At 45.6% G+C, this 72,089-nt stretch overlaps 1 protein-coding gene across 1 annotated transcript; it reads right to left on the reverse strand.

Annotated features, from left to right (window-relative positions):
- Window positions 1-6,954: 6,954 nt before the first annotated feature.
- Window positions 6,955-44,566, reverse strand: LOC144120581 (ribosome assembly protein METTL17, mitochondrial). The gene is made up of 15 exons (XM_077653148.1): window positions 43,968-44,566; window positions 43,353-43,512; window positions 42,582-42,713; window positions 41,083-41,188; window positions 38,868-38,949; window positions 32,728-32,801; window positions 31,601-31,695; window positions 25,181-25,251; window positions 20,983-21,090; window positions 20,115-20,183; window positions 19,853-19,897; window positions 16,122-16,214; window positions 13,949-14,012; window positions 13,006-13,129; window positions 6,955-7,117 (listed from the first exon to the last, which is right to left on the reverse strand). The coding sequence occupies exons 1-15, from the start codon at window positions 44,496-44,498 to the stop codon at window positions 6,976-6,978; spliced, it is 1,896 nt and encodes a 631-aa protein (XP_077509274.1). The 5' UTR covers window positions 44,499-44,566; the 3' UTR covers window positions 6,955-6,975.
- Window positions 44,567-72,089: the final 27,523 nt, after the last annotated feature.

Consider the following 72,089-nt stretch of genomic DNA (forward strand, 5'->3'; position numbering starts at 1 on the left):
CGGTAGCGGGAAAGGCTCGGCGAGAACTGCGATTAGGAGGTACTTCCTGTGATAGGTGATTAATGCCGATTGTACAACTAATCACCTTTTCATGCTTTTAAAATAATGAAGCTAATTAGGGGGATAGCATGGTTAACACAACTGAGAAGGTTGCAAAATTTAACATATATACGTAACGAGGTACCCTACACGATTACTACATAGGAATCAATACAGTTGCGGGCAAGCAGTAATTTAATGAAGAAACAGCAACACAGTGTAATCACATAATGTTATGCAAAACGCACTAAAGAAGTTGAACGGTAGCAGCATGCAAAGTATAGAAATACTATAAGTACACAGGTATACGCGCGGTTAGTAATGTTACAATAGTGATAAAAATGTCAAAAGACAAACTTGGGAAGGTAAGTGACCTAAATTCGAAAGACAAGTGTTTCTATTTATTTATTATTCTGAGAGAACAAGCTCTGAACTATACTACATCAAAAACTCATGAGTCTGAACAAATATATAAATCTATAGAGGAAATAAGAAATTGACTTTTTTCGGAGAGTACAAAAAAAAAAACGAACGGGAAGAAGACGGAAACCGTAACAACTATGGCGCTGTGAAAACTGAGTGAGGATAGCTGCCACACAGATGAGGAAAACGGAGAATGACAGAGGAGAATGTTTATCCCAAAAGTGAAGCAAGTATAGTTATCCTGCAGAAGGTCATTATTAGGTGTTTAAATCATCATTCATTCTTCTCTTTGTCTCCAGGCAATGGCAGCCAATAACCCGAATTAAAAACACCCCTGAAATGTGGTGTACATGAAGTTTTCTTGATCTCCTCTCCTTAATATTTGAAAGCCTAGAGAAAAGGTCACAACCGGGCATAAATGTAGAAAAATCAGAGAGCGAAAAGTCGCTAAGAATTTGTATAAGAAAAAGGAACTCCCAGAAAACCTCACAGCAGCAGGCGTATACTGTACGCACACACCCTATGAGAGCCCGGCTCCAGGCAGCCCTAGCACGCGTAGGTCACAAGACGGGGTAACGCCCCAGGAAACACCACGGGCAACGCGTTATACTTTTTCAACGCATGCTGCTTCTTGCGTAGAAATTCGTCTCTTCTCAGCACCGTTTTATTAACCGAGGTGCAATAAAATGGGAACATTATAATTTAAACACAAGACAGCAGAGAAAATTAAGCATCCCCTAGCTGTCTTAAACAGCCCACCAATGCGCGCAAGCGGGTTCTATATAGCCTATAGGCAAGAGCACGACGCCGCATTTTTCCATCACTTAACAAGCTCCTTTCATTTTATTTTTTATCTACGTATCGAGAGTGAGTTTCCCCCGCAGAAGTCTGGAACTAACTGCTCGGAACTAACTGCCCCAAGCCCATATCTCACCGAAACAGAGAAAAAAAAGAGAAACAAAAGAACGGTCGGGGAATGTGAATCGCTTCCTCGCATGCCACTCGGGTTCTGTGCGTTGAAACGCCGGCCGAAGGGCCTTCAAGCTCATTTAGCGCCCATCCACCCATTTCGTCACGGCTCGAAGGACTGGCGCCCCACCAAAAGCGCTAGAAGCACAGAGGGCGCTTTGTCTTTGCTCTCTTCGGCCTTCTGCCTCTCTCTCTCTTCCCCCCCATGCACCCTGGGTCCCAAGAGGTTAGCGCCGTGCTCCAACTTCTCATTTCCGCCTCATAGTTCCGTTTCCAGAAACGGGGATACCAACGCAACTGTGCAGTGTGCCGAACGAGAAGCACTGACCTGTTGTTGAGTTTCTTGCTATCTATTAGCCCTGAAACGTTACAACAACGCTACTTTTCCGTTTCGGTCAAGCATCAATCATTGTCCTTGATGTTCCTTTTTTCCAACGTTTTCGAAACGTTACAAGCTTTAAATAACATTGGCTTAAGCTTGCCTTACCCTCAATTAGACATTTAAACAATATAAATGTACTTATCTAAAATAATAAAGTAACCTTTCAAGAGCACGCAGGCCCGCCAATTGTGAAGGTGCACAACGTCCTTTGGACCAACAACGGGGGCGGCGGTCGAGTTCTACCGTACACAACAAATAAATGCAACTCATTCACCTCTGAACGGATACCATGGAAACAAGCCGACATATCCATTACTGAAGGGTGTCCCATGAGTGATAGTGGTGAATGGGCAAAGTAAAATTTGAAAAACTGTTTAGCTTTTGCACCTTTTCCACCAGTCGCCTGCCTCAGTGCACTTCTTGAAACAATTGTCAACTCTCATGCGTTTTTTTGCGCGTCGCTAAAACTGAGGTACGAGCACATACCACATTTGATTTCTTTTTGCGATGTGACTGATACAGATATGTTTACCTTTTTTCCAACAAAACCAGTGGTCGAAACGGCTTGAGAGTGATGCCATTCCATTTCTAGAGTAATTCCGATTGCAATTTCACCATTTGTATGCATGCGAAGATGCATGCAGATTATGCCGTACAAAGGGTTAAAAGGCTCAAAACATTTTAAATTGGCTATAAAATGCTGCATACAGTTCGGACCCTCAAAGGCGAGCCAATAATTTAAGAATAGCTTTTTTTTAAATTCCCATTACCGTGTCTCGTGGCGACGTCCCATATATGTTGGTTTGTTGCGCGTAACCTGCCATGAAACACATCCCACATGACGTTGAATGAGGCACGGGGCACCGCCGCTCCCTTTCAGCTTTTCCTCTATTCCGTGCTGTGGCAGGGGAGCGAGCAGCATGAAAAAACCAATCAACAAAAAGTAATAATAATTGTTTTTTTTGGGGGGGGGAAGGAAATGGCGCAGTATCTGTCTCATATATCGTTGGACACCTGAACCGCGCCGTAAGGGAAGGGATAAAGAAGGGAGTGAAAGAAGAAAGGAAGAATGAGGTCCCGTAGTGGAGGGCTCCGGAATAATTTCGACCACCTGGGGATCTTTAACGTGCACTGACATCGCACAGCACACGGGCGCCTTGGCGTTTTTTCCTCCATAAAAACGCAGCCGCCGCGGTCGGGTTCGAACCCGGGAACTCCGGATCAGTAGTCGAGCGCCCTAACCACTGAGCCACCGCGGCGGGGTCAACAACAACAAAAAGTACAGATTTCTTTTTCTGGTTCGAGCTGAGAGAAAAGGGGGAGGCCGTTTTTAATCACCAATATACCATCTTAGGCGCGGTTCAGGTGTCCAACGATATATGAGACAGATACTGCGCCATTTCCTTTCTCCAAAAACCAATTATTATTATTATTAGCATAGTAGTGACGGACTAGCGTAGATCATTAGCGTTGTAAACCAGGATGCGTCTATGATGTATAGTTAGATACAACAGAAGAACGAAGCAGCAGATGTCTTTCAAAGGCGGCCCTCCAGCCAGCAGCATTGACAGTTTTTTTATGACGCCGTGGTTAAACCGATTAAACTGGCCACCCCTTGCGATGTCACGCTAGCCCTTGCGAAGCCACAAGGGGATTTACCAGGGCGTCATGAGAATCGGTCAATGCTATTGGCTGGAAGGTCTCATTTGAGGGGCATTTGCCGCTTCGTTCTTTAGTTGTGTCCGACTACAGTATGACTCCGCTATGCTCAATGTCTTATATGTCTGGTTCTACATAAGCTAAATAGAATCGCCAATATCTCTCGTGCTACATAAACTAGATAAGAAAAATTTGCTTAAGAATGATGGGTGATTTAATATATATCAGTCGTTCGCTTTTTGTAGCGATAGCTACATTACGGCATTTCGAGCCTTCAGTGTGGCGGCGCCGCCACGCTGTCGCGTGGTGCGGAGCAGCTGCCGGCGGCGCGGCTGATCACGTGTTTCGTCACGTGACCAAGTCCCACTCGGCCACCTGTAGCTATCGCGTCACTCCAGGTTTAACCAAAGCTAAACCACCGCCAATTTTTTAATCCCCCGTGCGAACTTTATTGGGGCCGCTTTGGTTTCTACAGAAGTGTGTACATTGTGAACTCGCCGCTCTTTCTCGGAGCAGTCTAGCTAACACCGATTTCTTCCTTTCAGACGAATTTAACGTCGACCTTGCTAACAGGGTGCTTTTTTGTGCCAACTAGCGAACGCAACAAGGTACATTTTACATAACAGTGAGCTTGGTAGCCCGTCCACCAGTATTTTCTAATCGACAGATGCATCTTTGAGAAACAAAATAATCCCCCGATCCCGAAGGTTCTGATTTCACAAACCTGATAATATTGCACTTTCCAACTATTTTGACAGCTTGCATGAAATTCTGCATTTGTGCGCGAAAATTCACCACTGGTGTTTTCTGTTGCAGTAATAACTAATAACGAACTGACTTTCTTGAGGCCTGAATATGCTGTTTAGGATGAATATTTTTTAAAATCGAAATCATAAATGGCACAAAAGGGTTATGGGACGTAGACACCATATTTTTCCTTACCTATTTTCTTGTTTGAAATGATGCGTTAGACATTAGTACACACTTCTGCTTCACATTGCTTCGGTTTCAGCAACCCAATGATGGCTGTGACGTCAAAGGTCCCCATAGGTCTTATCAGCCATGAAAGAACTCAATATACAATCACTGATACGTGTGGTCCTGGCTGTTGAAGCAGGCTGGCTAAGCTTTGCACTGAATTAAAATACGTATAAACAATTACATTAATTTCTTCATGCCTCACGTGACCTAAAACCACCTTTAATGTCACAGCCATCATTAGCTAGTTTAAACCACAGTTCACTATACTGAAACCTAAGCAGCGTCAAGCAAAAGCGCTCACTAATGCCATTGAAGTCACGTCACTTCCTTGCTCTCTTGAGATGTATGCAGGCTCTTTCCCAACAAGCTTGCTCAGGCTGCAGGCGGCCATAGGAGGCGACGTTTACGCCATGCGGGAAACTCTGAGACTGCAGTATCACCTGTGCGCCCTGGTGTCAATTTTACACTTTATTGATGGTATAACCATATTGATGTGCAGAGGGGGCCAGTGGGACCTCCAATAGGTATAAGCAGTTATAAGGAAAGGCATGGTAGCAGGCATGGACAACTAGACCATTCTGTGAAGGAGGAAAAGAGCAGAAATAATAAAACAAAACTAACATTTAAGCTAGCTCTTGCTGAATTCCGGGATTTAAAAACGTAAATTCTCTCCATTTAGCCGTAACAAAGAATTCTGGAAGAACTTAAATATGCCCATATATACACTTTACATATTGATACGGGAATAAAAGAAGAGGCGGAGAGCGAGCGCGCGGCTCTAGCACGAGGGAGATAGAACAAGAAAGCTTGGCCGCCGCCGGTCGTGCTTCGCCGGCTCTCCTCCGTACTGCTGCTATATTTCTCTGGGCGGGCCCGTGGCCACCCTGTGGCCACCCCGTGGCATCCCACACCGTAACAATATATACACATATATATATATATATTCTAGTAAGATGCGCAAAAGGTCCGAAGTCATCACACATTTCACAAGACTAGCTGCGATGGTGGCTTGATGGCTAGGAATTAAATGACAAGAATACGTTTATTGCTTTCAGCCACTGTATTTAAACTGGCTCTTAGTTGCTTCCTTTCGTTGCATATTGATTGTATACCTCTTTTGCAATCAGGGAAATGCGTATGTCTGGATGTAATTATTTTTTGGCTACACCATCCACACAACTCCACATCACGGTTGGAATCATTTTGAGAGTTATAAGGACTGCAGGCACCAAATTTTTGCTAGTGTGTTTTCTTATTTCAAGTGATGCGTTACACATTTATATACATGAACCGCCATGTGATTTTCGCCTCCGACCACTCAACAGTTTATAATTTAATTTCTTCTGGATGCTGTTTTGGTTTCACCAACCAGACGATGGCTGTGGTGTGTAGTTGGACTTTGGTCACATAGGGCAGGAAGAAAATGGCAATATAACTGCTGATAAGTCGTTTGTTGTCATTTCAGCTCTTGGAACAGGCTGGTTTAAGTGTTGTAGTGAATTAAAGCTACATATCAGTGTTTATATTGGAGTTTTTCATGCCTCACATGGCCCAAAGTCCAACAACACGTCACAGCCATCGTTCAGTTCACGAAACCAAAATAGCGTAAGAGAAGAAAATCAATATAAATTATTTAGCGGTCGTAGGCAAATAGCACAAGGTGTCCTATGTATTGTGATATCTAACGCATCATTTGAAAGAGGAAAATGCACAACTATCATGCAACTAAAAACAGGTGCCTAGTTGTTTCCTGATGCGATGTCGATGTTGAACATGCCAGCAAGGGGAATAGGCGAAGTGCGATCCAAGCAAGGGGGAGGACGACGAATTTCTAGAAGTTTTCCTTAGGTGTATTTGCAACGATACTGTGCAGGAAGTCGGTCGCACCATCTAACGAAAAATAAAATGTTTGTGGGAACGTGTAAGAAACCACACAAATAATTTACTGATCAGGGGTGTGTGTCACCTTTTAGGTTGCATTCCGAGGCACCTTAGAGCAAAAACTACCGTTTAAAAGCCTTTCAAGCTGGGGGATTAAACCGGAAGTTTGTGGACTGAACCACTGATGGAATGGGTATTCGCTTTCCTGAGAGGCGTTTGGTGCCTTGCTATGACTGCATGCCACAACCTCCACCGCCGCCGCTAACGGTTACAGTGGTCATAGCACGAGGCACGAAATGCATGCAGAGTGGTCACATGATGAAGGGAAAGCGAGAGTCCCACCAAAGTGTGAGCCCACCTGACAACGCCAACAAAGGCAGTGTCAGCAAAGCCAGGCGAGCTATAGGCTCTAAGAGCTAGCAGTGTGAAAAGTTCACGGGGTGGTGACTGCTTCCTTCACAGAGACAAAGAATAAATCATCATCATCACTGCAGGACAAAGGCCTCTCCTATATCTCTTAGATTAACCCTGTAAAGAATAAATACTACCATATTCTAAGTCTTAGCCACTAACACTGACGAACAAGTGCTAAATGAGGGATGTAAGTGTCTCTACAAAAGTAGAGTGATCTCTATAATATTTTATTTGCTATCTACATCTTCAAATTCAATATCCATGTCTTCAGCAGAGTCAGAAAGTGGCACTCCTTCTTCCCCAGGAGGCATGAGGTCAACGGGCAACTGGTCTCCCCACTTGCTGGAGCGTGCCATGCGGTACACATGCCTGCATATACAGAACGAGACAGGTGTCCTTTATAGCAGCTGCCACCAGTCTGCTGCACACTGGCAAAGTGCACCGCTGTGGCAAGTTATGGCAGCATGCAAAACACAGCATAACGCTGAGTCTGGCTGTGTGGGCTGACTACCTGCCAATGAACGATGTGGCAAGCAAAGTTGCAAACAAGGTTCTACCAAGTTCTCACATTCAGAACATCTACAAGGCAACATGCAAGAAAGCGGCCTCCTTTACCCCATATTGCGTCCTACAGTTTCAATCCCCAGTGCAAACTCACATTCACTAACAAGTGGTTCTAGCAAAAGTTTCTGTAGTAGATAAAGTTGAATCCCCAAGCAACTTCTCTTGCCTTCTTTCTTTTACATGTAGCTCATATTAACTTGTATAAGAAAAGTCTCCATAGTTTCTTATTGCCAAAACTCACTGACTATGCCGCTAGTATGATATGTATTTCACAACAGTTCCTGCTCAGTTCACAATGATATAAAACTGACATTGCAGCAGTACATCCGCTGTTGTCCTTTCACTATGGTCACTATACCTTACCACCTTACTTAAAATCAGGGGACACTGAACACCTCTCTAAATGATAGTGTGAGAAAACTGCACTCTGGACACTTGAATGAACAACCAATGTTCATGTTGTATGCTCTTGTACCTGGTAGTGACATAACATGCTTTCGTAAAGGATATTCTACAATAGATCATATTCACACTATCAATCAGGTGATAGAGAAATGCGCAGAATATAACCAACCTCTATATATAGCTTTCATTGATTACGAGAAAGCATTCGACTCAGTGGAAACCTCAGCAGTCATACAGGCATTGCGTAATCAGGGGGTAGAAGAGCCTTATGTCAAAATACTGGAAGATATATATAGCAACTGCACAGCTACTATAGTCCTCCATAAAGTCAGCAATAAAATTCCAATAAGGAAGGGCGTCAGGCAAGGAGACACGATCTCGCCAATGCTGTTCACCGCATGTTTGCAGGAGGTATTTCGAGGCCTGAATTGGGAAGAGTTGGGAATAAGAATAAATGGAGAATACCTAAATAATCTGAGATTTGCTGATGACATTGCCTTGCTGAGTCACTCAGGAGGTGAACTGCAAATCATGATCAACGAGTTAGACAGGCAGAGCAGATCGATGGGTCTAAAAATTAACATGCAGAAAACCAAGGTAATGTTCAACAGCCTAGCAAGGGAACAACAGTTCACAATTGGCAGCGAGAGTCTAGAAATGGTGCCGGAATACGTCTACTTAGGGCAGGTAGTGACAGCTGATCCGGATCATGAGAGGGAGATAACTAGAAGGATAAGAATGGGGTGGAGCGCATATGGCAAATTCTCGCAGATCATGAGTGGCAGTTTACCAATTTCCCTCAAGAGGAAAGTGTACAACAGCATAATCTTACCGGTACTCACCTACGGGGCAGAAACGTGGAGTCTAACGAAAAGAGTTCAGCTTAAGTTAAGGACAACGCAGCGAGCCATGGAAAGAAAAATGATAGGTGTAACGTTAAGAGATCGGAAGCGGGCAGAGTGGGTGAGGGAACAAACACGGGTTAATGACATCCTAGTCGAAATCAAGAGAAAGAAATGGGCTTGGGCAGGGCATGTAATGCGAAGGCAAGATAACCGCTGGTCTTTAAGGGTAACGGAGTGGGTTCCAAGAGAAAGTAAGCGTAGCAGGGGGCGGCAGAAGGTTAGATGGGCGGATGAGATTAAGAAGTTTGCAGGCAAAGGGTGGATGCAGCTGGCAAAGGATAGGGTTAATTGGAGAGACATGGGAGAGGCCTTTGCCCTGCAGTGGGTGTAGTAGGGCTGATGATGATGATGATGATGATGATGATGGTAGTTGGCTTCTAGCACATGGAAAAACTGTCAGAAGTACCACAGCCGCCTGCCACTGCTACAGTTTCACCAGTTTCACATTGTAGCGCACATGGGCCGCTGGTTCCAAATGTAGCAGTAGCGACAGGCACCTCAGACCTGGCGCTCAGTGGTCGCCAGCAACCGATTGGCATATGTAGGGCCGTCACTGCCACGACAGATCATATCTCTTATGGCCACACCCAGGTGTCATGCTGGTGATGCGCTTGCTCACTTAGGCTTTCCTTGGTTTTCAACGATACTGTCCCTATGCAGACTACCACTTCCTCAAGCTTCACAGAGCAGGGAGCCAGCAGCAGTGATGCATCACTCGATTGGCAGCAATCATATGCAGTTTTCTGGACGTTAAATATGGCAAACAGACAGTCCATTCTCTGTGCCATGGTGCTGCTGTGAAGTCAGAGATTGGTATGGCCATGCCTTGTAGATCCATGTGGGAACCATTCGCTTTCCAGTGTTTCAACTTGTCGTTGCTGCATCAGTCTGGCACCTGGACTTGGAACTGCTGGGCGAAACATATCTTCGGCTTCTACGGCGAAAATCCTTCTCTTGATATTTTGCATCTCTTGAGAGCTGGGTATTGAGCGGAGCCTCCAGGCATGGGAGGCATGTGGTGGTGGTTGAGAGATTGCTTCACGCAGGTGGGATTGGCGATTGCTAGAACACACTATATACAGGAAAACTGCTGATAACTGGACAGGAAATCTTAAGATGTGCAGATTTGTCATACTTGCGAGCTGCACCTTCTCCTTACCCTACCCACTCAGCACTGAGATGGGATGGAACTATGTGCTAAGGTAGCGGGAATAAGGTACTTGGACACTGAATGCTACAGTAAAGCCTTGTTAATTCCAGCCCCGTTAATTTGGAAATTCAGATAATTCGGACTGCCACTGGACTCCCGCCAAACGCCCATGCAAGTCTATGATATCGGAAGCTCATTTATTTGGATGCCGCTGGGCTTATATCGGTTAATTGTGACAGGCCACCAAAGAAGCGCCGTGTCAAGATATGTGCATGACAGGCTATCAATCAGATATTCATCCACAGGTCTGAACTGCATATTACATTGTCTCCCGCACCTCTCTGATGTAAGCGCAAAGGCAGGTGTGCCGACGGTCCCCCATCAACAGGCCTAGGGAGAGTCCGGCTATGTAGTTTCGTTTTCAGAGCTTGATCGCTAGCCCGTAGCGATGGCGGCATCTGCTGTGCAAATCAGCTGGCCAACCAAGCCTAACACTATTTGGTATGAAGACTGCCTTATTGCTGATCATTTCTGCTTGTTTTTCAAAAGCATCTTTCCGCTCCGGTGCCAATGCAAGCTTCCCTCATTTCCGTCCTTCCAGCTCGCCAAACACGTCGCCAAAACTCTGCCCTTGTCACATGCTGTTGGCTGTTTGTGCGGTGAAGCCTTCTTACATGTGATGTGACGTGCTACCATTTCGGACTGTGAAAGAAGCCATGGTGTCCTTTACCATTGTGGAACAGTTCTGCTTCTGTCACTCCCGATGGCATGCACAAATGAAAATATTTGACGGATCTGTGAGAAAACACCGTTGACGTGCAGTTTTCATCTCAAAAGGTGGTCACAACTGCCAAGGTTCCTCCAAATAAATGTCACTTTCACGCAAACGGTTTATGGCAGTTTTTTTTTTTTGACGAGGAGGGGGGTATTTCAAACCTAATTCAACATTCGGATAATTCGGATGTTTTTCCACTCCCTTGAAATCCGAATTAACAAGGTTTTACTTAGCGGCAGCTTTCAAATGAAGACAGAAACGAACAAGAAAAAGGCCTTTCCGACAGCTCCAAACCTTAATGATGCTTTCTTTTGCATTATTGTTTTTCTTATAAGAATTCTGCGCCCAGTTTTTGTGCATGAAAACCTGTGTGCAACTGAATTCAGTGGGGTCATTTTTCCCCGTAAAATTTTTTTCACAACTGCAATGAACCGAAGTGGACTAAAACCAACAGGCAAATCATAGTACACTGTACGGCACATGCATCAAAGCAGCTGCACACACTATGCACACCGGCACACCTGCTGCAGATTCCATCCGGAGTCCAGAGCAGCAGCTGACCATATTGCAAATCTTCGTCTTTCAAAAGGAATTCATTATATTTTGTTAACTCTTCACACGCTCATGCCTGCAGTCGCTTACAATATATCTATAATGACCTCAAGCAGCACAGCACCTATTCGCTTGGCAAAGGGCCACAGTGCACATTAGCGCCAAAAAAATAGGCGACAGCACGTATTATTCCGCTCATAGCTAGCAATGCGTCTAATGGGAACAAACAGCGGTTTCTGTTTTATAGTAAATCAATGCCCTATATCAAAGAGCACCCTACTTGCACATACATTCAGTGTACTTCATCAACAATTTCTAGCAGCACTGGGCTCACTCTGCTCAGACAACTGAGCTCCTATCACAGCACGATAGTATGTGTTCTGCAGTGAAGACATAGTTCAGCAGTAGTTTCCGGTGAGGCTGGTTCTAGGCTTCAAAAATGTTTTCTCGTCTCAAACAAAATTTACTCGAATTAAAATTTCTAGATTACAAGTAACGAAGCTGGTGCATATAATGAGCCATCTCACTTATTTTTATCTGGAGTGCCTTAATCCTTCATTTAAGACTGAATTTCAGTAAAAAGTAAGTTCTCACAAACTTGGGAAGTAATTTTCTTAGAAAATACTTTGTTTAACAATTTTAAATCATATTAGCATAAACTACAGCAACAAGTGAAAGCAGGAAAAAATCACTGTGGGTGAGAGGTAAACAATGTAAACAAGGAAACTGTCACATTTTTGTTTTGTTTTTTTACAGACAGTACCAAGAAAACGCGGAAAATTCTTGCATGGCTTCATTAACAAGTCAGATGAAAGAACAACACAACTAAAATACTCTAAAATAAGACATGTCACTGTATTGTTTCTCATTTGATTTAAAATTATGAACTCCAACCAACCTTTGATCGTTTGCGGAAACTTCAAAGAGTGCTCATGTGAGCAAAGAATCTTTTTTCGAGAAAATACTACTTATGTTGAAACTCCATTTACACAATCACCAACTAGTTCAATTTTTTTCATAACAATTGGTGGTGGTCAGTTATGGGGTATGGGATGTTTTGCACGGAACGACCTTATTTTCAGTCAGCATCGGGATGCATAAAAGAAGAGTAACCACTGATCTGAAAATACCTCTTAAACATAATTTACAGTTTTTTAAACCCAAATATATTGCAAGATGAAGCACAGTGGGGTTCTTAAAAACCAGTTGTCACCCATTTTTTACTTCTTGGTAATTTGCAACAGCAATATCTCAGCCTTCAAGGCAGGCACAACCATAATTTTTATTGTGGCATGTAGCTAAGAGTGCAAAGTGTACAAAGTTCGGAACAGATTTTGGAATTTATGCTTTAACATTTTGCAGTTCTGCTCTAGATCAGACAATAATGTACCCACAAATGGAACAGTGAACTTTGAATTGCTATAGCATCGCTAATACTCGTTACATAAAAAAAAGTACTCCTTACATTTCATTCCTTATGCCTTCTAGTATCTAGCCATATGTCAATATCAATTTCTGTAGTGTGGTTACTTTTGCATTGTTTCTGCAAATTATGAACCATTAATTTATCTTTGTAACTAATAGCCTATTTAAATAAAATAGACATTTGAAATCAGCACAAGAAACCAAACAAGAATAGCAAATGTCATTAAGTTTGGTTGAAAATTTAAAAAAATATATCTTTAAGAGCCATGTCCCCCCTTAAAAACGAAACAAAGACATATTCAAAACTCTGGCTGCTGTTACTTCAGGAAGTACACAACAATAAAACCACATATATACCTGCACCGCGAAATCTCGTGTAAATAATTCACAGGTTGCTCATTCAGTGTGTCAGCAGGAGCAAGAAAGGGATGTGACTTCAGCCATATCCTTTCTTCTATTCTAAAGCAGCCTCCTGACCCACCTGCCATGCTTCTTTTTGGTGAACACAAACTCCTTTAGGCAAGCATCACTGCAGCACATGCGGCAGATTGCATGACGACTCCGACGAAGCACTGGACGGATCAGGCGTGGCCAGTTTCTCTCCTCTGCAAAGGCACCAGAAGGAACAGTCAGGCAGGAAGCTTTGCACCTGCCTCGATTACATTTACAAAAAATTTTGGGCCAACAACAACAATAATGCGGGCACCCAAGATACAAGGCTAACACTGGTAAGAAAAGCCTCAACAACAGTAATGCAGACACCCAAGATAGAGGCTTAACACTAGTAAGAAAAGCCTAGCCGCAAGTAGTGCGTGGGTCAATACCGAGTGTACTGGCATTTTCATTTTGCAACCGTGCCAGGCAGCAAGATACATTATGAAATACACCAGTAGCAGGCCAATATAGTAAAAAGCAATTCTATATTCAAGCATACACTACCTTACTGCCAATTAAAGGTGGGCATGCAATTTTTTGTAGATAAACTGCAATTAACTGTCATGTACAATGTACCCAAAAGAAATATTAGCCTAGTTAGCACAGCTTTTAGACTTTTCTTACAACAAACAGTCTGAGACACCTAACAAATGTGGTTTCATGCAAATAACGCACTTGTAACAGCCTACGTTGCATACATATGTTGGAAGTGCAAATGTTGCTGGTTCTGATAGCACCAAGACTCAGCCCGGCTAGCAAGCGCGCAGCACTGTTACCGGTAAACTCAAGCTGACTCTGTGGATGCACATGTTTGTGTTAAGTGCGTGAGTTACTGCAAAATTATCTTTTCAAGTAATTGCTCAACAAATTCTGTACCAGGAAATACTATGACCACCTTTTAGACTTAAAGTAAATAGTCTGCCTTTTGATACATTGGTAGTATTAATAATAATACAGTTGTAGTAATCTAAAATGGCCAAATCACTTACTAGGAATGTCTCCAGATTTCTGCAGCACCACATAAGAGTACCTCGCAACAGCAGCTTGGGTTTTCTGAATGTACAAAACACAAGGACATAAAAACGATGTTAGAGTTCAGATTTAAGTGAAGTCTGAGTGCAAGTGGTACTCTCAGATTAATCTTCATGCAGCAGCACCCACAAATAAACAAAGAAGATCAAATACTGAATGGTGCATTCCACATAACAATACTATTTCTGCATCTAAACTGTTACCAATAGACACTAGGAAAGTATGAAGCAAGCTATCAAGCTTATAAGAAAAAACTTACAATGTCAGTTTTGAGTCACGAGAACTCAATATACTTTATTGAAATATTAGACGTAGAAACCAGGAAAATCACAACATAAGGTCACAAAAAAAGGAAAAATTTGTCTTCAAGTAGAGGAAAGAAGTTTACAAGAGTTGAGATGCAGGATAGTTGGTTGACCATCTTTGACGGGACAGGGCAAGGGACGAAGATGTAGACAGAAGAAGAAAGAAATTTGGCAGTACTTCAGGCAAACACCACTTTCGCCTGAGGTATTGGCTATCAAGCTTGCAAACCATTAACCCCTACTCAAGACCTCAAAGCAGTAAATAGGCAGAGCCCACATAATGTTTGTCGGCAAATTAGCCTTGCTTAAATACACGCTAAGAGCAACTGTCAATTTTATACTGAAAAACCTACACATCATGATTTTTAAATGTTGTTCAAGTATTTGTTTTTCACCAGAGAGCAACTTTCGCACTAGGAAACTTCTGATAAAACTAACTCTTTTCTCACGTTCGCAAAATTAGTATTACATCATTAAAACTACCCGTTGGGAGAGTTGGTAGTTCATCTTGATGTACAGGGGTTTATAGTGCAAACAAAGACAAAGAAAAGAGAGACCACACACACACACACGCTCGCACGCATGCACACACACAGGCGTGTGTATCGTCTCTCTTGTCCTTGTCTTTGCGCTATAAACCACTGTACATTAGTATTATATGAAATGTGAAAAATGAAATACACAGAAAGATCGAATAAAAATTTAAAAAATATCAGTGCTGAAATTTTAGCAGCGAAACGGGAAACACCAGCCACATTTTCATTGAAGCAAAATGCAAGACGACCTGTGATCTGTAAGGTGTTGGTGCACGACAGATGATAATTTGAAATTTTTCTGAAATCCTCCACTGCTGCGACTCTCTCATTCTGTTTATTCTCTTCTTTGTTTCTCCATTAATGGCATGGATCAGGTACCCATGAAGGGTGGAAGGATCACACTGCTTTTCCTTTCCCTCAATACAAATATTACTATTATTATTACTACTGTGCTAAGTCCCTCTATGCATTTTATAAAAGGAAACAGGGTAATATACATCCTGACCAGGATAATATGCAATCTCCTTCCAGATGACTACGTCCAAGTTGTTTCAAAGACCAAGTTCAAACAATTCCTTAAGAGCTTGAAACACTCAATTTTCCAATCATCTGAATGGCAGCACATGTTGTCTGAATGAACGTCATTCACTAATTTTCACGTGATTATGATGACGCGTTTTTATGGCGCTAGGGCATCTGTGGCCAAAGAGCGCCATGGCACAACGTTTTTTCTTCTACTCAGGATGGAGTCAAAGACCCATTTCCCAAGCATTTCACCCTAAAGAAGCCGAGCACCAGGCAAGGGAAAGCTTGTACCCATTGTATCTGCAGTGAATACCTGGCGGCACTGGGGATCGAACCCCGCACCTCTCGCTTGCGATGCGGATGCTCAAATGACTAGGCCACCACTGTGGTCCTTGCTTTCACGCGTTGTACTTTTATGTTTTGTTTATTCCTTCTCAATGAACCTCCAATAGAGCCTCGTTTTGTTGGTATGTAGCTCTTAAATCACACCTCCAATCTTTTTCTTTTACGTTTCATCACAGATATTTGCATTAAAATAGTTACATTGTTGGGCCAAGTCCAACCTATCCCTCGCTGGCATAGACAGGCTTGCCTCATTGTGAAGTTGTGCATTATTATTATTATAATTATTATTGCCTGTTTTTGCTATAGTGCTTGTGTCTGGTGCAGTAAAAGTTATTATTACTAAGTTTCATAACAAGTTTGCTGTACGTATTGTGTAATAAAAGATGTTATTATAAGCATTATTAACAGTGGCTACAAACCAGCGTTAGCAGAGGCTCCTCATAACGTGCTTCGAAGTTGCATGGGATGCCGAGTGCCTGTGTTTCCCTAGGACAGTCAAGATCGTGGGGGCACTGAACATTGTGCGGGCATCACAGGAAAGAGAAATGGAGAGGAAGAAATGGTTAGGTTTCCAAAGCAATGGCAATGAATGAAACAGAACAGCAGTACACAGCACTATACTCCAGGTCAACTTTTTCTGGCAATGGTACGGAAGCTGTGAAGCCAAAACTTCTTCCTAAGCAGCGGAGTATAGATCCAATTGCAGTTACCAATTTTTTCTTGTATATTGTTAATATTCATTATTTAAGGCATGTTTCTAACACAACTGACGACTTTCAGCGTCGAAATTCAAGGGAAGAACTGCTTTCGTCATTGCAAGGAATTTGCTAGGAATATACGGTTACAAAAAGCCTCCACAGATAGTGCCAGCTGCCCGACTGACAGGATGAACGTGCCGTGGAGAGAGCAACATGTTAAGCAGCCAGGTACATTGTTGTGCTCCCAAACTATTTGGCAGAATGACACAGTTAAGGATTCTTCGCCCCTGTAACCCAAACAAGACTATGGGTGCGGATGGTATGGCTAGTTCCTTATCCATGGTCAAATGAGCACCAGAGAAGTACACAAAGGCAGACATCACATAGTACCACATCCACTTCTATTTCTTATTTTTTTTTCTGCTCTCAGACACCATTGAACCGTTTAATTACAAGTGCTATCTACGCTGAGAGAGAAAACGTAAGTTATCAAATGTGTGACTGGAAGTAAACAACACCCACTCATTCCAACCTGCTTAAGCCTCGCAATTCACTCTGCTAAAAAACCAAATCTCACTCATGTCCGAACTGAAGGAATACCTAATCATTCAATGCATTTACTTTCCAGGTAAGCTGACGTCTATTTAAGCAACTTCTCACATGAGGTAACTAGAAATCTTGCTAAAACAAAACCTATCTCTGCAACACTTTTCTTTGTTCACTATGTCTGGGCTATGTATACTACAGCAACCAAGTTTGGCATGTTCACATGCCCATAAAAGTTTTTGGAACACTGAAATTGCAAGTGAAGCCTAATTGCTTGACAATCTAAGCATGCAACCATGAGCCAAAGGGCATGCTTTGATGTTAGCAAAGCGACAAAAAAAAGAGACTGGTTCGTATTTCACTGCTTTGTAGCTTGAATGTGCGGAGTGTTTACAAGAACAAAACAAGACGACTGCCACTAGTGGAACTATCAACTGAGATTTTACTTGACAACAAAAAGGATATGGTAAAGGAAATGGGTGCCATCACTGAGCATGTGTGTCACATTTTTGGATTATCAACTGATTGAGCTGTTTACCTAGGCATGCTACCTAGGCATGTGTTGGCAATTAAGAACACCTCCATGATTTTCCTGCCAACTCTGTTTGCATATGGCTGGATTTTTCCAAATGCGTTTGCAATTTTTGCACTGACCTGCAAGCGAACCTGGCATGCTCTTGTATCCCAGGCTTCTCAAATGCTCCTGCTACCTAACGTTTAAACAACAGCCAGTTTTTCCAACATAAATGGCACCGCAAGAGAGAGGAATGCTGTAGATTACTCCCGTATGGCAGCACACAAACAGCTCCTTATGCTGCTGGCCACAAGAATTACGGCTGCCTTGCGTTTCGATGCAATTTACCATCTGGCACATCGATTTCAGTTTTCTTGCAGCAGAGAAGATTAGCTCGGCATTGTACCTGCTTGCTATCTTTTTGATGTGGTGTGAGACAGTAGGCACACAGGGGTCACGACTCGCCTTTTTCCTTCCTGTTCACTGCTTCCTGTTGGAAGCCCCTCCCTTTTAGCAGTTTCAGGTAAACTTCTGCTATTGTTCTCATCACATGTGCTGGAAACAGGCACATAGCCAGAAATTTTTTTTAGGAGGGGCGGGAGGCAGTTGTATAGGGCGAAGCCTAACAAGAAAACTGCTGGAGGGGGTGAGATTTCGGTGAGGGGGGTTGGGCCCCCTCAGGCTTCCCCTTGACTACATGCCTGGCTGGAAAGCCACTTTTTGTAAGGTTGGCAGCCTGACCATCTAAGCTCTTTTGCACCTGTCGGTGGCAACACTTCTCCATTGCCTGTAACAAGCCTGCCTTTGCCATTCCTCTTCTGACAACGTCACAATGCCCCCGACTCAAATTTAAGCAGTGGCTTTGCACTTCTAACCACATAAACTAACACATGTGATATTTGTCCATGTTACCGCAAATGTTTAAAAACTGCGAACTGGGTACTGGTATCTCCACTGAAAACGTTATGCCTTATTACCAGTCATCCTAGCACCAGTGAAATGTACAATCAAGCTGGAGATGGTAGTGGCAATGGTTGAAGTAGCACATGATAGCATGATGTTCACTAGAAGATCACAGCAAAAACTGCAAACCTTGTAAAGAAAGACAACCACATTTAGAAAAATCTGACCATGTGCAAAGACAAGATTGCCAGGCATTCTCTATCACCAACACCCATGAAGGTTGTGTCAGCACAACAATAGTGCTAATGATGGGCAGCGAGATGGCATTCATAGGTAAGTGCTCAAACTGTTGATAATAGAGGAAAGTATCATGCATGCTCAGTGACAGCACCCATTTCCTTTACTATGTCTTTTCTTGTCGAAAAAATTTCAGTTGTTGATAGCTGCGCTACACACAGTCATCTCGTTTCGACCTTGTAACTGTTCAGCGCATTCAAGCTGCAGAGCAAGATATGCTATGCACTTGCCCATGCAACCTGCAGAGTGCATCTCTCCATGCCAGACCACAATGCCTCCGGACAGCGTGAAAATTCAGCTTTTTCAGAGTTTCAGTGTTAGGAAGACTTTTGTGGGCACAAAGACATTAACTGACAAACTGCCATCGAATGCTGTTACTTGTGTGTCTTTAGCAAGGAAACATTAGATTCCCAGACAGGATACAAGGTGAACCTTTCATTATGTTTCCTGCTGTGCTTGATAAAGCCTACACAGATATGGTCCGACAACCTCCGAGTAGTTCCACATGGCTGAGAAGGAGTCAAACAAAATATAATATAACATGAAACCACAAAAATTACGATACAAAGCAAATGAACCAAGCATACAAAACTAAAAGGAGTTGACAAACTGTTCTTGTTCCCAATGAAAGCTCTGCACTTAATGAATATTCAATAATCTATAAATACAGTCCGTTTACTGATATAGCACACATTACACAAGTTATAGCAATAAGCAATTCACAGGGACGTTTTACATTGACTCAGCACAAAAAATTGTGTAATAAGAATTAGCCTTAAGTCCCAGTATTATTAAAGCCTTATTTTTTAACATTCTAGCGAAAGCAGCATGGCTTGACCCAATTCGCACTCTTGGCTGTTTGGTCAAAAGCATACTAGGCATTTAAAAAGATTATGGCCAATATTTCAGGCATTACTTTCTAAGGCCTCTTCCCATTTCTTTCACATTCCAAGTGAAAAATAAAGCACACTAGCACTATCTTCCAAGCCTCCTACAAATAAAGCATTGAAGTGAAATGAACAACTGTTGGTTGCTATTTATTTTAAATGTCTAGCACCAGCTCAGGACTAGCATGTGGCCTAGAGGAATGCTGTGTTGCTCTTGAAAAGCACGTTTATCATACAAAATAAAAGTTGCCCAAAATCCTCCACCAGTGCCCCTTGTCAGGTGGGAGAAGAAAAGATGTACTTACAGGAGCCAGAACTTTGGCAGGCTCTTGGCCACCGTCCTTGCTGATCTGAGAAAAACACAATTGTAAACAATAACTTAGGAGGTAGAGAAGGTTCTGAGCCTGCAGAATTCCAGACACACTAAATCACTTTTTCCAGTAAAAAAAAAACGACCAAAAGATGAAAACAAAGCTGTATCTTTATGAATAAAATCAAATATGCAAATTACACACGTGACTGACACATTACTTAATACATGTTTGGAGCTGAGGAATTTCTACTAACCATGAGTACGAAGTCACGAGCTTCTGCAACTGCATTATGTCCAGCCTGTGTGCCATTCTCAATAACAACCTGCGGAAGAAAAAATAGAAAAAGAAAACATATCTCATACAGAAATGCATCTAAATTTCTCTGTTTAGCTCTAGCAGACACTGCTCTACCGACAACACGATGCAATTACACTAAAATACTATGTTACCAACAACGCACCGCAGAATATGCTCAATATCTTTAGCATATGCCTGCTGTGGCTGAAGTATGACGCAAGGCAATCACATTTAGCCATGACCATCACACATGCACATACTAAAACTACCTCACCAGCAGAGTGCAAGTCTCTCTCCTATTGCATATTATATCACCCTCATAAGGGGAACTTCTGACTCCGAATGAGTTCACTACGATGAAATTCAATGCACATCCAACATTGCTAAGGCCCATTTCAATCGCAATCAAGCTTGATGCTGCTTGACACGAAGATGGTTCCTGAAGAGCGACTCAACTTTGGAACCAGTTCAAGGAGTTGCCATTGCTACTCTCGCGCTCAAGAAAAATTCAAACTCAAACTGAGAAGAGGCCAAACTCCTTGCCTGTACATAATTTTAAAATTACATAGCACTATTTAGATAAAACATTTTTTCTTTGTTCACTCTTGCTTGATGACAAATTATCTCCTTGCTACAAGTAGCAGTACAAGGATACACACAGCGCTATGTGGCAAGTAACAGCTCAACTGACTGATCAACATCAAGTGCAAATAAGTAGCAGCGAAACTTATGTCCAATCAGGCGTGCCTGCTTGACAGTGGTATACATTAAACGGACGCAATCATGGTAAAAAAGGAATAGCGCAACACAGCATCAAGCCTTACCAAGAAGCGATTGGTCTTCCCCCAAAGGCTAGCCACAGTTTCCAGCCTTCGTTGTGCGTTCGGCAGCTCCATCAAGGTGAATGCACTAACTACGAGATCAAATTTAATCTGAAGGCAAGACAAAGAAACAGAAAATGCAACATATGCACACACAAACAAAAGTTGCAGTTCACTGATCTTCCTTATTTAAATTAAGCTCTCCCACAAAACAGTAAATTCCCTCACTCCCTTTGTTGAGTTAAAAAGACATTAAAGGGAACTAACAAACTAAGCAGGATAGATATGTTGTTCCTCGGGATCATTAACGACATTCTATCTGCATGGAAATGTTGCTGCACTGCTGAGAAAATCACAAATGATAGCCCCAAAACCCTTCGACATTCAAGCCAACTGCAAAAAAATGAGCATAGTTATGCCATTTCTACGACACATCTGCTATGGATATCTCCAACCAACCAGAAGCACCAGTTCTAAACAATGGAAATGCAGTCAGAAACCAGAAACCGAAAGTCAGCCGTCTTGATGGCAAGATGCAAGTGCAGGCCGGCCACCTCAGACCCCCATCATAACTCCACCAACCGCCCGCCAAAAGGCAGGTGTTCTCTTCTACATAATGTGTGAGTGCATCTCACTGCAATGCAACTGTATGGTGAAAATAGGATCCGCAGGTAAGAAAGAAACTATGTTGAATTATTGAAGGCAGCCACAGACTGCAGAATAGCTACTGATGGTGCTCAGGCACAATACACATCAGCAAGGACGTGAGTGTGTGGCCATCAGCGTGTTATGTGCTGTCATGAAGTACACATGTAAGCTTTGAAGGGTCCTCAAGAACATGTGAGCAGCAAATGCTCTCTAACGTATTTTATTCAACACCATATCTTAGTAAAAACTGCGCATGAGATTGCTCATCAAACGGAGCACTGTTTGTCAACTACCGCATGTTCGTTGACTAACTATGCAGTAATGCAGGTTACAAACAGAAAGGTGTCATACAGTTTTAATTATAAAATTATTAGTCGTCCACTGATGCAGGTGAGCAAATATAGATATATTGTCGTTACCATACTAATCACCTTTCACGGTCAAATCACATATCCAATATTTGCTCATCTTCTAAACACAACTTACTTGGCCTTCTAAAACAAAAATTCAAATAAGCTCTCCTTGAACTTAACTGCTTGCTTTCAACTCCTTCATTCATCCGAAACTTGAGAATGCTTGTGTTGCATAGAATCTGTTCTTAAAAAAGGATATAAAAAATTGAAATGGCTCCGAGAAAAGCCATCCACTTCATCTTTAATGCTTATCATAACTTCCTCTTTTCTGATGACTACCAATAACATATCCACTTTAGGAAACAGGAAAGCACTTGCAAGACTTAAATCCCTTTACTTATGTATTTCAGCCAATTTAATACTAGTCCTACTCCCAATGTAAGTTCCCGATCGAAAAAATAGACTTGCTATAGCCAAAGGCGTAATCTTTCCCCATACTATGCATGCACTAACAAGTTCGGATACTAATTTTTCCTGAGAACAATCACAGCCTGGAATGCTGTGCTTATAAATGTCTTTTAAGCCTGTGATGCTATCACTTTTGAAAAAAGTGTTTATGCAACGTATCAAGCTGGTGTTGGATGCACATCCTATTCCCGTTTCTTTCTTTTGACTGTTGCCTCAGCGTCTTAGATTTGCGATGTCATTCTTATTTTGCTTTTTAGGATGTTGCGCCCCTGCTTGGCCTGCATGACTACAGCATGTGTAAATAAAATAAAAAACAGACTATTACCCTAAACTCTATAAACATGCAAAGCAGAATTCCATGAACAATAACAACGATGATGATGCAGACACAGAATTCTCTGTCCGTGTCTTTGCGCCGCAGATAGAAATTGATGAAGACGACGATGTGCAATGCACTCTGCGGGAGTGTGCTGCAGTTTAACACGAGGCGTGATCGGCTACGGCGATAGCCTAGTGACCTCGTGCACTGGCCAGTGAACCTGACGTGTTCGTGCCGCCGCAAGTTCGAACCCCAGTCGCAGCAATATTTCCTCGATTTATTTTTATTTATTTCATTTGGCACAAAGCCACAAACATAGCAAGACCTTGCTCGGGGTTTACCGATCAAAAAAGTGCTTTCACACTAATAAATTTCCAAATTCGTGAACTGCTTCCCGTCAGATGCAAACAGAAAAGAATCACAGTACATTCCACCCAATTGTAGTCTGCCACCTCTATCAGCAGGGTATGCACGTATAATCTTGAATACACATCAGCCGGTTGAACATTTTGCTTGTGGAAGCACAAGTACCATTACTAGCAATTTAGCTACACACTGAGTCTGTATGCTGCAGCTTCACCTTGCATGCCAGCACCTCAAGTACTGCAAGCATGATGACCTGCACTGAAAAACTTTTTTTATTTAATGAGCCAAATCAGAGGAGATGGTGTATGCATGTGCTACTTCTCAGATGTTTTTCAGCATATGTATTTCAAAGTATATCCGCCCTTCCACTGCTCAAAAAAAAAAAAAACATGAAAGACCACAAGCTTGCCTCGCGCTTCACAAAGTGACGATGTGCATGCATGTGCGTGTCTGCATGAGCATGTACTAATAATTAAAATACTCTCCACTTTCAGAATGCCCACGGCCTATACAAAGTGGCCGACTTGACAGCTGAAGTGAGAACGAAATCACTTCACCAGCCGCCCAGCGAGCACAATAAAGCATGAAAGTCATTGAGAAGCTGCAGTGTACAACAGTCACACACGGCCTGAGTGCAGATAATGCGAGATGAAAGATTCAGCATTTGTGTCTGCATACAGCCTTTCTCTGCATCATCTGTTTTGCGCTGTTCATTTATGAGACTCTCCGCATTCTTGGCTACGCTCGCTGCACTGCTTTCCTAACATTCTGACCATAACTGCTCACTGACGGCAAAATAGCAATTTTCGAGAAAGCACATAAATATGTCACTAACTGCAGTTGTACGGATGAGCAAATGGCAGCACCATCACATGCACCTCGCTTTTATGCAATTTTCTGCCTTGTAAAAGCTTTGCTTCCACTAAAAATTACACGTCTGGTATCACGTGGAGCTAATATGTCAGACTAGCCAGACAGTATTACCCTTCAGTGTCTCTTCAAGGCCATCACCTGTTCTTCCCCGTGCTTGTTCTAAGTCTAGATTAGCTGGATGCATCTAAACTGGAAATTGTTAACTGTCTTTGTGTACAACCCAAAAAATGCAAGAAAGCAGGAACATGGAATAAGGAGACTCCTACACCACAGCAAAAGAATGCATTTATGAAAACAGAAAGCCATAATCAAAGCTGAAAAAAAAACTTCTCGGTGTTGAAAGATATGGCACTTAGCAAATGGATTCTCGTACTGCTACTGAACCAACACAGCTGGAAGCCACGAAGCATTAAAAGCAAAATGTCGTGCCTTTGGCGTATGTTTGGGAAGCGTCTGATCAGTTGGCGACAGTTGCACAAGGACCCAAAGCAGTTTCTGCTTCAGAGCAGAAGGCTGTGGCATATTAAGCATATTAAGAACAAGCGTTTTTAAAGAAGGGTACTGCTTTAGACACTCCATCTTGGCAAAGCTCAGGTAATGATACCTGCGCCCTAAGCTGCAGGTGCAAAAGCAGTTTCACTGGCTGGATAAGCTGTCAGTGCCCGAAGGGAATGCCCGATACCAGGCCACACAAAACTTGATGTTTTTACATGCCAGCCTCAGATGTGCAGGTTTTCTGCTTGAGACAAGTTGTAATTTTTTGCCATTGTAAATGCAATCGCAATGCTCTAACCGGGAATATTTTTTACACATCGCATAAGGGTTTTTTTTTTCAATTATGGAAAGGTATCCATTTAATTTTTGCAAACACAGCCACAATGTTTTCAGCCCGTCACATCACTGATCAAATAATCCAGACCATGTCTTCAGTGTTATGGCTTATTGGCCCAGTATTCAACAGAATTCAATGTTCAGGCATCAGAAAATTAAATTTAACAGTGATGAAATGTACTTATGGTTCATGATTCAATACTTGATTTGATATTTGAAACTATTTGTATTTGAGACAGTTTATGCCTGCCCAACACTGCCTTAATTACAACAAACACATCACCAGTCTATGGCTTCAAGAAAATAAAGCGGCTTGACAAGTAAATGAAGAACAAATAGTCACCGTATCCGCAGCTGGAAGGAATTCTCGCTGGAAAAAGGATGGTAACTTCAGCTCCGCACTGGTTTTTCCTCCTGAGTTGTGAGAAACCAACACAATATCCCCTTGACCAAAAGGACACCAACAAAGTAAGCAAATTCATGCATTGTAAACTCTTTGCTGTTTGAAAACAGATTACAGCTTACACATATGACACCTATTTTATAATAGCAGGATCAACATCTACCGTATTTACACGATTGTAATTCGACCCTTTTTTTGAAATTAAAAATTCCGAAGTGGGGGGGGGGGGGGGGGGGGGTCGACTTACAATCGAAACGAAACCTTGAACTGCCAATAAAAGCAAGAAAAACAATCTATCAGGGATGCTACTGCGATGTTAGAAGTTTTTGTTTGCTCTATGGCTCCAAGCGTAGCATTCAGGTATTCCGCAGGCTTTTTGGCCAGGATTTTTCATTTTTTATTTTTACTGCGCACACCGCTACCCACCGCGATGGTTCAGTGCTACTGAACAGGATACCCGGGTTGGAACCCGACCGCGGTGGCAGCGTTTCGATGGAAGCGAAACGCAAAGGTGCCCGTGTGCTGTGTGATGTCAGTACAGCAGGTTAAAGATCCCCAGGTGGTCGAAATTATTCCGGAGACCTTCACTACGGCACCTCGTTCTTCCTTTCTTCTTTCACTCCCTCCTTTATCTCTTCCCTTACAACTGGGTTTCCGCCGATATTTGATATTTGAGACAAATACTACGCCACTTCCTTTCCCCCAAATCCAATTTCATTTCATTTCACTCGCGGGAAGGGCCGTTGTCCCGCTGCTCCAATCGCGGAGTCTGCGCCAGCGCCCGGGAGTGTCGCTAGCTGATGGAAGAGCCGCTATTTCAGTTGGTTGCGCAATACGTAACAGCGGTGCTTCTGGGGGATGCGATGTTTGCTGGATGAGCCGACGCGCCGACACCGATCACTCTTTGTTTGGTGGTGCTTGGAGTTGGTGCTTTTGACTCGACTGACGGCCGCGTGCTTCGCCATGAGCTCTCCAGGTTCGAAAAGCATTCGGCGCTCATTCACTGCAGCGTTCAAGAGGGAGGCCATCATTTACGGCGAAGAAACCAACAACTGCGCGGCGGGCCGCAAGTTCAACGTATCTGAACGGTTGGTGCGGGAGTGGCGGAAGCAGCAAGACAAAATTTTCAATTGCAACTCCAAGCGAAGAGGTTTCCGCGGGCCGAAGTCGGGACGCTTTCTGGAGCTGGAGGTCAAGCTTGCAGCGTATGTCACCGAAATACATGATCGGTCCCTTCCAGTGACATGCGAAATGATCACGCAACAAGCTTGGGTCTTTGCTGCGGAAGCTGGAATACTCCGAACAGACTTCAAAGCCAGCAGGGCTTGGACTTCGAAATTTATGAAGAGGGCTGGCTTCTCTCTTCGTCAGCGTACTAGTGTATGCCAGAAGCTGCCTGCTGCTTACGAGGAGAAAGTTCTCGCCTTCCATAGGCACTACCTCAAGCTCCGCGACTCACGGCGATACCTGCTCGGCCAAATCGGCAATGCGGACCAGACTCCAGTCTACTTCGACATGACGAACAACACAACAGTGAGCATGAGGGGAGCTCGCGAGGTTAAGCTTCTCACGACAGGAAACGAGAAACTTCGGTTCACTGTTATGCTATCATGCTTGGCAGATGGCACAAACTCCGACCATACATCGTCTTCAAAAGAAAAACTATGCCAAAGGAGATGTTCCCGAAAAGTGTGATTGTGCGAGTGAACGAAAAAGGCTTTACAACGGACGACTTAGTTATTGATTGGTACCGTCGGGTGTGGCTTTTGAGGCCAGGGGCATCCCTCAAAAATCGCAATCCGAACTTCCTCGTGCTGGACTCATTTCGCGGCCACCTACCGTGAAAGTGAAAGCAGAGCTCCGAAAAGAAGATACAGATATGCTGGTGATTCCCGGCGATCTGACGGGGCAGCTGCAGCCGCTAGACTTTGGCATTAACAAGCCATTCAAGGACTTGCTCCGGCGTGAGTACAACGAGTGGCTGGTGACAGAAGGGCGGGAACTTACGCCAACGGAGCACGTGAAGAGAGCCTCCCTGGTGGCTGTGTGCGGGTGGGTGATTTCCGCTTGGGCGGCCGTTCCACGCGATGTCGTGGTGCAGTCATTTAGGAAGTGCGGGCTTTCCATGGAGGACGATGTGCTGTGGGATCGCAGCGGCGGCAACGACGACGACAGCAGTACCTCTGAAGATGACTCAAGTGAGGATGAACAGCCCATCTATGCAATAAATTTTCGTTTTTGAAGCGCTCCACCGGTGTTTCTTTTTTCGAACATGCGATTGGGGGGGTCGATTTACATTCGCGTCAACTTTTTTTTTCTTCGGACATGCAATTTGGGGGGGTCGACTTACAATCGTGTAAATACGATAGTCCACAGATGCTGTCCTGACAGCAATGGACCAGAAAAGGACACAGTGTTTAGAGAACAGACTACCGACTGAGTACCGGTGTGCATGTAAGGAAACAGACCAAGCTCCATTACTCAAAAATGTGTTCCTACCTCTGTTTAAAAATGTGTCCATGTGTAACTATATCAGTAAAAGCAGTCCATGCATGCAAATCAGACCTAACCTCTCCCACAACACATGAGCAGAGTTAAAGCGTCAGCATTTACATCTAACTAAACATGTAACTTTTTTACTCAAAACTAATCAACACGCACACACAGTCAATAGAAACATTTAATTATCAGAGCGATGGTGCCCTTAGAAAGAAAGCTAACACACTTAGCTAATACAACTAAGCTTACTGAAACAAGTTGCCTTCCATCCTCTCTCTTAAAGCCTTGTCACGCAAAGTGATTAAGTGCTCATGCATAAAATACTGTCACATAGTGGCTCTGAAACGAAAGGACATCAGCCTCGACAACAGGCAGCACCGCCGGCATAGAACTCAAACTCTTTAGTGGGCGAGCTTGAGTCCATAGATGAAAACTGCAACAGCGACAAGTGGACCTGCCGGCCATCAGCGACAGAACAGCGAAGCCTTTGGGGCGTACTCTACTTAAAGGAACACTGAGTAAAATTCCGTCTTAGTTCTCTTTTTAATCAATCCTGAATTTTTGAACTTTGACATGTTTGGATGCATTTATTGTCGAGAAATTTCGAGTTCAAAAACTGACAGGATGGTTACCACTGTGCAATGCAAGGTTCAGCGACAGCTGTTTAGGTGTATATATTTTACAACATGTTGAGGTAGAGAATACGAGAGTGATTTCGTATCTGTAAAGTTTGTAGTTCTATTCCGCCACATGATGCAAACTCGATTGTGTTGGATGCATTAGGGGCGCCATAATAGCTGTCTGGAAGTGGAATGTGGAGAGGTCTAGCTTTGAGGATCTGCACAAACAAAACAGCACTAGAGATCATCACAGTCTGTTTGTAAGACTAGCCTGTGGCTGTGCACTAATTCTAAATTTTCGAATAGCAAATAGAATATCCTTCTATTTGATTTGTCGAACTAATCGAAGGGTGTATGTTGAGAATTATTCAAAAGAAAACGAATGCATTTTCCACTATTAGAATATTTTTTGAAGAATTGGCATGAAGTTAGAACAAGGCACTCCATTGTTTTTCAACGATGAGTAACCATGGCCTCAACTCGGAGGCCATCGGTGACACATAGTTCTTGCCCCAGAGAGAGAGAGAGAGGGTTTATTGAAAGAAAAGGCAGAGAGGTTGGCCTGAAAAATAAATATCTGGCCTGCTACTCTGCTCTGGGGGACGGGAAGAGGAGATAGAAGAAGGTCACGATGGGGGACGATGATGATGGGTACAGAAATATGGTGCTAGCTAATTCACTGTAATCAGTAGAAAACAGTAATTTACCTTTATGTATAACGTGACAGTCATAGATTCAACACACTGATTTTGTGTCGCATGTCCCAGAGGGGAGTTCAGTTTTGCATCTTTTAGCAGCTATAGCTATAACTGCAGAAGTGTTAGCACTACGCCATAGCGCTTCTGTTAGTGCTTTCCTTTTCTCACTATTATTCATTTTGTATAAATATTCGCGAAAATCTTGGATTTGTATTCAATTCATTTCTATCACATTTATCATATTCGATTTGGTCTCTAGCAACACAACAGTCAAAACAGATTATATTTAACTCGGTTAGATCAAATTATCCTTTATATTGAATAATTTCTGAGCACCACAATGCCACAACATGAATGTATAAGAAAATGTACGGCTATATCGTACAAAAATAGCCGCCACATCCGCTGGATCAAACTTCAGGCAACATTGGGCCACTCAAGAAGCTGGCTTTCCCTCAGCATTTCTCCAGAGGTTAGATTCCTACATGCACCTGTGAGTGCTATTGGTGCTATGGTGCTACATAGCAAGCACAGACCAATGACGATGCGGATTTTCAATGACCTAGGCAGCGGGCGTGTTCTCAGCCAACCAGAATGTGCGTTTTTAGAACGTTGAACAAGTTGTGCTCATATTGTCACACACAGTCCACAGTTACGGTGCATAGTACTGCCATCGGCAATTTCGCGTGGTTTTCATTGTCTCTAGTGCACACAATGGCAGCTATGAAACGGCAAAATCTCCCGTTGTTCATGAAACTGGAAATTATCAAGCGAGTTGAATGAGGTGAAAAGATATCCGAAGTAGCAGCTGCATACTAGATTCCGAGAAGCATGCTGAGCACCATTTTGAAGTATAAGGCTGATGTTCGGGCTAAAGTGGAAAAGAGACCCAGCAGAAAATAGGGGTCTCTGTGATGCTTGCAGTACACGCTTTTGGTTCCAGTGACCTACAGGTCCAATGGAAGGGAGTGGATGCCTTGCGAACTTTTACACAAGTGGCTGAAGTCTTGGAACGACGCCCTGATGGGCCAACATCGCAATGTCTGCCTGATCGTAGACAATGGCAGTGCCTACCGCTTCAATGCTAGTTTCAGTAACATTGAAGTTCGCTTCCTACTGCCGAATGCTAAGTCAGATGCTTCAATCACTGGATCAAGGAATAATCCATGTGGTGAAGGTTAGATGTAGGAAACGTCTGATTGAATGGCTCCTGCACAAACTGAGGACTGGAAGAGACCTAAAAATCGACCTCTTAGGTGCCCTGTCTATGCTGAGTGGGTCATGGAATGATGTCAGAAACAAAACTGTATGACTGTTTTCAACATTCTGGTCTCTGGTTTCCTAGAGAAGAAGGAGCAAATTGTTTGCCAGGTGAGCTGAGTCAAGCCATCGTGGGTCTTGATAATTTGTGGAACTAGACCGACTCTCTGGGTGCGATTTGTGATGGGCAACCGTAGGCAGCTTTGTCTTCGTGGACAACTTTGAGACCATGGGCGAGCTTGCAGACGAAGACATCACTGCCGACGTCGCGGATAACAAGGACGCCACTGATGCAAATTGTAACGCGGACTTGTGAGAACCTGTGTCCATGTGCTTCGACATGCTCTGTGTGCTCAGCATGGTTCATCGCTATTGCATGCCGATAGAAGGCTGTAGTCTTTGTCGTTCAGAGTCCATAGATAACATTGAAAAATGTGTTCTCGCCGAGGCAATGAAGATGAAAAAATAAAGACATTCATGACACTTTCGCTCGCTAACCTGCGTGCAGTAAGTGGCAATCATAGAAATACATTTTTTTCCATCTGAATAAGTTTATGTGTTGTTAAATTTACAGCTGCTCTTATGTTGAATTATACATTATATCGAACTCGTAGGCGTTTTTTGGTGAGTTCGATATATGCAAGTTCGATTGTATTTGTATTCAATTCAGCAGCGAAGCTACACTTTGAAACCTCTTACAAAGCTTGCAAAGGTTCCGTTTCCAGTGAAATGCCTAATCAGTTGATAAAGTAAAGGCCAACTTCAATTTGTCCTCAGTGTCCTCTTAAACACGGCTGAGAATTGTCTGACCAAAGTAAAGAGTTCTGAAAGACACACAATCACCTGCATGTGATTGTGAATCTTGGCGCAAGGCCTCACAGCATCTAATGGCCACGTGCTAGATAACTTGCCCAGTCTGGCAAAAAAAAGAAAAAGGCAAAATCACACTGGCAGTGACAAACAAAGCACAGGGTTTAAAAAGCAACCAAGACTATACATTTCCAACTACAGTGGAATACAACTCGACAAGACATGCAGGCAGCAAGGAGAAACCCAGTATACCTATGCTGTTGAAACCTCTTGAAACTGACACCTCTGACAGTGAGCTCTAGGTCTGAACAGCTAATTATTTGCAAACACACTGAAGCACAATTTAAATAATTAATTTCATCACCTATAATTCATTCCTAATTACCGACACATCCCAAGCATTACAGAAATACTGAAGACCATTCAGCAAGTCAAAGCAAAACTCAGACCAAAAAACATAAGACAATACTCACCATTGACTAGAAGCCTTGCCAGGTCATGCATATGGTTGGAGATGTCGATGCTGAAGTATTCTTGGAAATACTTGGGCCAGATATTTTTCGCAGCCCTATAAAGTGCCAATGCACCAAATGTGAGCTCTGACGAAAATATGCTACTACGCAAGTGACACAACAGGCCAATGAGTTGAATATCGTGACTGAAGTAACTAAGCTAGTATCTAGAAAAAACATCGCAAATGCGTGGACGAACCAATACATTTCTAGTCGCAAAGGAAGCCCATATGACATTGCTTACTTTTATCTTCGTGTATTCCTCTTTGGAGACATAACAGTCAGTGACTATAAATAAGCTCAATGTAGCTCGGCATGCAGATGTCCCAGAAAAGATGGTTCTCCCAAATCAGGCTAAAATCGAGAGGCACTTGCCTGGAGTACCATTATTGCCAAATTTATTAAATTCCTACAGAGGAAGAGCAAAGGTGCGGATTCACGCATGCAAGCCTTAATAGGAACTTTTAGAATAGCGTGCACACTGGCGGGCCCGCTATTCCCCTACGCCTCTAACTGGTAGCGTCACCCTATTGTAAACGTCTCTATGTCAGCCCTGGCATAAATATTTATTTATTGGTTTACATACCCTAAGGGCCCAGATGGTCATTATATAGGAAGGGTTGTTGAATACAAAATAAGAAAAATCTTCACAGTACACGCAAATAAACAGATACAATAAAAACTAGAAAAAGATGCCATGCATGAGAGAGCGAGAAAAAAAAAGGAAAAATACAGTACAGACACTGACAGTGCAACAAAAACATAAGGCTTCAAAATAAAAGTGAAATGAACAGGAAACATTTCGTGGGAACACTCTTGTCCCTTCTCCGGGACACGGAGCCAGAGCAAGGCAATACCCTTAAATAAAGCTAATCCAAATACTAATAACAAAAAAACAGAGAACTGGGCATTCTAAGTTCATTTTAGGACAGGCCTGCTAACACAATGCTATACAATCACCTCTGCACCACATCAAAAGCTGCATGTAGAAAAATAGATTGCGACACTAATTTTTTGCCCTGGCATTTTTCCAACAACAACACAACAAACACACACACGTACGCACACACACACACACACACACATACCAATAGCATGTGCCAATGCCTGATCCAAAGTCCATCATGGAAGCAGGGGTAAATGCAGGATCCATGTGTCGAATCTGCACATGGGCAAAGGAGAAGCCATACATTGCAAAAGTCAGTTTCTTTTAAGTACTGGTCAGAATACACAAAAAAAATTGGAGGACACTTAAGCTTCCTCTTTAAGAGCAGGATGAGCAGGATGCAGCAGTGTGTTGCAGCATTGCCAAGGAATCCATGGAATGGAACACCATCCTTTCAGGGGTACGCCTTGCCCAGACAATTTGAAAGGAAACATAACTTGGTGGACACTGGAACCGGTTTTAAGAAAAGGAAATGAGGGCTGTCTCTCAGTGGACACCCAAACCATGCCATAAGTGAAGGAAAAGCACCCTTCTAATACCTGTGCTACACGGGCACATTCGAATGACATCTGATTCGAATGGCATTCGAGACTTGGAATGACATTCGGGCTCCTCGGATTCTGGCGGTGCTACACGACACTTTCCGAATGCATTTGAAATTTGCTCAGCTCGTTTTCAGTGTACAATGACGATGACGATGGCAGTGGTCACTGCATGCGGTCACACTGGTGCGACAACGACATTTTCATGGTCAACAGCAGCATATGATTGCAGTGGGACAAGTTTTCTAGGCCAATGACACCGACGAATCCGATCGGCGGACGGTCAGGCTTCATGTCCTCGGCAGGCCGACGGCTGAGCGAAAACACGCCGATGAGCAGACGGTGTGAATATATTCGCGCTTCTACCTTATCCGTATTGAAAATAAGCGAAACGAGCGGGTATATTTCACATGTGCCCACTTGAACACTCACCACCGATAAGCCCTTGCCAAATTAATTTTAATCGACGGCGACTCCCTTTCCCTTCCTTTCCGCGACAAGTAGGCCTAGCGAGTCCGCAGGGTTACGTCTGTGAATTTGCCGGTTGTGATCAGAGAATTCAGAAGTTTAAGCGAATGCAAATGATCAACGAGTGTAGTTTTGACAACAGTGATCTGAAATCAACTATTGCTCACATCGCAGGGCGCGCATACGATGAATGGGAAGTGCCGGTGTTACCCAGACTGCCGAGCACTGCTTTACGGCCAGCAGCAGTCGTCGCCGTTGCTATTTTGTGGGTAACAAGTTATGCGTATCAAATAGCACAAATAGTCCCCAATCATACTTCTGAATAAAGAAGGTTAAAATAAAATAAAGTACTGGTCACGCTGGAAGAAGTTAAGACAATTAGCGAAAAGCGCCGGTCGTACGCTATGTCAGCAGCCCGGCTGTCAAGTGTTTCTCAGGCGAGCGATCGTATCGGCGCTTCCCACAGATTGTCGTACTGCGTTAACAAGCACGGGCACAACCGGTACAAATGAAAAGAGATTATTTAATAGAACTAAAGCGCAGAGTGCGTTTTATGTCATGCAAACGAGCGCTAGCTGTTCGTGCACAGAGATTTAAACAACAGTATGACATTCCAAATTCTGGAATGTCTCCGCGAAGCTCCGTCGACTCGAATGTCATCTGAACCGAATGCCGTTGAAAAACTTCGTGTAGCAGCGGAAGTTCGGCAGTCGAGCTGAATGACATTCGGTTCGAAGGCATTCGAAACGCCCATGTAGCAGGGGTATAAGAGAACACCCTATTCACTAGAGGCACCTTTGTTCATTCCAAACCACGGTCCAGATGCCCTGGTTCGATTCCCCAACTCCACCAATTTCCTACTCGGTTTTATTTATTAATGCTTCTGGGATTTTTCACTCACATTGGTGGACACTGAAGGCACCAGCTTTTCTGTGACACCAATCCCTTAACATTGTCGTGGTAAAAAAAAACTCTGCCATTATTTATATGAGCCTGAGGACCGTGCTACGTAGCCATGCATACAAGGGTGCGCCAGTCAGTGGAGTGTAGGTATCACATGTTCTTTTTTGCAGCACGTGATCCAAAATGGCAGCAGGAGGATAACATGTGACATGTGCGCTGTCAGGTGGTACACACATGTAGGCAAGGCTGCATGAGCGCCTCAGCCAAGTGGTTTCAGTTTGGCACATTTGTAGCGGCAGAATTTCCTGCACTGCAGAAGAATCACGCTTTTGAAAATATAAAAAATTATATGGCTGTTACAGCTGGTGAGCTATGAACATCTACTTCCAACCAAGTGCATAACTGTGAAAGTAAAAAGTTACCTACACCATTTTAGTAAACAGCTTACTAGTTAACATATAACATATTGTGATAGTTTTCTCATTTCCACCACGGGAGACAATACTATGCTGTATCAATCTTTTAACTTCCAAAACATATTTTAAAATATTATTAAACACACTCTCTTTCATGATCATGAGTAGATATAAACATGAAATGTTTTCCAGTACTGGCGTAGCACATTTTAGAGACTGAACCTCGCTACAAGGCAATGTCTTGTCTCAGCCAAACACAACCATTTGCTCACAGCATCACTCAGGCGGCACTGTTTAAAACGGGGACCACACTGCACTGAAGGATGCCACCATTAACTCCACATGACTAGATACAGCATTCCTTTGGTGGGGTGGTGACACCTATTTTCCAATCGGGAGATGCCATTTTGAATCACATGCATTGCGTCGACCCCTACAATGGAAAGAAAGGCTCTAAAGTTTAATTTTAATTCAGACTTCGATGTCTGGAAGCAGTATTGGACACTATCATGTGTTATAGACACAAAAATACTGATTTTCGCAAAAATACTTTCATGCCAGAAAATGAGCCTGTGCATCAAAATGCACCACCCTGCCGATGCAAGTTGTATCATGGCAGCCTACACACAAGACCACAAGCACAGAGATTGAGCAACGTGTGCGGCGTTCTCGGTAGCATCAGTTTGTTTACATCTGTGTACCTACCTACCTGCAATTTAGAAAGCAATTTTGACTAATGAATAAAAAATAGTTTATACAATAGTTTGACATTGTTTAAAATTTTGCAAACAAACAAAAAAAAAATTGGCTTAGTTTATTTCGTGCTTCTATATCTTGTTTTTTCATCATGTAGTACATGAGAGGCTTCAGATTCAAATGAAAGAAACCCATTGAATTGAAAGGCCATTAAGAACTGCTGCGTGGCACCAGCCAATTCTTATTGAATTCGATGACCACTGACTTAATGGGCATTGAAAATACCTATGTGACAGGAGTATAAAGTACATGCACTATCAGACCGGAATGAAACGTGAACAGCACCTATGAACAAAACAATATTTTGCTTTTTGACTATAGTATACAATTAATGTGATGCACATGTATGTGCAATGGAGCCAGCGAAATATATAACCATAAATCAGTTGCAAGAGAATGGCTCACTGCACAGTAGCAAAATACAGCATATGCGTGTATATTTCAATTTGGCCTGATAGTACAACACTTGAAATTATGCACAATAAAGGGACCTGTGGATAAATTTAAGTAGGGTAGTATCAGCACATTATGGCAAAGGCCTCTCCTATGTCTCTCCAATGAACCCTGGTCTTTGCCAGCTGCGGCCACCGTATCTCTGCAAACTTCTCAATTTCATCCACCCACCTAACTTTCTGCCACCCCCTGCTATGCTTGCCATATCTTGGAATCCACTCAGTTAGCCTTAAGGACCAGCAGTTATCTTGCCTTCGCATTACATGCCCTGCCCAAGCCCATTTCTTCCTCTTGAGTTCGACTAAGATGTCATTAACCCCCGTCTGTTCCCTCACCCACTCTGCCCGCTTCTGGTCTCTTAAGGCTTGGTTTATGAGGGTTTAACGTCCTAAAGCGACTCAGGCTATGAGAGACGCCTTAGTGAAGGGCTCTGGAAGTTTTCACCACCTGGGGTTCTTTCACGTGCACTGACATCGCACAGTACACGGGCCTCTAGAATTTCGCCTCCACCGAAATTCGACCGTCGCGGCCGGAATCGAATCCGCATCTTTCGGGCCAGCAGCCGAGCACCATAACCACTCAGCCACCGCGGCTTCTGGTCTCTTAATGTTACACCTGACACTTTTCTTTCAACAGCTCGCTGCATTTTCCTTGACTTAAGCTGAACCCTTTTCGTTAGCCTCCATGTTTCTGCCCCATAGGTGATGGTTTATGGTTTATAGGAGTTTAAGATCCCAAAGCACCTTAGGCTATGACGGACGTCGTAATGAAGGGCTCCAGAACTTTCGACCACCTGGGGTTCTTTAACGTGCACTGACATCGCACAGTACACGGGCCTCTAGAATTTCGCCTCCATCGAAATTCGACCGCCGCGGAGAGAATCAAATCCACATCTTTCGGGTCAGCAGCCGAGTATTATAACCACTGAGCCACCGTGGCAGCCCCCCGTAGGTAAGTACCAGTAAGATACAGCTGTTGTATGTGAGTGCTGCCATTTTTTGCACACTCATGCAGTGTAAGAAAGAGGGGAGAGCATTTGGAGGGCGCCGGATATCTTTCACGTTGTACAGTAAAATCTCGTTACTATGAACATCAGATTAACGAAATTTTCAGATTTACGAATTTTTTTTAACCCTCGCCAAAATTCCCATATTTTCAACGTAAAAAACTTTCAGTACTACGAATTTCAGATTACCGAATATTTCAGAATAACGTATGTAATTTAATCTCACAATCGTCGCAAGACGCTTCGTTATTACGAAGTTCCATCAAAGTTTCGTACCAAATCCCTGAAGCTGACGCCTATCATCATCATCCGAAGCAGCAGCTATGCGCTGGGGAACCCGTTGCAATGGATACAGCCCCAGCAGCATCGGCATCAACGCGAGTGTCGCGTTGAATGAATATAGACTAGGCGGCGCAACCCGCCGCCTGATACAACGGGCAAGGCCATTATCATCCATCCATCATCCAGCGTGTGGTCGCATACTGCGCCGTAGTCGTAAGCCTATTCAGCACAGTGTCGGCACGTTGACAGCAAACAGTAGGATCTGCAAAGTTATCGGCGCTGTGATTGTGTTGTGCATTGGCTTTGCTGACAATGAGTTCTCCTGGCCCCCGCGTTAAAAAGAAGCGACGCCAGTTTTCGCTTAAAGAAAAAGCGGACATTCTGTCGCAGCTGAATGCTGGAAAAAAGCAAGTGGACTTGTGCAGGGAGCTTGACATCACACCAGTAACAATGCTCAAAGATTGGGACAAGATCATAAAACTACATCGAGAATCGCAGCTGGCTCCATCAAGAAAACGTCTGCGGCTGGGCAACTACCGTGGACCGCGACTTATGTGGACAGCGACAGCGCGGCGGCTACATCCGTGGAGCTCACCACCGAAGACATCATGAATCAAGTGCGTGAGCAAGAAGAATGTAGTAGCGACAAAGACGATGCCGACACTGGATCAGCGCACGAAGAGGAAGAGATTGTTTCCCACTCGGATGTCCTAGTCTTTCTAGAGAAGACCCGATCATTCCTCGGGTGCTGCAAAGATGTCCCCGATGACGTGGACAGGAAGGTCGAGGATGAGGAGGCGTTCGTCCTACAGCGCTTGTTGCCTACTCGCCAGAAGAAGATAACAGACTTCTTCAAACAATAAATTGTAGTTAAACTGTGCCCAGCGTTATCGTTTATTGTTTATTATTTACTTGCCAACACGTAAATCTGCTGCAAAGGTACGTAATTTTAGTTATTGTGATGCATTACTGACATGAAAATAATGGTTTTTCAGTACTACGATATTTCAAAATAACGAATTAAATTCGGTGGTCCCGTGAAGTTCGTTGTAACGAGATTCTACTGTAGTGCGCAACATCTGCAGTAGCTTTCTGGTCAGTATTTCTGGCTAAGAGACCTTATATAGGTCCCATCAAAAAAGTGAAACACAGGGGTCGCTACCAACAGCCCATCTCGATAAACTAATACAGTGATGTCAACAAACTTTTTTCGCAGTGGATCTCTAAAGCTAAGCAACATCACTGTTCGGCATGACCACTGAGTCCTTTCCATTATTGCCATTACAAGTTTGAATCGAGTGGCGAAAAAAAAAAGTGCCACATTTAAATACAATTTTCTCAGCGATAAATGTGTGTACTGCTGCCAAACAAACATCAACACAGCCACGAAGGGACAAACATTGTTATTTTCTTCACTAACAACAAAATTTGGATGTGACTGACATGCTGTTCTTACCTCATGAAACACGTCATGGACTATTGCATAGTCAGCAGCAAGCCTTGCCACAAGATAGCTCCGTGCACCAAATTCATCATAGCTGCACAACACAGAAAGCAGGAGGAACTAATCATTACAAAAATATAGAAATTGCACAACTACACTAATATGGTTTTCCGGGAGTCCCAATCACCGTCGTCTTTGTGAGTCGGATGTGTCATCACTCAGCATGGCGCACGAAAAGGGGGAGACAGGTCTTTGTCGTCGCGAAGTGGCTGGTGGGCTGTTCGGCTGTTCGTTGTTCGGACTAGGGGTAAGGAGCGTGAAGGGAGGAAGCTGGCACGACAGTGCGGGGTCAGTCTAATTTGTTCAGCAGAAAATTTTAAGAAAGTTTAGTATGAGCAGAGTTCCTGTATGAGGTAGCCCACTCCTGCCATCACGGAAGCAAAGCCCGCTTCCTTGCATTTCCTGCCTAACCTCTGTTAGGCATATATGTGCGCACTGAAAATTTATTTTGTAATTTTTTTCTTGTTAATGCTAGTATGGTATGCACCATCTAGTGATAAAAGAAACACAGCATAAGGAAAACAATTTTTTTCACCCAGTTAATTGTTCTCTCTCGAGCCAAACTTGGATTGTAATATCTGAAAAACCTAGGTACATAAACAAAAAAAAACAAGTAAAAAGAAAGTTGTTCGAGCCCCCCCCCCCCCCCCCCCCCCCCCCCCCCCCCCCCCATAGAAAATATACTTCCGGAGTCCCTGTGGAGATTCGCCAAGACCCAGCTCCCGGGTTGAGGCTGAACCAGCTGCCGCTGTCACCGATTCACACCGAACAGTGGTGTTAAATAGTGAAATGTAGCAGTTTTAAGGTTTATGGTTTATAGGGGTTTAACGTCCCAGAGCAACTCAGGCTATGAGAGACGCCGTAGTGAAGGACTTCGGAAATTTCGACCACCTGTGGTTCTTTAACGTGCACTTAAATCGCACAGCACACGCGCCTCTAGAATTTCGCCTCCGTCAAAATTTGACCGCCGCGGCCGGGATCGAATCTGAGTCTTTCGGGTCAGCAGCCGAGCGCCGTAACCACTGAGACACCGGAGCGGCTGTAGCAGTTTTAAGGCATTCAAAGCTGACTTATTTTCAGGTTCCTGAGCATTTAGATAATGAGAGTTGAAAGTTGTCCAACTTCAAGCTTTTTATAGCCACCAGTACGTGAACGAAATATCTCCACGTAGCAACACATGCAAGGAACCACAAAGATTCACTAACATTTGGAAAAAGTTCATCAGTAACGAACAAGCCACTAACACACTCACCGCTGGTGATTCAGGTGCACCCATTCAACTTACGAATTGCTTTAGAGTAGGCTCAATGAGATCGAGAATAATCACAAGCTTCCTAATCCGGAAAAAGTATTCTGTCTGGGCCCCTGTCAATGGATTTTTTTTCAAAAACTCATCACTCGCAGCTAAAGCAAGAACTAGTAATTTTATACATAGAAACTACCAATGCATTTTAAGACAGCACAGCCTGTCTGCTTGCTTTGACATTTTGTTTTGCTGCTTTCATAGTGACTGCAAATAATGTGGTGCCTTCCTAGTGAAATGAGCACAAATGTCAGCAGCGCCAGCACTGTCACTTTTGGGTTGCTTGCTGGTGCACAATTACAAAAAATGAATATGTAACAACTACCATCGCACTAGGGCCGGATGGCAATATGGCCAGCCACTGCGGCTTAAACACATTTATAGGTGTGTTCGAAATACTGTATAATCTCATGTAAGGGTGCGTCCACGTATGGGCTTGCACTTTGTTTTGGACTAGATAATTGAGAAAAAATATGGTTGCATGTTTATTATTGGCCGCACCTTCAAAATGCACACCAAAATTTTAAAAAGTGCAGCCCTTATATGAGTTTATACGCTAAACATAGAAATCTATTCTCTCTAACAGTTTAGCTAGATCTCACTTATAAGTGGATATAGAAGATGGGAAGTAAATACCACCAAGTGATCCACTTATAACCAAACAAATGGTGATAGTTGCACTGCCCGAAGTGTAGCATTATTTCCATCAATTTTTACTAATATTGCTCCTACTCTAAACACTGTCAATGAATTCTATACATTGACCTGTCCTGGACTTTAACCCCTAGGTTCTGTACCGACTTGACAGGCTTTTACAGTGTAATTCGTTGCTTCGATTTCTCAAATACTAGGTTCCGTACTCACTTGACGGGCTTCCACAGTCTTATCCGCTGCTTCAATTTCTCAAACACTGCTCTTTTTATGTCTTCCTCGACAAGGTCCCTTTCCTCTTGGCTCATGGTTTCAAGAGCTGCAAATAATAAGATTCTTTTTTGTGTACATTAAATCAGCAATTTTTGCCTGATGGTACAGAATATAACAACAATCAAGTGTGATTTCACGCACTGCTTCAGTCAAGATTTCTCTGATTGCACTCATTCTGTAACCTGCCCAGAGTGCTGAAAAAATTAGTTGAACCTTGACAATTTGAATTTAAAGAGGATCTACAATTTGCTCAAATTATACGATTAAAGTTCACTGGAGTGATTTCAACAAACATCATGCTGACAAGACCAAAGCATCACTTCAAATTAATAAAGAGTCCACAGTAGGTTAAGTACGAAACTGCAAAACTTTCACCTCCATTTAGTTGGATTTATGGGGTTTAACGTCCAAAAGTAACACAGGCTTGTGCAGGGCTTTGGATAATTTTGAGCAAATGGGGTTCTTTAAGGGGTCATGACATGGTCTACCAACAAACTGTGCTTTTACGTTGAAGCGACTAGCCACGAAGTTATTATGTGTACTTATAAAAGTAGAGCTCTATGTGCACATTTGAGCTGGAAATTGTAGTTTGAAGTAACTGGCTCTAAGCCCCTCCCCCTGGCAGTGACAACCACTTTGAAGCAGCTGCCCAGAGTCCAAAAGGGAGGGACACAGGCGTTGGTGCCTCTGTCCCCCTGCAACTTCCCATTCAACCCATCAGACGGCAAGCCTGAACAATGACCTCACTCCCTTACTATGCCAGCTGTCCAGTTAGAAAGCAGTGACTGTCAGTTTATGTCACGAACAGTGAACAGCGAGCATGTCAGTGTTGTCTGACTTCCACATGGTTTACGAGCCCTTTAAAAATTCAATTACAAATTACTCGCAGCACGAAATCAGCTCATATTTTGTCGTTTTTTTCAAGATGGATAGCAAATAACTTGTAGCAAACAGCTTCAGCCTGAAAAATGGTGTCATGCACTGGCATCGCACAGTACACAAGACTAACATTTCGCCTAAATCAAAATGCAATTGCCGCGCCCAGGATAAAGCCCGCATTTTTCGGGTCAGCAGCAGAGCACCACAGCTACTTACCATAGCGGCGGCTTGACCAACTTCATTTAATGTACTTCACAAACTCCATCTGGGTCTGTATAAATTAACAATTCTGAAATCGATTCCATTCTATTCTTTAATTTGCCACCATTCACCAGTGGCTGAGGCAACACTCATATTCACCTTTCGTTAGGCTGAAGCCCAGAATGTGGCACTGCTGTAGCCAATGGCGAAGGGTGGGAATCGTGAGATATCAAAGAATGGAATGTAATTGGGAAAGAATCGTTACATTATACCGACCCAGATGGTTACTACTGTGATGTGCACTCAACATGTGCTTCTGCAAGCAGATGGCCATCATACAAGATGGTAAAGCAACCTACCGTTCCCAACAAGCTTCCTCTCAATGCTCATGGCCCGAGCTCTGATCTCGTCATTCTCTGTTGGCAGGTGTCGAGACCAATGCTGATTCCGAATTAACACTGCTGCCTCGCGTAGGTGGGTCATGTTTTGAGCTGCAGTGCAAAATGAGACAAGTTTGCAAGCAACAAGTAAGCAAAACGCACCAAAGTATCATTCATGCATAACATATTCTTCGCGTTTTAAAACTGTCACCTGAAATACACTTATCACAGCTTCAGTTTTCTCAATAAAGCCATGCGCAGCAATTCTTTCATGTAATCAAAAAATTGCTACAGAATACTTTCCAAAACTGAAAACATATACTGGTTCTAAAGATAAAGCTCGGGCTCTGGTATGCAAACACTGCACACAATGCAATTCCCACAGATGGAATAGCCAATTAGTTGCAGACATACATTTTAAGCAATTTGATGCAACTGAACCCGCTGACTTAGAGATATTTAGTTCTCTTAGATATCCATACTGATTTAAATTAAGTGAGAATGCAGTATTTCTAGGAAGGCACATTTTTTCTTATTATTTACAAGGCTAGCCACACAAAAAAGTCATGGCAGCATGTTCTCTGCCTTTATCCTTTTGGTATATATATAATTCACTCACTACCTGCTGTCGCGAGTACGCAACGCACTGGCAACTCGCAAAGCGTGCGTCCTCAGTTTCAACGTTTCATGTCGTTTAATCGCAAAACAACCTTTTCCAAGTCCGTTACTGGATGGTCTGAAGCAACTCACTTTCCAGAACACTACTGACTGCGGCCAGCAATTTCTCTGGTAGCTTGACCTGCACCCGCTTTCTGGCGCCAGGGTGATGCTTGTGTTTGAGCTCAGAAGTCTCAAGAGCCTCGGTGATATTTGGGGGAATCGAGACAGCGCTGTTCACCTTAGTTATTGTCTGCGCAAAAAACAGGGAATAGAACACAACGACTGTTAACGTTTTAGAATGTGGCTGAATTCATCAATACCGTTGCTAAATCGACAATGGGATACAATAGTAACGTTGATGGCGTAGTTACTAGCAACGTTACTCGCTCGCATTCGCTCAAGTCATTCAAAACCTTGCCGTCATAAAGGCACTAAAATATGCAATCAAGAACTTCACAAGTTTTGGTCCATACAACACTTTCCCAACCAATAAACAAAAAAGAGAATACCGAGAGCTTTCGTTCGTCTAACTTTGTACTAAAATATGCAATCAAGAACTTCACAAGTTTTGGTCCATACAACACTTTCCCAACCAATAAACAAAAAAGAGAATACCGAGAGCTTTCGTTCGTCTAACTTTGTGCGCAAAATTGACATTCCACGAATATCGGTGCGCATTTCAGCTAGAAAAAATGAACAGCTCACCCGAACACTACAGATGCAATGTGGTACTCTCAAGCACACAGCCAGCGAGCGTAAATGGCTCATTTTTTGAAGCGCTACCATAAAATATAGGTGAACACCGGAGCAAGCACGCACATGGCACACACCACCGCAAACAAGCGAGGTTCTTGGATTGACTTCGGATGGCTTCGGCTTCTGCGTTATGTCACCTTGACAAGTTTCGTTTCTTGTGATATCGTTTCGTGTGATATCACAATATGGACGCACACAGGCAATGATGGTAGGGCGTCTGGATAATGGTGAAATAGAAGAAAATCTACAAGAGGCGATCGACATTGTCGAGGAATACGCGGAATGGGCAGGGTTAAAATGATCGCCCAGCAAACCCGAACTTCTGGTGATCCGGGGGGCTAGCAAACGCGATACCAATGCAGGAGACATTCTGGTAGAGGTCAATGAGACACCGGTAGCCAGAGTGGACAAAGTCAAGGTCTTGGGACTGATAGTCCAGGACAATAGAAAGAACACAGAGACAATAAACAGACTTAACATGACAACCAGGCTGATAAGGCGAATAGCCAACGAAAGACGATGAGTCCAAGAGAAAGATCTGTGCCAAATGGTTCAGGCTTTTGTTATAAGCAGAATTACATACGCCATCCCCTATCTCAAGCTAAGGCTGGCGGAAAAGAATAAAATAGAGGGGATCATACGACAGGCATATAAAGTATCCCTGGGACTACCACACTGCACCCCAACGGAAAGACTTCTTAAACTTGGGATCTACAACACCATTGCGGAACTGTGCGAGGCACATCTAAATCACACAATTAAGACGGCTCGCCACCACACATACGGGATGTAAGAACATACGGGATGTAAGATCCTGGCCAGCCTATGACTACGTGATAGAATCCCGAAAAAAAAAAAACGCGCAGACAAAACTACCGACTGAAGTGAGGAACACACTCACTATTAAACCGCTTCAAAAAAACATGCACCCTGCTTTTCACGAAGGCAGGATGCGAGCAAGAGCAAAGGCCCTTGAAGCCAAGTTAGAAGGCTCGGAATACACTGCCTACGTAGACGCGGCGGAATACGAGGACGCGACTCCTTTGTGGTCGTGAGCGTGAACGACTCGGGTGAAAGATTAATGGCCGGTTCGGTTAAAACAAAGATCTCGGTGACAGCGGAGGAGGTGGCTATCGCCATGGCAATGGTCAACACTAAAGCAGTCACCATAATTAGCGACTCCAAAGTCGCTATAAACAATTTCGCGAGGGGTATGATCTCCAAGGAGACAACGAATCCTAAGGCATAAAGACTGGAACCAGAGAGGTGAAACTAATATGGGTGCCGGCACACTCGGGAAACAGGGGAAACGAGTTGGCTTACAGTATAGCTCGAGGTTATGTCAGCCGAGCAGTGAGCCAGGTTGAGTACCCCAATTTCACGAGAGATGCATTCATATCCTTTCACGACTACACTAAGCACTTTAGACTGGAAAAGAGGATATATCCGCCACCAGACAAGAAGCTCGACAAAAGGCAGGAGGTAACGTGGCGTCGGCTCCAGCCTTCTTTAGCCCGTCAAAACTAGCTCACATGTACCCAACACAAAACAATCCAGCTTGCAAAGAATGCGGCGAGATAGCCGGATACGATCACATTCTATGGGGCTGCAAAAAGGTGCCGCCACCGGCGGACCTACCCTCGATGCCCCATCGCGGCCGTAAGAGCGAGCAGTCGCGCCTCGAGGTCTGGGTCCATTACTGCTAACTACAACAGACGACAAGCAAAGAAACCCGACGCGCGCCGCAATCACGCCGCCGACGTTGCGGCTGGGGTGCTGGGAGCGACAACCAGAAGTTGCAAAAGGAACGTCAGTGGATTACGTATTCATGGGCGGGGCCCAGTCCCAGAGCTGTTTTCTTTATTTTTGTCTGGTGCCCCGCGTGTAGGAGTTGAGGGGGGAGAGGAGGAGCGTAATTTTTAATCGTCGGTGTTATTGATGCTAGCTTAAAAATTCTTGCGTTGGGGTGTCGAGTGATGAAATGCCTATCTCTCGCCTGCTTCACGTAATCTCAATTAATTTATTGCATAGTCCCTTTAACTTCAGCTGAACCCTTTTCATTAGAGTTTTCGCACTGGCATGCTTCGAGCACCGATATATACAGTCTTCCCAGATAGCAATTAAGACAATTTAATCTCCGGCTTCTGCAGTTCTTCCTGTTGATAATGTGCACTTCGTAGGTTGGTCTTGGGACGACACACACCGGCGAACCCGTATCAACGTCCATTAACAGCTCGACGCCGTTCCAGTGAAAGTGTCTAATCGGTGGCGCCAGTGATTCCTTCGCCGTTACTGACCATAGCTGGGATGCATTATCTGCGCGGTCGTTACCCGCGTGCGCTGTGACGTTCACTAACCTTAGAGCAACAAAATGAAATTTAAAATTTTTATTTAGTGGCTAACTGGCGTTTCTTGCTTTTGAGCACATCAGAGCCAAATGCCCTTCTGCATCACAACTGTAACCGCGTCGATGACGCATTGAACAGGCGGCACCTTTATAACCCCTCTTTCCAGAGCATTCGCAGTGATTTTCACTTTCGTTCCGGTTCGCAGGGCAACGTAGCGGTGTCTTTAGTGATAGAAGATCCGCCAAGTTTCCTTCGCTGCTTATGTTCTGGGAATCAAGCTCTGCATTCTCAGACGCTGAGGCAAGCTTTTCTGCTTCTGCAAGATCCGTTTTTGCCAGCAACTGCTTTTGCAGGTTCTTTGAACGAACGCCACATACGATGCGGTCCCTCAACATCTTGTCTATACCAGCATTGTTCCGAAGTTGCAGTTCGTATCTCGACAATGAACGCCTGTACTCGTTCCCTTCCTGCTGTTGACTGTGAAAGAACGAAGATTTCGAAATCTCGTTCGATGTAGGGTCACAGTACTTGTTTAGCTCGTCCACAACTGACTGATAGCTCAACGGGTTTGGCTTGTTAGGAGCGACTGGTCCGCAAAAGGCGTCAATGGTTCTTGACCCAAGCCTGGCGACTAGCAATGCTCTTTTCTTGGCACCTTCGGTTACTTCGTTAGCTTCGAAATACGCTTCATCTTTTACGAGGTAGTACGGTTGACGCTTATCTTTTCCTTCGTCGAACTCTGGCAGTGGCCCATGGCTGCGGGAGGTTCGAGGCCTGGATGCTGTTGTCAGGCCTTTCTGTTCGGTGAATCCTCGTCGCCACTGTAGCAACCGGCCGGCGGCAGCGCGCCTGGCCAATCCAAACCAGGCAAGCAGTCGGCGCAAATGGCTGTAAAATCGCAAGCCACTGAGCAAGCGCCGGCCAAGGAAAGGAAGGAAGAGGAAAGAAAGGGGGGTTGTCTAGTGGCGCGCGTGGTCTTCGGCGCAAACGATAGCAGAGCGATAGGAGGTACACGTGACCCTGACGGCGCAGTTCGCAGCAACACGCATGGAATTAACCACTCACCCGAAAAAGGAAGCGACGCTTTCTTGGGTAGTCACTGCCTCTGTGAGGGTGATCAGTTGTCGCAGGGTGGAAATGGCTGCGAGGCCCATCGCGAATTCGTTCTGCCTTAGGGGCATGCCACGGAAATCGGTCGTCGGCTGCCTGAGCCTCGCGTTGTCTTGCAGCAACCGGCTCAGGCTAGCTTGGAAGCTGTCAACTCCTGCTCGAGACTCTTCAGGCTGAACCGCAGATCAGTGACGCGACACTCACGGAGGAAATCCAGCGAGGCCATCTGGACTGTGCCATCCAGACTGAGCCGCCAAAGCTTGGTCCTCGCGTGGAGCTCCTTGAAGCATGCTTCCCTGAAGCGGAGCGACACTTTGCAGAATTGGCACACGTAGGCGCCACTCTTGTCACGCTCCGCCCGGACGTCCAGCTGCTCCAGGTTTGTGCATCCCCGGGCCAGGCACGAGAGGGAGTCTGCCTGGTTGACGCCGCAGGGAGCGAGCGCCAGTGCCCGGAGGTGAGGAAGCGTGGAACCCACCACTGCGGACCCATTCGTGCCGCGGTCGCAGTGAAATAACGCTAGGTTCAACTCTGTGATGTTGGCAACGCAGCTCTTTAAAAAGAGCTGCGTTCCCTCCATGTAGCGTTTGCAGGCGGTCACAGTTCTGAGCGGCTGCTCTTCAAACGGGACAAAGTGTGCAAGGCACAGTGACAGTGAAGAGACATCCTTCCAGCGCTCGGGATCCGCGACGACTTCAGAAAGGCGGCGGCGGTCTATGTCTGCATTGGCTTTCATGACCACCACTGCTTCCTTGATCCCTCTTAGTTCATGGTTCAGCAGCCCTTTATCGAACACGGTCACATTACGGGAAAGTACCGGCCTCAGCCGAAAACTTATGTTGTTGTGAACAATGTCTACGACTTGAACGCGGCGTGGCTCCCGATGGCGGGGTCTTCGTGGTGCTTCGGGGGCGAACACCCATTCGTAAGTCAACTTTAGCTTGTTCAAGTTTTTCAGGGGACGAGCCACTTCCATACTTAAACCTAGGTCGGCGGTGTATGCACTTGCACCTTCTTTCCGGATAGAGTGGATGTGCAAGTTTTGCAGCCCGCGACAATGCTTGAGGAGGATCGTTAAAAATTCAACATTCTGTTGCGAAACCACCAGCTCTAAATACATGCTCTCCAGTTGCATGTCTGGCGGCTCGACGTTGGGGGCCAACAACTGCTCGTAGAACCGGCCATCGTGCAGCGTCCATTCGAGCTTTCGCACTTGGCTTAGCTTAGTAGCTAGAAGATCGAACAGATGCCAAGGTGTAACGACGCAGTTAACACAATACAGTTCTTTCAAATAACTGCAGCTGGAGACGCAGTTTAGCAAGACTGCGGACGACAGCGAAAGGCAGTTATTGAATTCTAGCTTTTGCACACGACCCGAAATATTTGCCGCGTCAAATTGTTCCATCGTGCGCTCGTCGGCGTCGGGAGTGAATCGGAGCTTTCGAACGATACGATACGAGGCGACTTCGGCAAGTTGGCGATGTTCTGTGTGGGCGGTGGCTTTCATGATCACGATCGGTTGCTCGTCCCCTCTTAGCTGATCGTTTCCCAGCCCGTTATCGAAAATGACCCGATTACGCCAAGCCGGCTCCGCCTGATCTCTTTAGTTTCCACAAAGAATGCCTTCGCCTTGAACACGGCGCGGCTGCCGATAGCGGGGCTTTCATGGTGCTTCGGGGTCCATTAACAGTTCGTAGGTGTAATTTAACACGTTCCAGTTTCGTAGCAGACGAACCAAGTACATTTCCTTGTCCATGATATGCTGTATGCTTGCACGTTCTTTCCGGATTAAGTGGATGTGCAAGTTTTTCAGTCGGCAACATTGCTTCAGGAGGAGCATTAAAAAGTCAACATATGCTGTTGCGCGGAGACTAGCTTCATATAGTACATGCTCTCCAGTTGCACACCTGGCGGCTCGATGTTGGGGACCAAGGGCGAGTTGTAGAACAAGCTATCGTGCACCGTCCATTCGAGCCTTCTCACTTTGGTCAACTTGACAGTGTTCTGCCCGACCACGCATTCCGCTGGCCTCCGTGGAAGCCAGCGCTGTGCGCCCGCCATTGCGCAACGCAAGCCCGGACTATCGGACATGTCGCGGCTTGCAGCTGATTCATCCAGGCACGCCCGGCGGAATCCTCCCTCCTCGCAAGGGCCGGCTCGAGCCGCAACCGACGCTTCGCTGACAGCCCTTTCCCGGCTGCAAACTTCGAACGGCCCAGCTCCTCTCGTCCATTCGTTAAATTCAAACATTGACCAGCGCCGTGACCTGATTGCGGGGTTTAAACGGCTGGCTGCTCGAAAGGACACCAGAGACTATAAAAGTCGAGCCGCGCCGGACAGGAGCAGCAGACGAGCAGACGGAAACATCAAGCGAGAACTCCGGCGCATCGCCCTACCTCTGTGTGAGCCAGTTGTGTTCCCGGCCCCTGTGCCGATAATGTAACGCCCTTGCTTATACTGTATTACATAAATGTTTCGTTGACTCACCATCGCATTTCCATTTCGTCGCTCAGCTCTGCGCAACAGTGGCGGCAGGCTGAGGTGCCCCAGTCCCAACAGGGTGGGAGGCCCAGTCCTAACAGCAGCTAGCAGAGCAAATAGATACAAAGCTTGAACCACGCAGTGCACACAAAACAGTTCTTGCAAATTATTGCAGCTGGCGGCGAAGTTTAGCAGGGCTGCGGACGAAAGCGGAGTGTAATTAGTGAAGCCTAGTTTTTCCATGCGGTTAGAAATGCTTGCTGCTGGAAAGTCCTGTATGGTGCGCTCATCGGTGCACGACGTAAATCTTAGTGCTCAAACAAGACGAGCCTGAAAAAAAAAAAACGGCGTTTGCATGAACCCGACAAAAGTCGGGTCGAGCGGCCTCCGGTTCTCGGGTTCACGTATACGTTAGGGGGTCGAGCTAAATGACCGTCGAGTCGAGATGGGCTAGTCCGACTGCAGCGGGTGGGTTGACTCGGCCCGGCTCGGTCGCGTCGGCTTACCGCCTCCTCTCTGATCTGGCGCCGCTGCGCAAGCCTCGCGTTCCTCCTCCTCTTCTAGCATCCGCGCGTGGTTTGCTTGCTCGATGTTAGGGGTAGCGGCGATCTCTGCCCGACAAAAAACGAGTTCATATAAACGCGGTTCTAGCGTTAAACGTTGCCAGGTTCAGATTCCAATGGCGGCCTGTCCGGAGGCAGAGATTCTTAGCACCCTCCGCTGCGTCACAGGTCTGACCGCCGCCGTGGTCAGTTGCTCTGCAGCCGCTGGGGACTGAGGGCCGAGGGTTAATTGGTTTGATCATAGAAGGTTGTGGCCAAGTACTACACCAGGGTGGCCAAATCCTGCTCTGGTGAGAGAGTGCGTTGTCGGTTCTGGTCACCGAGATAAGGCCGCACTCCAGGCCTGGTTATGCAATTCCATCGACCCGCGGATTTTTTTTTTTTTAACCCGGTGGAGAATTGCGCGGCACCAGGATTTGAACCCCGGTCCTCTTGCACGCGAGGCGGATGTTCTACCTCTACGCCATCGCTGCATCTTTAGCTAGTGAGGCTAGCCTAGCAGTGCTGTTCGAGGAACTAGCGGGAATTAAATGGGATGTGATAGGGCTTAGCGAAGTTAGGAGGACGGGTGAGGCGTATACAGTACTAAAGGACGGACACATACTGTGCTATCGCGGGTTAGAGGGTAGACGAGAACTAGGTGTGGGTTTCCTCATTAATAAGGATATAGCTGGCAACGTAGAGGAGTTCTACAGTATTAACGAGAGGGTAGCAGCTATTGTAATTAGGCTGAATAGGAGGTACAAGCTGAAAGTGGTGCAGGCCTACGCACCCACATCCAGCCATGATGACCAGACCGTTGAAAGCTTCTATGAGGACGTAGAATCAGCAATGAATAGAGTACAATCGCAGTACACTGTACTGATGGGCGACTTCAATGCGAAGGTGGGCAAGAAGCAGGCTGACGACCACGCGGTTGGTGACTATGGGATAGGCTCTAGAAATAGCAGGGGAGAGCTATTAGTCGAATTCGCGGATAGAAATAACTTACGGATCATGAATACCTTCTTCCGCAAACGAGAAAACAGGAAGTGGACCTGGAAGAGCCCCAATGGTGAGATTAAAAATGAAATAGACTTCATACTATGCGCTAAACCTGGCATCATTCAGGATGTGGCCGTCCTCGGAAGGGTGCGTTGCAGCGACCATAGAATGGTAAGGTCTAGAATTAGCCTAGACTTGAAGAGGGAACGGAAGAAGCTAGCGAAGAAGAAGACCATTAACGAGTTAGCCGTAAGAGGGAAAGCACAGGAGTTTAGGATAGCGCTGAAAAACAGATACTCGGCTTTAACTGAGGAAGATGATCTTGATGTTCATTCAATGCACGATAACCTGACATCAATAATTACGGAGTGCGCAGTAGAAGTAGGCGGTAGGACAGTTCGAAAAGATACCGGGAAGCTATCTCAGGTGACGAAAGATCTGATTAAGAAGCGCCAAAACATGAAGGCATCTAACACTACCGATAGAATAGAACTAACGGAACTATCAAAGTTAATAAATAAGCGCAAGGTAGCCGACATAAGGAAGTTTAATATGGAGAGAATCGAGCATGCTCTAAAGAACGGAGGTAGCCTAAAAACAGTGAAGAGGAAACTAGGCATAGGTAAAAACCAGATGTATGCATTAAGAGACAAGCAGGGCAATGTCATTAGCAATATGGATAAGATAGTTAACGTAGCCGAAGAGTTCTACACAGACCTGTACAGTAGCCAATGTAATCAGAACGCTAATGAGAAAGACAGCAGTGCACAGCAATGCGTCATCCCGCCAGTAACGAAAGATGAAGTAAAGAAAGCCTTAGAAGCAATGAAAAGGGGAAAAGCAGCTGGGGAGGATCAGGTAACAGCAGATCTGTTGAAGGATGGAGGGGACATCGTGCTAGAAAAACTAGCCACCCTGTATACGCAATGCCTTATGACCTCGACTGTACCAGAAGCTTGGAAGAATGCAAACATTATCTTAATTCATAAGAAGGGAGACGCCAAGGACTTGAAAAATTACAGGCCGATCAGCTTACTATCCGTTGCCTACAAAGTATTTACTAAGGTAATCGCTAATAGAGTCAGGGCAACGTTAGACTTTAATCAACCAAATGATCAGGCAGGCTTTCGTAAAGGATATTCTACAATAGATCATATTCACACCATCAATCAGGTGATAGAGAAATGCGCAGAATATAACCAACCTCTATATATAGCTTTCATTGATTACGAGAAAGCATTCGACTCAGTGGAAACCTCAGCAGTCATACAGGCATTGCGTAATCAGGGGGTAGAAGAGCCTTATGTCAAAATACTGGAAGATATATATAGCAACTGCACAGCTACTATAGTCCTCCATAAAGTCAGCAATAAAATTCCAATAAGGAAGGGCGTCAGGCAAGGAGACACGATCTCGCCAATGCTGTTCACCGCATGTTTGCAGGAGGTATTTCGAGGCCTGAATTGGGAACAGTTGGGAATAAGAATAAATGGAGAATACCTAAATAATCTGAGATTTGCTGATGACATTGCCTTGCTGAGTCACTCAGGAGGTGAACTGCAAATCATGATCAACGAGTTAGACAGGCAGAGCAGATCGATGGGTCTAAAAATTAACATGCAGAAAACCAAGGTAATGTTCAACAGCCTAGCAAGGGAACAACAGTTCACAATTGGCAGCGAGAGCCTAGAAATTGTGCCGGAATACGTCTACTTAGGGCAGGTAGTGACAGCTGATCCGGATCATGAGAGGGAGATAACTGGAAGGATAAGAATGGGGTGGAGCGCATATGGCAAATTCTCGCAGATCATGAGTGGCAGTTTACCAATTTCCCTCAAGAGGAAAGTGTACAACAGCATAATCTTACCGGTACTCACCTATGGGGCAGAAACGTGGAGGCTAACGAAAAGAGTTCAGCTTAAGTTAAGGACAACGCAGCGAGCCATGGAAAGAAAAATGATAGGTGTAACGTTAAGAGATCGGAAGCGGGCAGAGTGGGTGAGGGAACAAACACGGGTTAAAGACATCCTAGTCGAAATCAAGAGAAAGAAATGGGCTTGGGCAGGGCATGTAATGCGAAGGCAAGATAACCGCTGGTCTTTAAGGGTAACGGAGTGGGTTCCAAGAGAAAGTAAGCGTAGCAGGGGGCGGCAGAAGGTTAGATGGGCGGATGAGATTAAGAAGTTTGCAGGCAAAGGGTGGATGCAGCTGGCAAAGGATAGGGTTAATTGGAGAGACATGGGAGAGGCCTTTGCCCTGCAGTGGGTGTAGTAGGGCTGATGATGATGATGATGATAAACGCGGTCGCGTCGGATGGTAAGCCCGACAACTGGCGCAACCCGACTCAACCCGCCGCTTTCAGGTTCGTGTATACAAGGCCACATTCGTGGTTGGAAAAAGCTTCTGCGAACGCTATCGGGCGTGATAATATAATCTGCCATACTTCAAGTGGCAGCATGCTGAAGTTTGCTGGAAGGAATCTTCTCTCGGGGCCAGTGACACGCACAAATTCTTGAAAAACAGGACCGTAGGCTCGGCGACCTAAGTCCGGCCACAAATATTGAAAACACTCACTTGGAAGAGAACTTTGCATTCCTGACGTATCTTGAAGAACGCAGGCAAAGAACTAACGCAGAGACTTGAGAAAACAAACCACTGCTGCTCAGGAGGATGATGATGATGACGTGTAGTAGTAGTTTGTTAAAAGAAAAAAAAAGTAAAGGAAAAGAATGTTGTCGCCGGCCACGGCAATTGCTATGAATATCTTAAGCACCCGAGCTGCAGCCGGCGGAGGTGAAAGGGAAAGGGAGAGGAGAGCGATACCAAGAAAGGACAGGGGAGAGCTTTGTACACTATTTACAAAATACAAAAAGTAATCAAGCGCGCGCCGCTGTGTTCCTTTTGTGAAGGCGGGTGCAAAAAAGCATGGGCCCAGCCAAAAAATAATGTAACACAACATAAGAAAAAAAATTGGCTGTGGTTTAGCTCAGCTTAACCCTAGTTCAATTGCGAAAGCTTCGTTTCCTCGGCACGTCGTCTACGCAGCGTCTCATTCCGACGCTCTCGAGAACTCAAACCGGTCTCTTCCGCAGTTGAGTGACTCCGGGCCGTGGCACGACTTCTTTTAGCCGCATCTTCGTTACGACGCTTCTCGAGTCGTGCGGCACGCTCTAGCGTCTCTTGAGCGCGTTGGCTCTTCCTCGCTTCGTTCTGTCATGGTGCGTCTCTTTCGCGCGCTCTCCACAACCACAATGCACCGAGGCGAAGAAGCGTGTATATATATATATATATATATATATATATATATATATATATATATATATATATATATATATATATATATATATATATATATATATATATATATATATATATATATATATATATTAAGGAAGCCAACAGTCACCGAAACCAAGGTGCATAGGGGAATGTTTTTCTATTTTTTTTAAATTTCTATTGCCAATCAATTGTTTTTTTTTGTTGTTTTTAAAGAAAATTACTTATAAACCAGCAGAAAAAAAACAACCATGCCGCCGGTGGGATCCGAACCCACGACCTCCGAATATCGCGTCCGGTGCTCTTACCAACTGAGCTACGGCGACGGCTGTCCAATCTGCTGCTTTCGTGGGTATTTATGTTTTTGCGTGTAAGCGAACCTTGAGAGTGTTCACCAGCGCCACCCTCGTCCATAGCGGTGGACGTAGCACGTCCTGTAATACCGCAAGTGTGACGTGGAACGTCTTCTAACGGCGAGGGCAGAAACTTTGCGAGAGCCCTCTTATGGTACCTATGACATCAAGACTGCCAGAACCGAGACCCCCGTTAAGCTATTAGCAGACAAGGCAAATGAAATGAGGGGCTCGTTTGACAAACATATTAAGGAAGCCAACAGTCACCGAAACCAAGGTGCATAGGGGAATGTTTTATATATATATATATATATATATATATATATATATATATATATATATATATATATATATATATATATATATATTATCCATTCCCTGCGAGGCGACACCTCCTCTCCCTTTACCCCAGCGGAGCACATCTGGTGTAGGCAACAGCGACTCAAGGTCGTTCGTGGGCCCGCGCATAAGGCATACGGCGCGACGTGCCGAAATGGCTCGCTGGCTGTAGTAAAGCTTTCGCTTTAAAGGTGCCTGCATGCGCGCCCACCACACTCGCCGATCCAACCCCTCGTGGGGGTCCTTACAGTGCGACTGAAAAGCTACTGTGAGAGGAGAGTGAAAGGTCCTGGAATGAGGAAGGGGCGGTCCGACATAGTGTGCAAAGTAGCCCTGCGAGATGCCCGCACGTGGGAGCTGCCGCCTCACCCTTTTAGAACCTGCTGTTGGGTTGGTTCAACCACACCGGGGATGGAGTGCGGAGGGCGCGCGCTTCCACATTCCCTGCGAAAGTTCCACAGACGCCGGCGCCTCACCACGGCGAAAAGAGGAAACGCCACGACGGCGATCGCTGACCGCGCAGTGTGTATCCGTGCGTGCCTTTGTGTAGTATTGCTTGCTCGTTGTGTTGTTCCCTGCTTCTTTTCTTCAAATCAACAGAAAATTACAAAGCAACCGCATGCGCAGTGTGCCACAGTGCACCAGCAGGGCCGTTCACAGCAAAATAATCCGGCATTCATTTCCGAAGGACCCTCGTTTGAAGGAAGAATGGACAGTGGGTGACTGTCTGCAGCGCACATTTCGCAGAAGACGGTTTTTTCTGGAGGCGCACTTGTAAAAAAACATTCGACCCGACGTCTTTCTGCGGGTGCGAGCATTTCAGCGTGCGATATGCGATGTTTGCTCCTGTTATCCACTCAGGTTTTTGAGTGAAAGGGTACGCGGCTTTACGTCATCGTGAAACACTCGATGCGACGTACTATATTAGTGCTTGCTGACGTGGATAAATGAAGCCTCTTTTGGTCATGCAGTTTCTCTTGACAGAGCAAACAGAGTAAAAAATTCATGCTTGTGCAACATGAATCCAGGTAGCAGCTACATATCCGTGCATCCTATTCCGCGAAGACAGGGTGCTGCTGACTTTTACTTTGATTTACAAGCCCCGTTCCGTGGTTTCGGAGCGATTGAGAGGGGACCGAGAAGGCTTGGAGGGGCTATCTGCATTGTTGCAAGCTTAGGGCCCTCAGCATTGGAAGACACCTGCAATCTACACGTGCTAGGAAAATGCGATTTCGCCACTTGCGACTGGCTTAGAGAGAATTTAGAAACGAGAACGCTTCCAAGATTTCGTCCACTCAGTGTTCGTAGATATTTTCTAATACACTTTGTTGTAAGTTATCAAAGGCTCTGGACAAATTACGCGAGTGGACGTACGACTGAAGGTCTTAATACAAAGACTGTCGATGTCTTGACTTCTTCATCCAGCTAGAAGATGGACAACTAACCTTCGCCCTTACGACGGAGGCGAGAGGTGGGGGCGACACGGTGAACTACTATAGGTGATAAGGAGGCAGCCGCGGAACCCCCAGACTGCTCCGGCGAAAACTACACATTCATTACTAGTGTTAACATGGCGTCCAAAAAGGCACAACCCTTTGGATAACTACAGTGTCTTCTCAAGGTGGCTAAGACAGTAGTATACGCCGTGGTGGAAACAAAATTTAGAGCATGCTATTGCGGGAAATGTTCAATGCAATCTATTTCTTCTGCTTTATAGTGTTGAAAGAAAAAAAACATTGAGCATGCACCTGGTAAGTATCCTGCACTCAATACAATATTCAGTGCACACGGCAAGAAGGAGTTGTCGTGACGCAGGGGTTCACTCGAACCCGGGCTCCTTCGGGTAGCGTGCCCGAGCCTTCGAGCTGAGGATAGGTGGAACTTGAAGGTTGGGAAAACGAAAAACAAGCAGGTTTACTGACACTTTGAGGAAACTTATTTACATAACTTAAAAAAGAGCAAACAGCCACAAATTAAAAAGTTCATAGCGTCGAGTGACTGGATGAGCCTTGTGGCCAAGGCCCAGAGCGATCGTTCTCACTCAGGCCGCCTGCTCCACCCTCTCACCACACGAGGCACAGATCGGAAGGGTGACACCGCACATAGCACGCGGAGCCCCGTGGGAATGGGCGAGGAGGATTCGGAGGTCCGCTGCTACTTCGTCCGAAGCTGTACATGTCGATCCAAACACCGGCGCTTGTCAGTCACGGTTAATTTCGGGAAGGCGCCGTTGTCTTCTTCCCCTGTCGTCTGACCACCGCCGGTCGCGTCTTGCGAAGAAACAGACAAAGGGAAGGTCATCTTCCCCCTTCCTGAAGAGCGTGGGAAAGATTCCGCAGGCGGGTTCCCAGCACATCTTTTGTTCTTGGGGTCCTCGTGGGGTCATACGACCTGTCGGAATTGCCGCTACCGCATGATCATCCCTGCCGATTTAATCTTCGCTTTAATCTTCTTCGGCTGGTGTGCATCCCGTTCATAACAGAGTGTAGAAAAAGAGCAATAATGGCGTTTATACAGGTGCAATCATGAGCAGCATCAGGCATGTACAAAACGGCTCGACGATTATTACAAGCCCGAACCGAGGTTGCTTCCTTGGTCGCAGGCGATAGAATTTTGGGAGCTGTGTCCTCGACGTCACCTTAAACACGGTTGCGCGGCCTCACTAGACCGATGTAAGTCGACTGGCAGCAGCCGAGGCAGGGCCCGTTGTCGAGGAACACACCGGCTCCTGAGCGCCGCCGTTTCCCGCTGCGCAGCCTAGTCGCGACGGCATGCCGCTGACGGAGCCACGTGACCGGATTCACTCTCCACTTGGTGTCCATGTAGTGCGCGTGAAGCACCTCCAGCAGCGGCAGTTCGGCCTGCATGAGCCTAAGAGGAGATACACATACGTATTTACTAAGAAAGGCAGAGTGGTAAATTAAGACTTTCTGGCGTGCTACGCGCTCCACTGGAGAACGCAAGAGGCGTATGAAGGGAGATGACATGGGCAAACGTAACATGCGAATAAGTAAATATACACACATATAACTAACCAGTTACCTGAAGAAGGAAGCGACGCTGTCCTTGGTGGCCGCCGCCTGCGTGAGGACGCACAGATGTCGCAGGGTGGAAATGGTTGAGAGGCCCGTCGCCATTCTGTTCTGCGCTAGAGGGATGCCGCGGGTATCGATCGTCAGCTGCTGGAGCCTCGGGTTGTCTCGCAGCATCCGGGTCAGGCTAGCATGGAAATTGGTAGTGTTTATCGCCATCTTCTCGGTGCTCTCCAGGCTCAACCGCAGATCAGTGACGCGACACTCACGGAGGAAATCCAGCGATGCCATCTGGACTGTGCCATCCAGACTGAGCCGCCAAAGCTTGGTCCTCGCGTGGAGCTCCTTGAAGCATGCTTCCCTGAAGCGGAGCGACACTTTGCAGAATTGGCACACGTAGGCGCCACTCTTGTCACGCTCCGCCCGGACGTCCAGCTGCTCCAGGTTTGTGCATCCCCGGGCCAGGCACGAGAGGGAGTCGGCCTGGTTGACGCCGCAGGGAGCGAGCGCCAGTGCCCGGAGGTGAGGAAGCGTGGAACCTACCACTGCGGACCCATTCGTGCCGCGGTCGCAGTGAAATAACGCTAGGTTCAACTCTGTGATGTTGGAAACGCAGCTCTTTAAAAAGAGCTGCGTTCCCTCCATGTAGCGTTTGCAGGCGGTCACAGTTCTGAGCGGCTGCTCTTCAAACGGGACAAAGTGTGCAAGGCACAGTGACAGTGAAGAGACATCCTTCCAGCGTTCGGGATCCGCGACGACTTCAGAAAGGCGGCGGCGGTCTATGTCTGCATTGGCTTTCATGACCACCACTGCTTCCTTGCTCCCTCTTAGTTCATGGTTCAGCAGCCCTTTATCGAACACGGTCACATTACGGGAATGTACCGGCCTCAGCCGAAAACTTATGTTGTTGTGAACAATGTCTACGACTTGAACACGGCGTGGCTCCCGATGGCGGGGTCTTCGTGGTGCTTCGGGGGCGAACACCCATTCGGAAGTCAACTTTAGCTCGTTCAAGTTTTTCAGGGGACGAACCACTTCCATACTTATACCTAGGTCGGCGGGGTATGCACTTGCACCTTCTTTCCGGATAGAGTGGATGTGCAAGTTTTGCAGCCCGCGACAATGCTTGAGGAGGATCGTTAAAAAGTCAACATTCTGTTGCGAAGCCACCAGCTCTAAATACATGCTCTCCAGTTGCATGTCTGGCGGCTCGACGTTGGGGACCAACAACTGCTCGTAGAACCGGCCATCGTGCAGCGTCCATTCGAGCTTTCGCACTTGGCTTAGCTTAGTAGCTAGAAGATCGAACAGATGCCAAGGTTGAACGACGCAGTTAACACAATACAGTTCTTTCAAATCACTGCAGCTGGAGACGCAGTTTAGCAAGACTGCGGACGACAGCGAAAGGCAGTTATTGAATTCTAGCTTTTGCACACGACCCGAAATATTTGCCGCGTGAAATTGTTCCATCGTGCGCTCGTCGGTGTCGGGAGTGAATCGGAGCTTTCGAACGATACGCTCCTGGAAGGCGATATATGCGAGGCTGGGAACAGCTTCGGCGAACGCCATCAGGGACCCTCCGTCGAGGAGTGAGAAGATGTTCTCCCATGCTAGAACTGTCAGGGAATCAATACCTTTGAAGGGGCCCGAACTCGGTGGCATGCTGAAAAGTTCCTTGGAACGGAGTTTCGCTCGTGGCCAACGAGACGGTCGAATTCTTGAAAAACAGTACCAGCTCCTCCGCAACCAAATGGTGACCGTAGAACGCCAAATAGCGACGAAGATTCTACTCACTATTCTTTGCAGATCCTCAAAAAGGCAGACACAAAACGAACGCGTAGACTTCAGTGAACGAACTGCTGATGTGGCCGGCAAAACGTCGTACTTGGTGATGATGGGGGAGGGGGAGAAGGGGGGGAACGCGACGCGGCAGTAATCTCTCTCTGATGATTGGCGAACAACCTCTGCGGGGGGTCCACCCTCAGAGGAGGGGGAGGGGCCTGAAGAAAGGGAAGGAGCGGTTTGACAGGCTGAGATATGGAATCCTCACGCGTTAGTCACCACTACCCCGTCGGGCGAGTTGGTTCATTTCCCAAGAAAAGCCTCCAAAACGGAAACCAGAAGATACTGTCAAGGCAAGCACGTCGGCGCACAGACAGCTTATTTCTTCTTATTTTTTTGCGAAGAATTCACTACCCGCTGCCCTGCAGAATTCGGAAAATCTGTACACTCATAAACAGCATACAAGAATTACAAGAAGGACGCGATAACCTAACATTTTCTCTTGTTTATTTTTCTCTTTATGGATTGGACCCTTGATGGGCCCAGTTCCTTTGCGATAGAGATACCGAAGGCAAACTGACAAAAGAAGCGCCGTGCTTTTTTTTTTCTTCTTGAAAGCCTCTAATATCTCTCGTTATTTTATCTTCAGCCTTGCTTACTAGGAACTCATTTCTTTTCGAACTTCGTGTGCATTTATCCTTCTTATGATGACCGGCCAGATTATCACAAATCTGATTTGTATGTCAGCACAAGAGGCCATCAGTGCAAGACATCTGATCAGAGTTCATTATAAGGGCCTCCTTTGAGGGGTATATGGAGCTTCGTTCATGAGTTGTTTCCATTATCAGTAGTGATGCTTTTTGCCCGCTTTGAGGCTCTTAGAAGTTTTGTGTAACTTGATGCTTTTGTTTATTTGCTCTGTTTTGAATTCCTATAAATATTTTGTACCTTCTTCCGCCCTGCTGTAATGCTGCAAGTCGATTCAGGTGATTAGTACTCCTATCATGCACGGCGCAGCATCTCGCATTTATTTCCATATTATTTATTTGTACACAGTGTACACTACCCCCTACCCCTAAACTTTCTTACTATCGATCCCCCTTTTCTTTCACTCTCCCTGTCCTTTTATTCGCGCTAGTCGCAGCTCAGGTGCTTCAGGCTCCGATGACAGATGCCCCTGTTAGCAACATCTTTTCCTTCCATTGTTATTTTATTAATAAATAGCTACTAAAACAACAAATAAATAAAATCGATCGCAATCATCTGGACATCGGGGCACACGGATGTGCCCGCGACCAATATGGCGGCACATGCCGCTGCCGCTTCAAGTGGGACGATCAACTCTTCATTACCACCACTCCACAGGGCATATCTTCTTAAGCTACACAGCCTCCTCAGTGAGTGGCTACCATGCAGTGTGCCCGTGCGTCTCTCCCTACTTCAAGTCGTTCCCGCATTAAAGAACATACTCCTCCGGTCCTCTTTCCCTGCAAGACCAGCCTTACACCCTCCCAAGAGGTCTTCATTAATAAGGTTTATGCTGACTCCGCATATACCCCATATACCCTGGCAAAAGGGCAACGGCCCGACATCACTTAGTCCGGAGTTCGACGAAAACTCGCCTGGCGAGGAAATGATGCCATTATGAAAAACCTAACACTCGCCAAGAAAAGGAAGAGGGTAAAAACAAATGACGTTTCGGGACCATTATGGGTTCCTTGTTCACATATGAAAACGAAAAACGGAACGGCCGTGTTTATACGAGTGAAGGTCGCAGTAATGAGCATGCGTATGCTTCAGGCATGGGCCCACGTGTCCGATTAAGTGTGTGCGGAGTTGATTGGATATGGAATGACTCTAGGAGTAGGCGGGAAGATGAATATTTCTCGGTGGAAATGATACTGGCTGCGTACCAGGCGATAATGTGACTGGTGCACTTCTGGTGATCTGCCAAGGCGTTTTCCTCGGTGCGTCCCTTGGCAATGTCATTTTTATGCTCCCCGAGCTGTCTCCTTTAGTCCCCAGCTTCGCCGATGTAGGCTCCATCACAATCCTGACAAGGAATCTTGTAAACAACCCCGGGGTATCTAGTGCTTTCAAGCTTGTCTTTCACCTGCACAATTAAGTTGCTGTCTGAGCTTGTTTCTAGGTACGTGCCAGATTTGTACGTTATAGTCACTGAAGATTCTTGCCAGTGTTTCGCTCACACCAACCGCGTAAGGAATGGCGGCTTACTTCCGCTCGGTATTCTTCGCTGCTGTGGGCGGATTTGAAGATCAGCATTACTGCGAGTTAAGAATTTGCCTTGGGTAGCCATTTCTAGAGAGCTCTTCTTTTATCCTTGTTTTTCTTCTTTCCTTCGCGCTTGCGGGGATGAACATAGCGGTTGCGCGCGTGTGCCACGGAGCGCTTGTGCCCAACCGGATGCGCAGAGGCAAAGTTCAGGCATTGGCTTGTATGTGTGGCTTTCCGGTAGGCCGACTTCACGAGGCCATTCGCTGTGCGCTGTACTAAAACATCGAGAAAGGCAATGCGGCCGGAACTCTCCTCTTCCATTGTGAACTGTGTCGTTGGTTGGATGGAGTTCAGATGGTGTGGTAGGGCAGGCGCGTCTTGCTGGTTCAACACGCAAAAGCAGTCATCTACATAGCGCAGAAAAATTTTTGGGCGACGAAGCAAGGGCGAGGGCCTCGATGGTTTCCAAGGCAAGGTTGGCGCAAGTGACCGAAATCGAAGCGCCCATGGCGGTTCCAAACACTTGCCTGCCTGTTGTCTGGCAACTGGGCGTTGTCTTAACGAGCGCTTGGTAGAGCATCGCCGGAATATCGATTCAGTAAGTGGCTGGGGCCATTTAGCTGCCCACATTCGTCGTCGCTTGCACAAGCCGACATGCAAAGCGCTTTTGAAGGATACACGTGTTCTGCGCAGGTTCGGCACACAGTTAAGCCACGAAACTTTCGAAGCCCTATGTATCTTGCATGAAGAAGATAAGTGTGTCAGTTCCCCATCTGTCGCGCTCGGAAAAAAAGAAAATTGATTATTTGCAGGCAAATGGGATTGTAGGTTCAGGCAGGTAAAAAAGAAAAACAAAAAAGTCTGCGATGTGCTCTTGTACGCAGTCGGTTGATTTGCCTTGGTTTAGTTTAGATGCATTCGTCATTTGTGGACCGGCGTGTGTTGATAGCTTTGAACGGTAGGTGGCGATAGCGGTGCTTCTTCGTATATAAAAGTCCCTCGAGTGTGCAATAAATTTCAGTTGAAGTCTGGTGCTCGTGTTGTCTTCTGCCTTCGTCCTTGTCTCTTCCACTGGTACCATGTTCCATAATAATGCAAACCAACTAGCCCAGCTGTCTACCCTTAGTAAGGCCTATCTATAGGGCGCCGTCTCTCACAGACTGTCATCATGCCCAGTAAGGTACGCACACACTGGCGGCAAAACGCGCGCGGCACGCCACCGGCGGGGAGCCGCGTGCCGCGAAACCTGCCGCTGCGGCGGGTAGATCTGCCGCGCAGAGGATGGGTTGAGGAGGCATTTTCGGCGGCTTGCCGCGTGCCGCGGGGCGGGGAGACCAATGAGGGGTGCCCGGCTTAGTCACGTGGGGAGCGTCTGTGTCGCCACCTCTTGGCTCCTAGCAAAGTTACCTTCCAGAGGTGGTGACAGAGCCGCGCGCGCTCCTCCACAAGCCACGAGCAGGAACCTCGACCGCTTTGGCATGAAAGGAGCTTTGCGCGGCGGCGCCTCGCCGCCGGTGTGGCCGTCCCATTTGCGCCGCGAATAGTGCCACCGTTTTCCCGCCACGTTTTTCCGCCAGTGTATTCGTACCTGTACCTGTACCTGTTCGTACTTGTACCATAGACCGACCGATGCAAACTCTCCCACAAAGCACGTCTCTCGCGTGTCCCTTCCTCAGGAGCGGTCATTCTTCCGGTCTCCAGAATGCCTTGTTGACTGCGCCTCAAGCTGTCAACTAGCGCCACAATAGACATCCCAAGCTTTGAGCAGCGTTGCCTCCGACATGGAACAAAAGTCACGCGACGCGTGCGGATTATGATGGTTCCTCGTCGCTGCACGCGTGCGTCCACCTGGCGGCAAGAATGTGCACAATGGCATGTGAGCCACGACTGGTCTCAGAGGGGGGGGAGGGGGGGGGGGGAAGCGCGTAGAAATGCGGGCGCTCCCCTCGAGACCAGCCAGGGGGTAATGGTTCAGCCGCGTGCGAGCCGACCTAACGTGTACACTCCTGGAGGGGTTTGACCTTTCCGGTATTCTCGAAATCCTCTGCTGTCCGGCTCCCATTATCGGGCTGGGTAAGGAATGTGACACCCCTTCTCTGCCGCTATGCAGTGGCCAGAAAAATAAATAAAAAGAAAATGGGCATTCCCTTTTCACAAGCCGAAACGGGAAACATTGAATAGCGTCGCGAACTTCACTGTGATTATATATTTTCTTAGCCTTTTCGAAAGCATTCGACTCAGGAGCAGAAGGACGAATTTTTCTTTAACTCCTAAATTTCTGGGAAACCTGTATACCTTTCGTTTGCAGGGGTATGGCTGCGTTCGGCTGAATGAAATGAGTAATTGCACACCTTATTACAACTCCAGTTTTACACAGGTGTCTTCAGGAGTTCGGAAAGGTTCAGTAAGAATCTTGGACACTTACTGTTTTCATTTACATTAATAATATCCCATTTCTTGTGAACTCTCATATTAACCTTTTCCCTGATGCTTGCGTCAATTTTAAAGAAATAAATAACGCTAAAGAGACTGCTTTAATTCAATCTGACCTTACCACTGTAAAACTGGTGCAATGAATAGTTAATGCAGCTGAATAATAACAAATGCAAAGCCATGCATGTATCCAGAGAAGCTTCCACCCCAACAGCATAACCAGCCCATATAAACACTAATCGAATGCTAGGATACTTACACCACAACTTTTGTGATGTTCCTTCTGATTTGAAACTGTTGCTATATAAAACATTAATACGATCTAAACCTGAGTATGCTACACCGGTATGGGACCATAATCCAAAATAACTGAGTACGCTTTATTCTTGCTAACTGCTACCACACAGCGAGCGTATTTACTGCCTCCCATCACAGAAATCGCGTATGAAAGAGTTCCGTATTGCCCTTTTCCACAAGTTGCACTATCATGCCGCTCTATACGTGATTACCTCATCCTTCAGCCAATCTATGTTAACTCATCGCACTGGTCAGCTTCACAAAGTCGGTATTGTGTCACACCGCACTAAATGCTTCTCCCAATCATTCCTGCCGCGAACCTCACGCGGCTGGAACCACCTTGCGGCAGAAATTGTTGGCACTAATAATTATGAGCTGTTCCGCGAATCATTAGCTAACGTTATATGATCAGGCACTAATCCGGAGCTTCAGAGCTTATAGCGGAATCGACTATTGCCGATGAAGGTCCGCACAGAAAATAAAAGAGGCAGAAAAAACATCAATATTCACGAGTGGGAGTCGAGTCCTCGGCGGCGCGAACAGATTAGCTTCAAAAGCCTCTGCACGAAACCACTATAGGCTATCGCCGGTTTTTTAAATATGATATTTATTACAGTGAAGCAATGTTCCATGTACATGAACTGTGTACAAACCACGAAGAAAGCAATAGCAAATCAACACAATGCATAATACGACACACCTAAACAATCAAGAACCAGAAAAGACGCGACGAAGGGCACAGCACTATTGCATCGTAATACGACAGACCTAAGCAACAACATACTAGAAACAAGGTAATGAACAACACAACACTAGGAGTGGTTGCCACTCTGATTCAAATTCAGTCTGGGCATACAATTTTTTTAGCTGAAAAATCATTCTGCTCAAGTAGGTTTCTTGTAGCCTTTATAGCGAGACATTGCCCGTTGGAACATGGTTAGAAAAAAGGCCATTTTGGTTACCATGGTTAATTGCCACCTTTGTGATACTCCAGAAACGATTGAGCTTTGTTTCATCGATTGCAAAGGTGCTGTTCACTTTTGGGATATCTTGCAACGAACATTGAAAAAAGAAACGTAATTTGACAGCGCATTTTTGCGGTATCCCACTGCACTGCCATTTGTTGGTGAACCTTTAAACATGTTCTTTCTGACTGGGCTACACAGCCTCTGGAAAAGGAGCATGATGGAACGACATTATGAACTAGGCTGTCGCCGCAGCCGAACACGCCTAGTGGTAAGCTGCACCATACTCTCATGCTGTGCCTTGCAGAGCGTCGTCATGTTCCATCTGCTCTGTCCGGCGTCATTGCCCTCTTATTGTCGTCTTCTAATTAGCATAAATCCATGCTTTCGCACTGATTCGGACCCGCCGCGGTGGCTCAGTGGTGGCTCATGAACGAATTTTAATGTGTTTACGTTACCCCAAGTGCGGGTGACGTAGTTTTAGCATCTGTGTTGTGTTGTTCGCGTGGATTGGTTTGTAAATGACGTGCTGAAGTCGGCAATAAAGAAAAAAGAGCGGTAGCTCAGTGGTTAGGGCGCTCGGCTACTGATCCGGATTCCCTGGTTTGAACCCGACCATGGCGGCTGCGTTTTTATGGAGGCAAAACGCTAAGGAGCCCTTTGTGCTGTGCGATGTCAGTGCAGGTTAAAGATCCCCACGTGGTCGAAATTATTCCGGAACCCTCCTCTTCAACACCTTTCTTCCTTTCTTCTTTCACTCCCTCCTTTATCCCTTCCCTTACGGAGCGGTTCAGGTGTCGAACGATATATGGGACAGATACTGCGCCATTTCCTTTCCCCCAAAACGAATTATTATTATTATTACCACTGATTCGAATGTAGTGAACAGTCTCTGTAGTGTTTCTCTTTTTCAATTTGTGGGGGTGATTAATTAGAGATTAATAGTGTAATTATTTTCTCGTCTAAGAATAATTTATAAGAAAGCAGAATAAAAAATGATGGTCGGTTTGCGGAGCTATAGGCAAAATGCGAATTATGAGCGCTAGCAGTTTGGTTTGCACTTCGGCTCCAGTTTTGAGATACAGTGCGCACAGATAGCAGGATAGCAATATCGAGTTAATGTCCACGTATACGCCATTCCCTCCACTACAATCATGGATCCCTGGCAGCCCTCCAGCCACTCCTGGCGGAGTATTGCAGTGGTCATGCGATGCCCAACTGCCGCTTTATGGCAGGTGCTACCATCGACGAGACTTGGGTTGCTACCCAGGTTGCTCTCTGCGAGCAGCCTCTCGCGATTAATTGAGCTGCCTGCTGGGGATGGCTTGCTTCAGTGCCGTAACGTTCGATGACGCTAGTTCCTTACGCCCGCGGAGAAAAAAAAAAGTCTGCGTGCCCTAATGGATAAGGTCACAAGATTGCAGGTTCGTGTCGTGTCATGGATGAGCAGTTTTACTTTTTTTTCAACAGTGAAAGCTGGAATAGCTTTGTACAAACCATTTAGAAGAAGCAATTTAGAGGGTATAACGGCGGCTGTCTAACGCGTAACGCGTTTTCACAGGCGCGATAACTGTCTTAGCTTTACATCAGCCATTTTGGTTACAACGGCAGCAGTCGGTGCGTTCCAGTACTCCCAAGTAAATGTTTACTTAGATGGCTTGAGGGATAGCCGCCATTTTGAGACGCGTTCCAACTCTCACGAAGCCGTCCAAGAACACTGCTTCGCCGAAGTCAACATCGATGCAGGCTAACTTGCACTCTAAAGATGGCGGAGCAGCTGGTTTGGTTTGGTTTAGTTTAGTTTATGGGAGTTTAACGTTCCAAAGAGACTCAGGCTATGAGAGACGCCGTAGTGAAGGGCTCCGGAAATTTCGACCACCTGGGGTTCTTTAACGTGCACTGACATCGCACAGTACACGAGCCTCTAGAATTTCGCCTTCATTGAAGTTCGACCGCCGCGGCCGGGATGGAACCCGCGCCTTTCGGACCAGCAGCCGAGCGCCATAACCATGGAGTCACCGCGGCGGGTTCAGCGGAGCAGCTGGACCAGTCGCGTGTGGAGCGGAGCGAGCCGTGTTCTTCGCGGGCACCGGAGCACGGAGACGCATCATCTTTTAAGTGTGAGTTTTTCCGTTATGCTAATTTTTATAAGAACTAGCAGCCAATAAAGCAGTCTTTGTGGACCTACGATTGCTGTAGCCGCGCACGTGTGTGAATCGCGCGGGAGGAAATCGTGGCGGTGAGATCTCTGCTCAAGCGGTAGCAATGAACGCTGCTGGTGCGTTTACAATCTGACGATCCAAGCTGTTTTGCACGTTTTGTTCCGCACTAGATCAGAAAGTTGGTTTCTGTGGTTTGCACCTCCCTATATATCCCTCGGAGGTCCACAACGGGCGCCTTTAACGGCACGCACCGGTGTTTTTCCTGCTACTGTATGGTAGCCTTATCGAACTCTTTTTGGTTGCAGCCTCAGAAGAAAAAACAAAGCGGCTCATCGCGAAGCGGTTTGAATCGGAGACCCTGTTCACGGGGAAGCGGAATTCTTCTAAACAAGCCTGGCTGTAAGTGGTGCGACAAAAAGCAAGCGTGTGTGCGTCGCATGACTGCAGTCCTGTTTGTAGGTAAAACTACTTTGCTCCTAGCAATGAATCTGGTGTATGCATGTTCAATCTTTGTTCATCGCATCTTCGTCTCGGGCGTTTCCTGTTGTTCAGGTAGTGTTCCTTGCCTTTTCGTTTGCTGCAAAGCCCCCGCCTGCGTGCGCCAAAGCTGCGACTCGCAGTGTGTAGTAAATAAATACACGCCTTCCTCCAGCAGCACAGCGCATAAAATCTACAGTTCACTTGCGATAGTGTATACATACGAGTTCACTTAGTGAGGGTGATGTGGCCACATATGATAGGTACTTGACAGAGGAATATCCTAGCTGTTCCATTATTCATTTAAGAAAGACACAGGAACGAAAAAAAACGAACACACTCGTAGTGAAGCAACGGAGTAGCGCTCGTCCTCCTCCCTCACTTCGTTCGTGTTCGCATTTTTACGCTCCTTTGTCTTTACTGAATAAGCACCAACACACCTAGGAAGAAGTACTTGTCATTATTTAGTCCATGGGCCAGCAAAGCCTGAGCCTCAACTGTTGTCGGAATTGCCATGTTTTGTGTTAGTAATTTTACATCTACTTTTACTGTTTCTTAGTCGAATCATTCAGCAGCTGGAGCTTTGGGGAGCCACACCAGAGCAGTGCAGCAAAAAGTGGCTCATTTTGCTGATAAAATGCAAGGCAAGTTGGACCACGACCTGGTGTATCACGTGATCTGCTCATGCAAACTGTGCATGTACCTTTTCCATGGCGCGATAATCCAGATGTTAAGGACTATTGTCGTCATTAATAAGCTTAATGTTCGAGGCTTTTTGCTTCCAGGAGCTCAACAATCCCCCTACTGGGGCGGGCAGTGAGGATGGGGAGCTCGACTGGCCATACTTCCAGCTGCTTGACGACGGCATGAGCGGCCGGCCGATTAAAAGTCCACCGCGCCTCATTGCATCGGCCCAAGGCGGCAGTGCTGCTGGTGGCAGTGCTGCTGAATGACCGGCTGGAGGGGTGGTTTGTAGCTAACAGCAGTATTTGCATGGTCGAGCTGTCCTCTTTTCTTTTCTCTATTGCACTGCATTCTTACTTAGCCTACCTCTTCAAACCTTGGGAATTTCTGCACGCCACATCAAAGCCTGCAACCTGGGAATGTCTCCAGTGCTCATCCAAGCTCTGATGGAACGCCTGCACTGGCCATCACCAGTCTGGCTGCCTCTTCTGAACTTTCTTAAAGTTTGTGGCTTCTTTTCTTATGTTATGCCGAGGATCCTGAGCCACCACGTGAGGAGCGACGGAAAAAAAAGGTGCCGTCAATCTGCTGATGTTGCAGAACATCTGCTAGAAAACATGGAGCGGCAGACAGATATAATGTCAAAAATGTTCGACTGTTTCATGTCGAAACATTCTTGATATGTTTATATAATGTAATATTCTGTCGCATGGAGAAGGACTTTGCACTTGTGAAAGAGAGGACGACAACCCTCTTTTCTGTTGCACAAGTGCAAAGTCATTTACGTGAACAAATGTCAAATTACGCGAGAAATTGTTGAGGCTTTGGAGATAGCGCGAGCTGGCGATGACTGCGGATGTCAATTCTGTTGTCACAAAAAGAGATGTCCTATCTTACATCTTTCAAGTGTGTCACTCGATGACTGTTATCTTTCACAATTCTAGGATAATGCCTTGCAGACATTATCGACAGTATAAAATTCCGCTTCTGGCATGAAATAAAATCAGTTGGAAGTAAGCGCTCGTGTTGTCTGTCTCATTCTGTGTCATTTTTTGCGCTTTTTCGTTCAGCATGGAAAACCAACTCACCCAAACGCGGCCATTATTCTTAATCTCATCCACCCACCTAACTTTCTGCCGCCCCCTGCTATGCTTGCCTTCTCTTGGAATCCACTCCGTTACCCCCAAGGATTAGCGGTTATCTTGCCTTCGCATTACATGCCCTGCCGAAGCAAATGTCTTTCCGTTGATTTCGACTAGATGTCATTAACCCACGTTTGTTTCCTCATCCACTACGCCCGCTTCCGGTCTCTTAACGTTTCACCTATCATTTTTTTTTCCATACCTCGTTGTGTGGTCCTTAGCCTCCACGTTTCTGCCCTGTAGATGAGTACCAGTAAGATACAGTTGTATACTTTTCTCTTGAGAGATTCTGGTAAACTGTCATTCATAATCCGAGAGAACCTGCCATATGCACTTCACCCCATTCTTATTCTTCCAGTTATTTCCCTCTCATGATCATGAGCGGCCACTGCCTCCCAAAAGTAGACGTGTTCCTTTACCACTTCAAGCACCTCACTACCAATTGTGAACTGCTGTTCCCTTGCTACACTGGTGAACATTACTTTGGTTATCTCCATGTTAGTTTTAAGAGGTACCATTCTGCTGTAATTGAACAAACCATTTTATTTATTTTCAATGCCTTCAATGTGCCGAGGCATTACAGAGGGGAGTGGGGGAACAAAAACAAAAATGTTCAAAAGCGGCAAAACTAAGTAGGTAAAATAAATGTAAGACAATACAACATTCCAAGAAAGCAAAGAAGAACAGAAACAACAGCAAAAAAAGTATACATTACAAGAAAGCAAAGAAATAAGCACAGAAACAACAGCAAAAAAGTAACGCATAAAAGTAAAGGACAACAGCACAGGAAAAAAATGCGAAGAAATGATGAAGCAAAAATAACTAGGGGTGTCACACATCAGCCTCATCAGCGACTGAAGATATACAACATAGTCATTTATGCCAGACACAGCTGCGGGAAGGTGGTTCCACTCTTTTGAGGTGCGGGTTAGTATGAACAGCCTGGTTTAAATCACAACGTGATAGTCGTGATCACCAGCTGCTGTTGGACAGCAGCTGGCAGCTAGGTCATTCCTGAATTATGAGGAATCCTGTTCATTGGACGTTTCATCTACATCATTATCTGGGGCGTCTGGCTCCGTATCGTCGTCTGAGAGCTCTGGAGCTTCATCATGCATTCTCATGCACAGATTGTGCATTGCAGCACAGGCAGCCACAACGTCTGGCGCCTTTCGCACCGAGGCTTCCAGAGCCTTGGTGAATACTGATCTCCAGCGACCCTTCGATTAAACCAAAAGCCCGCTGAACAATGCAGCGCGCTTTTGCATGAGCCTTGTTGAAGCTGATCTCAACAGGGCTTTGTGTCTCTTTGAAGGGTGTTGTGATGGTGATCGGTGGTTAAATTTGGGTTACCTGAGTCCTCCAAGATGGCGTATCCCACAGGTGGCTAAAGGCTGCCAACGTATAT

This window comes from Amblyomma americanum, chromosome 2 (assembly GCF_052857255.1).
Source record: "Amblyomma americanum isolate KBUSLIRL-KWMA chromosome 2, ASM5285725v1, whole genome shotgun sequence".
NCBI classification, from domain to species: domain Eukaryota; kingdom Metazoa; phylum Arthropoda; class Arachnida; order Ixodida; family Ixodidae; genus Amblyomma; species Amblyomma americanum.

Excerpts from the sequence above, each read along its gene's own strand:
- LOC144120581 (XM_077653148.1), bottom strand. The coding sequence starts at position 44,498 with ATGTTAAGTCTGTTTATTGTCTCTGTGTTCTTTCTATTGTCCTGGACT. Across the intron at positions 31,696-32,727 it reads GGCATTGGCACATGCTATTG|GGCTGCGAAAAATATCTGGC; the intron begins GTATGTGTGTGT and ends GGCACTTTATAG. Across the intron at positions 20,184-20,982 it reads GGAAGACCAATCGCTTCTTG|GTTGTTATTGAGAATGGCAC; the intron begins GTAAGGCTTGAT and ends TTTCTTCCGCAG.